At 34.1% G+C, this 62956-nt stretch overlaps 7 protein-coding genes and 1 pseudogene across 13 annotated transcripts; 6 read left to right on the top strand and 2 right to left on the bottom strand.

The window, feature by feature from the left end:
* Positions 1 to 2824: 2824 nt before the first annotated feature.
* LOC131610343 (insulin-degrading enzyme-like 1, peroxisomal) lies at positions 2825 to 18271 on the top strand. Of its 2 annotated transcripts, none has more exons than XM_058882262.1 (26): positions 2825 to 3168; positions 3298 to 3373; positions 3961 to 4028; positions 5158 to 5249; positions 5342 to 5415; positions 5518 to 5561; positions 6785 to 6836; positions 8720 to 8842; positions 8930 to 9042; positions 9137 to 9299; positions 10570 to 10662; positions 10891 to 10976; positions 11849 to 11935; positions 12046 to 12149; positions 12373 to 12475; positions 12632 to 12727; positions 12814 to 13003; positions 13118 to 13179; positions 13621 to 13725; positions 14712 to 14913; positions 14996 to 15204; positions 16169 to 16293; positions 16378 to 16429; positions 16511 to 16597; positions 17574 to 17696; positions 17919 to 18271. In XM_058882262.1, exons 1-26 carry the CDS (start codon positions 3046 to 3048, stop codon positions 18159 to 18161), a joined length of 2895 nt encoding a protein of 964 aa, XP_058738245.1. In that variant the 5' UTR covers positions 2825 to 3045; the 3' UTR covers positions 18162 to 18271. The 2 variants fall into 2 exon arrangements, with proteins under 2 accessions (XP_058738245.1, XP_058738244.1); XM_058882261.1 differs by having other exon boundaries at positions 12811 to 13003.
* A 382-nt stretch (positions 18272 to 18653) lies between these two features.
* LOC131610344 (disease resistance protein RGA2-like) lies at positions 18654 to 21809 on the bottom strand. Its single transcript, XM_058882263.1, has 2 exons — positions 19050 to 21809; positions 18654 to 18939 (listed from the first exon to the last, which is right to left on the bottom strand). Exon 1 carries the CDS (start codon positions 21693 to 21695, stop codon positions 19086 to 19088), a length of 2610 nt encoding a protein of 869 aa, XP_058738246.1. The 5' UTR covers positions 21696 to 21809; the 3' UTR covers positions 18654 to 18939; positions 19050 to 19085.
* Positions 21810 to 26531: 4722 nt separating this feature from the next.
* On the bottom strand, positions 26532 to 29611 carry LOC131610341 (putative disease resistance protein RGA3; annotated as a pseudogene).
* A 950-nt stretch (positions 29612 to 30561) lies between these two features.
* On the top strand, positions 30562 to 31685 carry LOC131610342 (uncharacterized). The gene is made up of 2 exons (XM_058882260.1): positions 30562 to 30711; positions 30803 to 31685. The coding sequence occupies exons 1-2, from the start codon at positions 30562 to 30564 to the stop codon at positions 31436 to 31438; spliced, it is 786 nt and encodes a 261-aa protein (XP_058738243.1). The 3' UTR covers positions 31439 to 31685.
* A 5575-nt stretch (positions 31686 to 37260) lies between these two features.
* Positions 37261 to 40802, top strand: LOC131610338 (cytoplasmic tRNA 2-thiolation protein 2). Its single transcript, XM_058882257.1, has 7 exons — positions 37261 to 37623; positions 37756 to 38104; positions 38210 to 38296; positions 38986 to 39107; positions 39279 to 39357; positions 39634 to 40028; positions 40579 to 40802. The coding sequence occupies exons 1-7, from the start codon at positions 37328 to 37330 to the stop codon at positions 40625 to 40627; spliced, it is 1377 nt and encodes a 458-aa protein (XP_058738240.1). The 5' UTR covers positions 37261 to 37327; the 3' UTR covers positions 40628 to 40802.
* A 506-nt stretch (positions 40803 to 41308) lies between these two features.
* Positions 41309 to 45708, top strand: LOC131610339 (tRNA-uridine aminocarboxypropyltransferase A). 5 transcript variants are annotated; one of them, XR_009286461.1, is made up of 3 exons: positions 41309 to 42805; positions 42998 to 43337; positions 44949 to 45708. XR_009286461.1 is itself a non-coding variant. In XM_058882259.1 (2 exons), exons 1-2 carry the CDS (start codon positions 42028 to 42030, stop codon positions 44957 to 44959), a joined length of 789 nt encoding a protein of 262 aa, XP_058738242.1. In that variant the 5' UTR covers positions 41309 to 42027; the 3' UTR covers positions 44960 to 45708. The 5 variants fall into 5 exon arrangements, 2 of the variants coding, with proteins under 2 accessions (XP_058738242.1, XP_058738241.1); XR_009286460.1 differs by having other exon boundaries at positions 42998 to 43626; XM_058882259.1 differs by lacking the exon at positions 42998 to 43337.
* Positions 45709 to 46231: 523 nt separating this feature from the next.
* On the top strand, positions 46232 to 49616 carry LOC131610336 (pentatricopeptide repeat-containing protein At1g09900-like). Of its 2 annotated transcripts, none has more exons than XM_058882255.1 (2): positions 46232 to 49337; positions 49453 to 49616. In XM_058882255.1, exon 1 carries the CDS (start codon positions 46532 to 46534, stop codon positions 49157 to 49159), a length of 2628 nt encoding a protein of 875 aa, XP_058738238.1. In that variant the 5' UTR covers positions 46232 to 46531; the 3' UTR covers positions 49160 to 49337; positions 49453 to 49616. The 2 variants fall into 2 exon arrangements, with proteins under 2 accessions (XP_058738238.1, XP_058738237.1); XM_058882254.1 differs by having other exon boundaries at positions 49448 to 49616.
* A 126-nt stretch (positions 49617 to 49742) lies between these two features.
* Positions 49743 to 56015, top strand: LOC131610337 (putative disease resistance protein RGA3). Its single transcript, XM_058882256.1, has 4 exons — positions 49743 to 49794; positions 49899 to 49985; positions 51106 to 55236; positions 55391 to 56015. Exon 3 carries the CDS (start codon positions 52562 to 52564, stop codon positions 55151 to 55153), a length of 2592 nt encoding a protein of 863 aa, XP_058738239.1. The 5' UTR covers positions 49743 to 49794; positions 49899 to 49985; positions 51106 to 52561; the 3' UTR covers positions 55154 to 55236; positions 55391 to 56015.
* The last annotated feature ends 6941 nt before the right edge of the window (positions 56016 to 62956 follow it).

The following is a 62956-nucleotide window of genomic DNA, read 5'->3' as shown; positions in this document are numbered from 1 at the left end:
ATTTTGTTTTACTTTCTTAGGTCAACGTCAAAACGCAAAACCTAGTAAATTTGTTAAGGTCATTGAGTCACTTGTATATTTTTCTTATCTCTTTGGATAACCGAAAGATCATACTGTTAGTCCTAAAATGATTGTATAAGTCGTGTCAACTATAATATCTTCTATCTTGAATTTCCTCAAAGGTAGAGATCTTGTGATCATTTAATAGTCGAATCTGCGTATCATTTAATAGTTGAATTTACTCATGCCACAGTGTCATACCACTTTATCTCTTAGGTGATGGTTGGTCTATAGCCCTGAGACTCTTACCAATAACATAAGTGCATACTACACCAAGTATATACAAGATCTAGATAGTAAATTGTCTAGTAGTTGTTATTTGTATTGTCTTAATGGGTTTGTTATAAGACCTTTCACTTATAAAGCGTTCAACCTTCACTTTTTTCAAATAATATGAGACTTACAAATTATAGTTGTTTCTTAATAATCTCTCTTAAATGCGAGTCCATCCACAATGCTCTCTTCAAGCGAAAGTTCTTTCATCCACATGCTTGTATCGTTGTTGACAAACACCCTTAATCATTATGGGCACTACAATGGGACACCCTCACTCGTTATGGGCACTACAACGAGACACACCACTGACCACCACCAAGTCTGGAAGATTTTTGATACAAGTAGTCGGTTCTTATTCGAATCATAGACTTTAATACCACTATTGAGAGTCATTAAGAGGAAGAAACATTCACATTGAATCAAACACTCACTTAAAGGTCAAAGACTCATTCAAACAAATGAGAGAGACACAATATATTCACTCAAAACTTTAAATGATATGTGTATGAATCATTTCTTTTATAATGTGTTAAACCTCCACTTCTTAAAACAATGTGATTTGTTTCTCTATATTCCCCATTTTACATTTCTCTCATTCATATATGAATCCCAAGTAAAACTGATGAATTGTCAAATTTTGTGTGCCTATCACACATACTCTTATATGAATGCCAAGTAAAACTTATGAATTGTCAAATTTTGTGTGCATTTCCACAACATTTGACCCCCTCATCTCAAAGCTTACGTTCTTGATTAACAAGTTAATTATTTATAAATTTAGTAGAGGTGGCAATTGGATCCATTAAGCTAAAATCCATCCAATCCATCCACCAAAAAATCCATCCAATCCATCCACCAAATAAAAAATAGGCTAATTTACAGTTTTGGTCCCCCTGTTTTAGGTTTTTCACGATTTTGGTCCCCCTATTTTCTTTTTAAACAGTTTTGGTCCCCCATTCCAATTTTGTCCATGAACAGTACATGCCCGTACATGAACAGTACATGTCCGTACATGAACAGTGCATGAACAGTTGCATCAAAATTGGGATGGGGGACCAAAACTGTTTAAAAAGAAAATAGGGTGACCAAAATCGTGAAAAACCCAAAACAGAGGGACCAAAACTGTAATTTAGCCTAAAAAATAAGTTAATGGATGGATTAAATCCATCCATTTATATACATGGATGGATCCAATCCATCCAACACATTTTGATAATCCAATGGATTTTTTTTATTTTATACTTTAAATGGTTTAAATTATTTACGAGTTTCTTTAGAAAATTGAAAAATCGAGTTTCTTCAGAAAATTGAAAAATTGAGTTTTTTTCCGAAAAAATCGTGTTTTTACGAAAAAACAAAAAAATCCAGTTTTTTCGGGAAAACAAAAAAATCGAGTTTTTTTCAGAAAGCCAAAAAAATCGTATTTTTTCAGAAAAACGAAAAATCGAGTTTTTTTCGGAAAAACGAAAAAATCGTGTTTTTTCGAAAAACAGAAAAAATTAGGTTTTTCCGAAAAAACAATAAAGTCGAGTTTTTTTCTTCAGAAAAACGAAATAATCGAGTTTTTTTCGGAAAAACGAAAAAGTCGAGTTTTTTTTGGGAAAACGGAAAAATCGAGTTTTTTTCCGAAAAACGAAAAAAGCTGAGTTTTATTTTCAGAAAATGAAAAAAGTCGAGATTTTTTGGTGAAAACGAAAAAAATCGAGTTTTTTTTCGAAAAAAACGAAAAAAGTCGAGTTTTTTTTCCAAAAAACAAAAAAATTTGAGTTTTTTTGGAAAAATGAAAAAAGTCGAATTTTTTTGGGGAAAACGGAAAAATCGAAATTTTTCCGAAAAACGAAAAAAGTCGAGTTTTTTTGGGCTACACGAAAAAATCGAGTTTTTTTCCGGAAAAACGAAAACTGTCGAGTTTTTTTTCGAAAATGAAAAAATCGAGTTTTTTTCTCAGAAAAACGAAAAAAGTCGAGTTTTTTTTTGAAAAACGAAAAAATCGAGTTTTTTTCAAAAAAATCGAAAAATCGAGTTTTTTTTAGAAAAACAAAAAAAATTGAGTCTTTTTCGAAAAAACGAAAAAAGGATTTTTTTCGTAAAAACGAGAAATCGAGTTTTTTTTGAAAAAACGAAAATTCAAATTTTTTCGGAAGAACGAAAAATCAATTATTTTTCAGAAAAACGAAAAAACTATTTTAAAATACGTAAATTATTGTTTTTATGAATTTTTTTTAAAAATAAAATATTTTTAATTATCTTTTGGATGGATGGATATCCATCCATTAGAAATTTGTTAATGGATGAATTGGATGGATTTTATTGGTTAATGGATGGATTGGATGGATTTTTATTTAGAGAGTTTAATGGATTGTAATGGATTAATGGATTAGTTTGATCCATCCATTAAGGATCCAATCCATATCCATCCAATCCATCCAATTCGGCACCCCTAAAATTTAGTCAATTTTTATTATATCCCTAAAAGCGGAAAGATACACGCTAGAACTAAAGTCTCTAACCCAAAGACACGGTAGTTAGACTTAGACTGTAGAATGAGCATCATACACGCCAGTGTAGTATAACAATTAGTGAAAAACCCACACAATTTAGATTAAGATAAGCCTCTCTTTTCCTCACTTCGACTTTCGAGGCTAACGAACAGAAACCACCTCACATCACTGCGTGCACGAGACGAGAGAACGAACACGAAGACGAACAATGGCGGTGGGAAAGGATAACACGGAGATTGTGAAGGCACGAATCGACAAGAGGGATTACAGAAGGATCGTTCTCGGCAACTCTCTTCAGGCTCTCCTCATCAGCGATCCCGATACCGATAAGGTTAATTTCTCTCCGATCTCCGTTATTTTTTTTTCATTTCGATTCAATCACTCTTTACATCGCGCGTGTTGAAACGATGATATCTATGCTTTCTCTTTCTGATTTCGATTTTTTTGGTGTGTTTTGTAGTGTGCTGCTTCTATGAGCGTTGGCGTCGGTTACTTCTCTGATCCTGCTGGTCTTGAAGGCCTCGCACATTTCCTAGGTGTTTATCGTTTTTCACATTTCATACTTATTTTTATTGTTCAGAATTTTGATAGTGTTGATTTTAATCCGATGAGAATTCGTTGTTTGAAGATTGATAGAAGATTAGTGATAATGTGAACTGTAAAGTAAAACCTGCTACAAAATCCATGTACTGATAAGAAATAAACAATGGATGTTGGATATGGACTTTAATAAAAGGAGCTATTTATTGAGGCACTTGCCACTCGTGATGCTCATGTTGATACTTTTAGGATCCAAACCTATATCTAATTTGTTTTGGTCGTTAGACGAAGTGGTTAATATCCACTAAAAACTCTCACACACAACCGTGAGAGTCAGGGTTTGAACTCCAGTGTTGATGTTCAACCTAACAATATTGACTTTTTGCCAGTTGACTAGGATTTGTGGACAAACCTTTATGCAATTTAATGTGGAGCAGAAAAATAGAAGTGAAGTTCTAGTACTTGGATTTCACTATTGTTATAGCTTAAGATATACTAGTTCATTAGAGTGGGGTGTTGAATATTTATTTATTTCGGTTTTGTTTTTATGGTTGAAATCGTTTGTGTTTTTTTTTGTTTACAGAGCATATGCTGTTTTATGCTAGTGAAAAGTACCCTGTGGAAGATAGCTACTCCAAGTATATTAGCGAGGTACTGTAATTTTTGTATTCCCGGCCTTTTTTTTCCAGAGAAAGATGTCTGTAGACTGTACATTGGATTTTATTACCACTCTGGAGGCGGTTGCCAGATTTTTAGCCTTTTTTTTCCTTTATAAACCTCATCAGTTCAATTATATTCTTTGAAAATATTATGAAGATGAAAAAGTTGAATAATTGTTAGGATGTACCTTGGTCTTATTGATACTTTGGGGTAGAATGTTAGTCACTGTTGAAAATTTCCAGGAAGCATTACTCGAAAAAGGAAGACCAGGTTTCTGAGTTGCCCAATGAAATTACTTGGGAGCAATTGAGTGTGCCCAACATTTTTAGGATCTCTACTTTTAGGAAACTTGGAAAATATGAAAATAGTTCAAAAACTAGCAAATCATATTTTAACAACAACAATATAGTTATAATGATATATTTTCCCTAGATAAGAGAAACATTTTAACTCAATCCCCCAAGCTGAAGCGAGCAAACAGTATTACACTATACAGTAAGATTTATCACTAAAATAGTGGCTTTGAGGACCATAAAGAAACCTCCTGAGGATAATTGCATACTAATTACTAGATTTAAGTGATTGACATACACAATCTTCAAATTGGGGGTAGTTGCCCCCATTATATTTTTTGTTTTATTATTAGTTATTGAGTAATTCATATTTCTTATTAAAATCACGTGTTGCCCCACTAGAGTTTACTAAATGATTTTATTTGTGAAGAATCAAATGTACACCAGTGTGAGAGATAACTTATTGAATGCTTATTAGTTATTGTTAAGAGTCCCACATCGGAAAATATATGGCCTAAACATGTGCTTATAAGTGGGGAAAATCCACACCCTTCTAGCCGGTTTTGTAGGGATGAGTTAGACCCAACCACATTTCCTAACAACCTCTTTACAAAACCAATGTAATATTTATTATTTTATTCCACTATCTGTCCATTTGAGTGTGAATAGGTTAAGTGATGTCTTATCTTTCTTATCATCAAATGGAATTTACAAATGAAATAGTTTCTTTTTAATTTATTTTTCATTTTTCAGTTTTAAGTTATTATTGTATTTCTTTGCTCATCACTTTTGTTTGGTCATTGACGTGGTTTGCCTCCCTCACACAGCATGGAGGAAGTACCAATGCTTTTACATCTTCTGAGAACACCAATTATTTTTTTGATGTAAACACTGATGGTTTTGAAGAGGCTCTTGACAGGTAGATCCCATTTTTCTGATATCTGTATTTAGTTCCTTGTAATAAAATTCTGATGTAGCAATTGTGAACTTGGGGTATGGTTTGTCTTCCAGATTTTCTCAATTCTTTACTAAACCATTGATGTCTGCTGATGCCACCATGAGGGAAATTAAAGCTGTTGACTCTGGTTAGCTAATCTTTTAAATTACTTCTTTTCTTTCTTTTTACAAGGATACTTGTTGCCTTTAGTTTTGTTTCTATCGTTAATTATTTGATTTGCTTGTTACAGAAAACCAGAAAAATTTATTATCTGATGGGTGGAGAATGAACCAGGTATCTGTTATTGCTTTTACATTGGTTTTTAAGTATTGTTTGGTAAATATGGCTGTTTGAAAAGAGCATTAGCATGTGCTGTTATGGAAAATAATTTCCTATAATATTACTGTGGAGCAAGTGATCTGTATTTTATTTAGGATGTATATGTGTATTTTTAATATTCAAGATCTTTTCTGTATTTATCAATTTTATTTTGATCTGAGATATTTGATTGGTTTAAATGGCTATCGGTTATGTTTCAAATACGTGAACAACTCATTTATTGCATTCAGACGCAGGATATAGTTAGCCAAGACAAGTGTGTGCATGCACTTGTTATTTCATTTTAACCACGCTGCATCAATTAGATATCGTTTATTGGTGATTATGCAATTAAAATATGATGTAATCTTAAAATGGATTCTCCAATATTATTGCTTTATATATCCACTTTCTTGAAAGAGTATTATCCTTGTTTTCAATTGTGGATGGGATGTTTGGTTTTCACATGCTGCTGCATTGTTGAATATGAAGAAATCGGTTTGTCAATTACTGATGCTTGAACTTGAGGCCAGTGTCCCTAAAATTATTTGGGCTGAGGATTTTTACAAGGATATGAAATTGAAAGAATTTTTAGTCTTCCAGCTGGATCATTGGATCAGGTGTTTAAGAAAGCTGGGGAAAGGTTAATGGATTGCCTATTTTGTCTCTCAACTCAACATAGGATTAACTAATATAATTAATTGTTAAAGTGTGTGTTAGGTGAGAGCATTTGACAAATATAGTTTTGAATGAACTTGATTCTGTAAACTGGCTTAATTAGAAATAGGTTTAAAGTGAAGCCTTTATGTTAGGATATTATCCACTTGAATGTAAAAGCTAGATTGAGTTGCTTCTTTGAAAACCACATTTCATCCCTAAGCCACGTTTGAAAAATAAAGCAAAGGCGTGTCCAAATATTTAATGAATCGTATTTGAGTTTTGAGATCATGGTTTGGGACTGAAACGCAAGCGAAAACATGCTTGAAATGGATTTGAGTGTTTTCTGTAGTTCAAGGAAGTTCGACTGGTTTGTTTCATTTCCAGTTTTCTTAATTTATCCTCCTTCAGTAGTTGTTTTTTCTTCAATATGTACTTTGCTACTTTACTGGCATTGCATGTTATGTTTTATGGCCTTTGGAGAAATATTTACGATCTCTCTTTTTCTCTCCTTTTTTGAAACATTACTACTATTTGTATAGCTTCAGAAACATCTCACTGCTGAAGATCACCCATATCATAAATTTAGCACAGGTCAGTGGTTGACTTTTACTTTTATAAACTCTTAACTTTTTACTATTCATTCTCTCAATGCTTGTTTTCATTGATGCAACATATATTTCCCCCCTCCTATTTTAGTTAATCAAAGAACTAATACTAACTCTGCTTTTCCTTACTGTACAAATCTTATAAAAATTGTCTTATTTGAGCTATGTGCGGTTCTTAAGAATATGTTTCAATGTGTTGATTTTAATCATAAAACTAATATCATTTATTAGAATATCCTTATTAATTGTAGTTAGTAGAGTAGGTGGTCCATCAATGTGGTGATTGGTGTGTGACTCAATAGCGGAAACCTGATAGCAGGTGGTCCATCAAATCTTAAACAAGGCTCTGATACCATGTTAAAAAATATGGTTGAGCCTAATTCAACCCTATAAAACCGGCTAGTAGGGTAAGGATTGCTCCCACTTATAAGTACATGTTCAAACTATATATTATCCGATGTAGGACTCTTAACAGGGAAAATCATCTTGAGACAAAAAAGTGCAAATGAGATACTTTTTATGAGACAGTGGGAATATTATATTATATTTTTTCCTAAGATGAGTTTGGAAGAGCTTACCAACAATTAATTTAAGCTTATTTTAAAGCATAAAGACATGTTTAAGTATTTGGATTTCAGTTAATTTCAACAAGTTCTAGATATCATATGAAAACAGTTAATTCATATCCTCTCTTAATATATTACTCTACCCAAACACATCCTAATAAGAATTCTTTTAAAAAAAATACTTGGCTGATTTACAAATATGACAATGAGTGTCAAAGGCTAGATTTTGTAGTTTTTTGGACTTGTGTTTATTTTAACCTTGATATTCCTAGTCTGTGTTCATTAGCTCTTAGAATTTGTCTCTGTTCGTGATTCATTTTTCCATAATGCATTGTTATAATTTTAAAGAAATGTTGCCTTTCATTTTGTGTCTTTAAATCAGTGTTGTTAAATATCGGTTATATCGCCGATATACCGTTTTTTCATATCGGAATTTGCCTATCCGATACGAAATCCGACATCCCGTTTCAATTTCGCGACGATCCACATATCGGCCGTTTTTTGTATACCGGTATACCGGTTTTGAATTTCATATCAGAATTTATATTTTTGTGATCAATTTTTTAATAAATTATATTAAAAAATAATTGAATGTGAAGAGGTGGAAGGAAAAAGTAGGCTAAGAAGAGGTGAAGAGGTGGACAGTAATAGGTGGGCAGTAATAATTAGTAAGTAGGCTGTGAAGAGGTGAAGAGGAGCTCAGTAATCAAGTGCAAATGTGAAGAAATCAAGTGAAAATGTGAAGAGGTGAAGTAATAATAAAGTGGAGAGCTGTATGGATATTAACATAATCTTAGTAGTCTCGAAAATAGAAGTGAATGTGAAGAGGTAATATTAGTTGGTGTGATTATATATTGGAGTAATAGGAGTCATAGTGCCTCAATCACCATAAATAATTGTTTATGTTAGTAGCTTTTATATGTTTTTCATGTTTTATTTTATATATAATTATTTATTTTAATCGCCTTTGTGGTTTCCGCTATTTGCCCGTTACGATATCCGATATTTCTCATATCGGGTTTTTGGCTATCCGATATTTTCCGCGATCCGTTATTAACAACACTGCTTTAAATGAACATTGATTTTATATGTGAGTGCATGAGTTTATGTTATTATGATTTTTCATGTATCTGGCCATGGCCATGGTGACTAGTGCTTGAAACTCTTTAAGTATGCATAACGTTGTTATAGTTTATTCAATATTTTCAAACTAAGTTGAAATATTTGTCATTGCTCTCTTGGTTCTAATGCTCACATCATAACCACTACTCTTAATGTTCTAAAAAATATTTTTTTCTGTTAGGGAATTGGGACACTTTGGAAGTTAGACCAAAAGCAAAGGGAATAGACACAAGGAATGAGCTTATCAAATTCCATGAAGAAAAATACTCTGCTAATCTAATGCACCTCGTTGTATATACAAATGGTAACAGATGTTTTGTTGAGAAAATACTTGTTTAACATACTAGTTTTAAAGGCCCACAATACAATTATCGTGCATGGATGTTTTCAGAAAGCCTTGATAAAGCTCAAAACCTTGTTGAAGAAAAGTTCCAAGATATTAGAAACACCAATCTAGATTATTTTCGCACCTCTGATCAGCCATGCAAATCAGATCATTTACAGGTATTAGTTTTCTAGATGTTACTCAATAATGAAGTATAGACAAATCCTTCAATATTTATTCTAATGCATATTCCATTTTGGTTTTCTGTTATAGATTGTTGTCAGGACTGTCCCAATAAAACAAGGTCATAAATTAAGAATTGTATGGCCAGTGACCCCTGAAATTCTGCATTACATGGAAGGGCCAAGCAGGTATCTTGCTCATCTTATTGGCCATGAAGGAGAAGGGTCTTTATATTACATTCTGAAAAAATTAGGTGGGTACTGTATTTCTGTTGCATATTTCATTATCAATTTCCTCATAAATGTCACCTCTTTCGAAACTGATCCTAGGTAATAAAAGATCCATATTTCAAAATACTACATTCACCACAGTCCTCTATTACCACAGATATCATAATGGATGTGAATAGAAATACTAAAGGAAGACAAACAGGATTAGTTTTATGGAAATAATTTTGAACGCTCGTTTTTTTTATAGTTATGCAATTTCTTAGCACACAAGCATCCTATTTTTCCCTTCCTAATTTTCTTTTTCAGTAATTCCTTTTTTTCTTCTCAGTATTGTTTTTGAATTGAGTAGTAACAGTGATAGCTAAAATGAAATAAGTAATAAATATTGTATTGGCTTGTCACAAGTTGAGGCTTTAACATCTTGAAACGTTTTTGGCAATTGTTTCCTGCCCTAAACATGAAGACACTGCATATAACATGGCATAATGATGAGGCCTTAATACTCCATTCTTCAAAATCTTATGGAATAGCTTCAAAGGGGTTGTTTAAATTTGCACGCAAACCCAACCCTTGGTGAAAATTGCCGAAATGCCTCATAGAAGTTGATCAGTGTAATTGCTAGCTACCTCAATCATGGGGTAAAAGAATAACACAAGCTTCAAGAGGGCCTTAATACTTCATTAGGTATTAATGAACAATATTGCCAACAAAACGAAAGACTTCACTTTAGTCGGAACTTTAGACCTTATTTGTTGAATAAGAGACGAAAGAGAGTTATAGGAATTATTCGGCTTTAATAAAGGTTAGAAAGAAAATTCATATTTCTTTTTAAAATATTAAAAATAATCAAAAGCCCTCTACAAGTCTACATGGTTGAAGGTATGAATTTGAACTTTTGATTGACCAAATTGAAATGTAGAATCTTTTGCTGTTGTAAAGAATAATAGACAATTTTGTAATTTTGGATTGTAGACTTATTAGCTCGTATAATATTATTATCAATTGAAACTTTATTTGTGGTTTATACTTATATAATTGCCTGCATTGAATAGTTGAGTTGGTGCTTCAAAAAGAATCATTTCTCCCTCTCACATTCTCTCTCCCTCATTTGCTCTCTTTCTGCCTGGAATCAATCAGAACCATTTATACACCCTCAATTCATTACGATAAATATGCATATGATCGATCCCATACAGTCTGGATCAATGTTTTTTTTGGATACATTCTTATGAACATATTCTAGCTTCGTTATTGAGTTGTCTCATTTTACTCAAAAATAAAATCTATATGCAGGATGGGCTACAAGCTTGTCTGCGGGTGAATCAGATTTGAGTTTAGACTTTTCCTTTTTTAAAGTTGTGATTGATCTTACTGATGCTGGCCATGGTTAGATCTCTCTCCTCCTCAATCCTCACATTGCTCTTCTCTTTCAAAAAGTTGAACCATGTTAACTACTAAGCATGGAGCACACACTTCATGAAAAGCATTGTATAACCATTGATGCTTATCCCCCCCCCCCCCCCCCCCCCCCCCCCCCCCAACTAAATTCAAGCTCTGTAATCTGTTGTTTATTGATTCAATAAAATCGTTGCTACTTTTGGCTTGGATTTGTAGAACACATGCAAGATATCGTTGGCTTGTTGTTCAAGTACATTGAACTTCTACAACAGTCTGGTGTTTGCAAATGGATATTTGAAGAGGTATGGATATAACCATAGGCTATCTATTATGGTTTAATATATCCTGTACAATTGTTCTTTTTCTACTTGCTCTGCTTCTTCACCTTTTACCAAAAAAATCTATTATTATTATTAGGAAAATGCTAACCAGTGTCCTAAGGCCACTTTTTAAGTGATTCAAGTGGTAAGTTTTTTTAAAAATGTGTGCATTCAATGCATTGGAAATTGAAATCATGACTTTTATAAAAAATATTTTCTTTATTTAGTATGCTTAAAGAGTGTCTGAGTTCACTCGTTAGCAAGACCCCTTATTATTATTATTATTATTATTATTATTGTTATATGTAAAAGGTACACAACAAAACTCAGGACAAAATGTTATACTTTTTATTTTGTCTAGTCTGTTGTCTTCCTAACAAAACACAGTATAAAATATTGTGCTATGACTCAAAAGTTTGTCTTGCGATGTTCTCTGCCATGCATAACCAATACACCCTAATATATAATTATGGTTTATGAGATATTTTCTTGACGTTTTTTTCAGTTTTGGCACCCAAACCTTTTCTTTAATCATCTTGAGTTTCTTTTTCTCTTCAATTATTAAGATTTTCCTTTTCAAGTTAAAAAAATTCGTAAATAATTACTTGAGACTAATGGTTGTAAAAGTTCATTACGATTTTGATATGGTTTTAGTGTTGAGTTGACGCTACTTGAAATCACTATCTTGATTGATGATAGTGAGTTTTTTCTGTTGTTCAATTATGTAAAAGTAGGCCTATAGCTCACTGTACAACCACTGAACTGCATTAAGTTTGCTAACAATTTCTCTTGTTTAATTCTGTTTGTGCGTCTGATTTTAATGGAGTCTAATGTGATTTCACCTGTTCATGAAGCTTTCAGCGGTTTGTGAGACTAAGTTTCACTATCAGGATAAAATTCCTCCTAGTGATTATGTCGTTAATATTGCATCAAATATGCAGGTACTCCACCTTGTTATTTATGTCAATGACTTCTCAGTGGAAATGTATGTTGTATACCTGAAGTTCTTGTTATGGAAACAATTTTCTTGATAAATTTTTGTTTATTACAGTACTATCCTCCAAAAGATTGGTTGGTTGGATCATCACTTCCTTCTAAGTTTAGCCCTAGTGTTATCCAAATGGTTCTAGATCAGCTTTCTCCAAACAATGTCCGGTAAGTCTACTAAAACAAAAGTTGTAAACTTATCTATATGAAGAATGTGAAGGACCAACTCTCCTAAAAGCTCAAAGAGTTATTTCATCCAATGGAAAAACTTTTTTTTTTGGAGTATTTATTATTATTATTATTCCATTTGTTATTTTGTATTGGTGGGGCTTTGAGCCTATGATATGACGTTGTCTTCATAAAAGTTAAACGAACCCATTCTGATATGCAGAATCTTTTGGGAATCAAAAAGTTTTGAAGGACATACTGATAAGGTAGAACCATGGTATGGAACTGCATATTCCATTGAAAAAATTACTGCGTCAACAATTCAGGTTCGTTTTTAGGGAAAATTGTGCTCGATTTTTAGACTGGATTATTAATTTGAACCGTCTATTTTTTGCACTTTGTGGTTTGTTATGACCACTTGCATAATGAAATTTCCTGGAATGAATAGAACTTAATGGTCCTATGTATGTTTGTATTTGCAGGGGTGGGTGCTTTCTGCTCCTAATGAAAATGTGCATCTTCCAGCTCCTAACAAATTCATTCCAACAGACTTGTCTCTTAAAATTGCGCCAGAGAAAGTATTGCATATTTTTCTTTCTTATGTACGTACCTATGATTTTCTCCATGGTTTTAACTTGACTAAATGATTGATACTTTGAAGCAGGTGAAATTTCCAGTTTTGTTAAGCAGGTCATCTTATTCAGCATTATGGTACAAGCCAGACACATTATTTTCCACACCAAAGGCTTATGTTAAGATTAATTTCAATTGCCCATATGCTGGAAACTCTCCCGAGGCTGAAATTTTGACGCACATTTTCACTCAGTTATTGATGGATTACTTGAATGATAATGGTGGGTTGTGGTTTTAAGTTTACTTTGCTTTATTCAAAGTGATTTATGCTTTGGTGTGTCTATTCAGTTGCTAAATTCAGGTTGAATACGTGCTTACTGTATTTTATTTTTCAGCTTATTATGCTCAGGTTGCTGGTTTGTATTATAGTATAAGCCATACAGATGGCGGTTTCCAGGTATTTGGGTTTATTATAATTTAGTTTAAATCTACATTTTTATGATTGATTTAGACAAAAGTCATCATTTAAAACTTACCTATAGGGTTATTGATTCATAGATTTTGGGTGTAAGGTAAGGAAATGATTACCTAAACTTGTTGACATACTGATAATCATGAATTTGAAAGCACAGTAACCTGGTTAAATTGATTATTATATCAAGAAAGAATAACGTTGACAAAATTTATGACTCCATTCATTATAATAAACTCAGACTTTGTTTATGTATCAGCTCTTATGTTTCTTAATTAATCATTCTGCTAGTTGCTATTTTTTCTGCTGCTGTGCATGGTAATTTTGTGTAGGAATATAATATAAAAATGTAAATAAAATCAGATTAAGTCTCTCTTTTCGTGTTTTTTAATGAATGCATAATTGAGAATTGTCATCTTTTTTCAGGTGAATCTCCTTGGTTATAATCACAAATTAAGGATTCTACTTGAAACTATTGTTGAAGAGATTGCAACATTCAGAGTGAAAACCGAGAGGTTCTCAGTTATCAAGGTACTGTTCAAGGATTTTCTCATGGAATTCAAACTTTAAATTATTGCATAATTTCCCCCTGGCCCCTCATACATATTTTGCTCATCCTTTTGGTCACCAAGGTAGTTCAAATTGAGATTTTACGCAAAATCAGGAAGGGGAAGTAAACTTCTAAATCATGGAATAGCATTAGGAAGATAAAGAAAATCTTATATCACTTGAATTGCTTGTGTAAATTTAAATTCATAAGCATAGCTCTAACAAGTAAGATAATTAAAACCTTAAATCACACTTCAAATATTTAAATAAATTTAAATTCACTTATAAGCCAAATCACAGAAACGTTGCAAAGGTAGTTGATTATAGGATTCAACAATTGACGAATACTCTTAATCTCTTAGGGCAAGCATAATTGCAAAACCATGGATTTTACCATTAAAATAGGGATTTTAACTACCATGGCCACCAAACTGTCACATTTACCTGTCAACCACATCTTATAATGCGTGTTTGGATTTTTACCAAACAGAATATTTGCAAAATCTTAACTGTTGGTTGGAATGAATGGTCTAATTAGATATGTTTAAAGTAAACTCACTAGTCACTATATGTAATTTGATTACTATATTTATATATGTTGAATTGCCTGTGAACCCTATATATTGTGAGATCATTTCTTTTAAAACTTAACAGTATAAATCTGTTAAAACAAGATTAAAAATTAATTAAGTCTAATAAATAATACAGAAATAATTTTAAAAAATGGTAAAATTCACTATCGTACAGTTTATCCTAGCCTATATAATTCTATCCAATTGACAGATGCATTGCATATTGTAGTAGCATTTGTATGAAAAAAATAAGACCAAACCTGTTCACATGTTGGCAATGAAAGAATAAGAGCTCATGTTCAATATATGAATTATGGTGTATCCATATCAGTACGTCGTCTTATATATATTTAGTTTATCCAAATTTATTTATTTGCTTTCATTCATTTTTATCAGGAAACAGTGACAAAGGAATACCAGAATTTCAAGTACCAACAACCCTATCAGCAGGCTATGTACTATTGTTCTTTGATACTACAGGATCAAACCTGGCCTTGGGTAGAACAGCTAGAAGTACTTCCTGCTCTTCAAGCTGAAGATCTTGCTAAATTTGTGCCAGCAATGCTCTCAAGGACCTTTTTAGAGTGCTATATAGCAGGTTTTTAGGCCTCTCACTCTCTCTCTTTCTCACTAGTTGGCTAGATACTTTTATTTAAGTTTGAGTGAAATTTCCTATACAGGAAACATTGAAAGCCAGGAAGCAGAGGCAATGATTGCGCACATAGAAGATGTTCTTTTCAAGTGTTCAAAACCTTTATGCCAACCTTTATTCCCATCTCAGCATTTGACAAATAGGGTTGTTAAGCTTGAAAGTGGCATAAATTACTTTTACCCTTCAGAATGTCTTAATCCCAATGAAGAGAATTCTGCTCTAGTGCACTATATACAGGTAAACTTGTTTGTTTATAGTAGTTGTTTGATGTTCATTTTTATTAATGTATGTTTGGCCGCTCAGACTGAATTCTGTTAGACCCACAGTTATTAGGGAGAGGATATGTTGGGAAATATTAAAAAAAAAATCTCAATATGGGCTGGAATATATCAGAATGAATGGAAAGGTGGCAATTGGAGATTTGTGGAGTATGGTTTTATAATAATGAGGAATGAGGTGAGGTGGTTATAAAGAGAATGAGGGGACGCAGGGGCATGAAAATATTTTGGGTCAAGGTTTAGGCAAGTTGTATGGCTTGAGGGGAGGATTCTGTCCCATTTTTTTCTTTCTTTTTTCCGCATTTCTATATTTAATTTATATTTTCAGAGTTGCAGAGGGATATATCTCAGTTTGTGTAACTAAGGAGCTGAGCTCTACTATTTTTCTATTTCTGTTAACAAAAATAGTTTCTATCAATCTATAAATATTAATGTTTTGGATGGAATATCTCTGGGTAAATTGCTCAAACCTAGTTTGTAAACAGATATACTGGTTATTCAACAGTATATTCAATAGTATATTGCTTCAGTTGGATTCTTTAATCTAGTCATGGAAATGGAGTCTGGTTAACAATTTCATGGGGCCCTAACTTCAATATTAAGTTGTTCATAGTCTTGTTAACAATTTCATGGGAGGGCCTAACTTCAATATTAAGTTGTTCATAGTCTTGTTAACAATTTCACGAGGGGCCTGACTTCAATATTAAGTTGTTCATATTCTTGTTAATAATTTAATGGGGGTTCTAACTTCAATACTAAGTTGTTCATTTGAATTACTGGAAGAAAAAAAACTATTTTATATCTAAGTTGTTAATAATTTAATGGGGGTTCTCCTAATTTTTGGCCTTATCATTTGGTAGGGCAAATTGTTCATTGTATTTTTTGAAGCTGTCTTACCTGTAACCCTCTCGATAAATATGTAGGTTGGTCGAGATGACTTCAAGCTGAATGCCAAACTTCAGCTTTTTGCTCTTGTCGCAAAGCAACCGACCTTTCACCAGCTTCGATCAGTTGAGCAGCTGGGGTACATTACTGTGCTCATGCAGAGGTCTGTCATCTGTAGCATCCCTAATATTCATATTCAGCATGATATAATTATACTTGTTTTTAACTCTGGTTTGAACTTGTCTAGGAATGATTGTGGTGTACGTGGACTACAGTTTATCATTCAGTCCACAGTAAAGGTATTTACCTATTTGGAGTATAGATAGTTTATAACTTACATTCTACAACCTTGTTGCTAAATCATATTACTCACTTTTTAGGCTCCTGGAAGCATCCAAGAGAGAGTTGAGGCATTTCTCAAGATGTTTGAGACCAAACTTAACGAGATGACAATTGAAGAATTTAAGGTTTGATTGATAGTTTAAATGATACTTCAGTTAGTTGTTTTCTAGGCCTGTTGCACTTCAATCATGATTGAATGCTTCCCCATTTTTTGGCCAGATACGCAAGAGTTACTATTTATGTCTGCGTTTTGAATTAACTTTTCACTTGAAGCATGGGTTTATTTGTGTATTTCATGCACTTAAAATTAGGAATTCATACTCATGCGTTCACATCTTAGAATTTAGGAATTCCGTTATGGTCATTTCTTTGACCATGAGAATTCCTAGAACAACTGTGTATAAACAGATTCAAATGAATAAAGATTGCAAACAAATGAAGGTTTATTATTGGTGTAGAGAGTTTGAAAGAGAAAATGCAAAGTGTATAAAATGAAGGTTATAACTTGCACTCTAGGCTACTCCAAAGGAGCACTCTCCTTTCACTGTAGATCATTCTCTAGTCACTAAATTTAATATTTCAAAGCTATCTTCCCCTCTTCCAATTGAGAACTATTTAAAGACTTTCTTAGAAAAACCAAAATTACAACACTTAACAATCAACTAACATACTTATCAACTTACTATCCAACTTCTAGTTATCTTCTTAACTCCAATCCTAACAAACTCTCCTCAAAACAACCTTATCCTCAAGGTTGCAATCTACAAAAATTGTTTTTGGGTTGTATAGTTGTTAATGTCGTTGTTGTTAGTGTTCTAGGGGTTTGGAGCTCAACAACAAAATAGGGATGATACAAGGATGATACTACTTTGATACCACATTGAAGTTATAAAAAAGAAGAGAAAATAATGAATAATATGGTTTAAAAGTTATAGTAAGCTGAAGTATGTCAAATTATTTTTAAGTGTATGCAAACTCTAATAGAAGTGTTTATGTAATGAGACATCCACATAAGTTTTTATAATCATTACCATAGTCTGTGTTGTTAATTGTGTTCTGAATAACAGTTATTCACCTGACTTCTGAATTGACTATATGCAGAGTAATGTAAATGCTTTGATTGATATGAAATTAGAGAAGCACAAGAATTTAAGGGAAGAATCAACATTTTTCTGGCGAGAGGTTAATGATGGTACTTTGAGATTTGATAGGAGAGACTTTGAGGTATGACTGCTAACTTCTAGTTCTCATTTTGAAGTCTCTTTTTGTGAACTCTCCCTTCCCCAGGGTCTTTGCTCTATGTGTTTGGGTTTGTAGGTAGGTGGGGGATTTGACTTCGAAATAAATAGTGAAACTCAGAATAACAAGTTAATAATGAGTTTTTAGCTATAGCATCATCATATGTTTGACAAGGGTCAGTGATTCTATTGTATGGCTTTGGAACAGATTGAAGAATTAAGGAAGCTGACTCTTCAAGAATTGATAGATTTCTTTAATGAATATGTCAAAGTTGGTGCTCCTCGAAAGAGGACTTTAAGTGTGCGGGTTCATGGAAAGCTTCATTCTTCTGAGTACAAATCAGAAGCTTCAGAACCACACTTGGCTAGAATAGATAATATTTTTGGTTTTAGAAAATCACAGTCTCTTTATGGTTCATTTAAAGGTCTTACTGGGCAGATGAAATTGTAGCCAGTGGATCTTTTAGGTTTGTAAACTTCTTTAACTTATCCAAACACTTGAATAAGAGAGTTCTTTGTAATATCAGTTAGTTTGAGCAAAAGGTTTCCTTTTTGAACAAAGCTCTATACGTTTCTTTTTAATTTTAAGGCCACTAAAATGACATGTGCTATTTATTTGGATTTGAATTATTTAGAGTGGTAATTCTTGAGTATATAGAATAATAATCTTATTTCTGCTATCTCTATGATGGAGGGTAAAACGTACGGAACATAATCTCCATTGCGAAGATTTTTACACAATACAATCATTAATTCCTAATTGATCAGTGGCTAGGCTATACAATGCTTGGACTTGTAATTTTATTCTTCTAGACACTAGCATTTTGGGAGCAATTACAACGTTAAATATTTTTAGAATTCAACGTATGACTTCAGAAGGCAACTAAATACCCTTTATCCAAAAGATTAAACTAACTTCAAATTTAATTCAATAGGTGCCGAGTTTTCTTATAACTGCTTGAGTATATATTATAAATAAAGGAATGGAATGTAACACTTAATAAGCATTACATTTTACTCGACTACATGTCTAACATACTGACCATGGAAACAATTATTTTTTATTCCTATTACTGAATCCTAAGAATCTAAAGCTTTCTTCTGCCGTTTATCTTCTCCAACACTGGCATGCTCTCTCATACTGGACCTGAAATCACACATGTATTCCCTAAGCATCCTGCTCTCTCACATTAAAATCACTTCTGCATGGGGAGGTGCCTGTAGTTACACTGTAGGATAGGAAGAAAAGCGATTACACGTGAAGTCTAATATACCATAATATAATTAAAATATCTTTTTATAACAATCATAAAATCAAATTATATAGTAATGCTTTTACCTAAGTTACGGTGGAACATAATGAGTGATCCCTCTCTCATGAGGTTCCTAATCCAATGGAAACACGTTTGATGTGAGAAATCACGGGCCAGTACTGACCAGAATGTGGATGGCATTCTCCACCCAATATAGGACAATTGTGTATGGTCAAAGCTACAAGGGAAGTTAGGTGTTTTATTCCAACTGGGAAATGAGCCAGTACAATACATTCGGCAATATAGAGCATTTTAAGATGAGCCATTCTTGCCAAACACTCGGGAAGCCTCTGAAGCATAGGAAGATTTATAATTATCAAGGTCTGTAAAGTCTCTACCACACCTTCAATCCATTCAGGCAAGGTCCATAGGCATTCATTCTCAAGATAAAGAAAAGTCATTCTCCATCTTTCCATTGGATTTTCAAGAGTGTGATTCTCTGATAGACTGAGGTCTAAATTCTCACAACCAATGACTAACAGAGCCTCCAGTTTAGGGAGAATATAAAAAGGTAAGGATTTTAATCTTCCGCAGCAACGAACTATCAATGTTTCAAGAGAAGTGAATTGCACTCCATTGAACAAGAACTCCAGAGAGTCACAATATTCAAAACTTAAAGTTTGAAGATTAGTCAAGTTTGCAAATATATTATGCGGAATAACAGACTGTTTTGTAGTTATGTACAGTTGTCGAAGGTTGATCAGCTTTCCTAATTCTGTAGGTAGTTTTTCAAGCTTCAAGCAACCACTGAGTGACAAAACTTGCAAACTTTGGAGTTTACAAATAGAATAGGGAAGTCGTGTGATTTTGCAATTATTAGAAAGGTTAAGAACACACAGATGCTCCAATTTTGAAATTGAATCAGGTAGCTTATGGAACGAAGAATCACTTAAATCTAAAATCCGTAAGTATTTGTATCTTGATATCCATGTATCCAACATTGATTCACTTTCAAGACCAACTCCTCCAATAGGAAATAATACAGTTCTCACACTTTTGGATTTGGGGAATAAAGCACTGTCAAGTGAACCATTATCAACAATTGAGAAATGCCTTACTTGCTGAGATATATTCCGAGTATGCGAGTCAACTGCTACACACTCATCTTTCGCAACATACAATGCAAGATCATGCACCAAATCATGTACTTTGAAATAGTAGAAGTGCCCAAAGTCCTCAAAATCTTGAAGAAACGACCTTGAATGTAGTTCATCGATATAATCTCTTGCAATACTCTCGAGACTTTGATTTCCATCTTGTGATTGTATTAATCCCAGTGCTACCCAGAGTTTAGTGATTTGAACACTAGTGAAGCCAAAATCTTTTGGATAAAGTGAAAAGTATGTGAAACAATGCCTCAAATTAAATGGCATTTGATCATAGCTTAATTTAAGTGCAGGTAAAATTTCATTTTTGTTTTGTTTTAAATTCCATAACTCTGAGTCTCTAACAAATCTCCACTTATTTAAATCATATTTTGAGAACAAAGAACTTCCTAGCGTTGTCACGGCTAGTGGAACCCCTTTGCATTTTTTCACAACTTCTTTTCCGATCTCAACTAAATTTGGATATTTTTCTTCTTCACCATCTTTAAATGCCCATTTGACAAAAAGAGATAAACAATTCTCTTGAGAAAGACCTCCTAAGACATAAGAGGGTAACGTACTCATCATTGAAGCAATTGAGCTACTACGAGTTGTTGCTATGATTTTGCTTCCTGGTGCACCAACTTTTATTAAGTCTTTGAATTTAATCCATTCTGCACGATCTTCATTCCATATATCATCCAATACAAGCAAAAACTTTTGACGAGAAAGCTTATATCGAAGACGTATTTGTAGTTGCTCAATATCAAAGTTGTTAATATTTTCTTGGGGAGCAATAGCCGCGGCCGTAGGAACTGAAGCTGAAGCATAAGCTGAGTTAATGACTTTTATTATTAGCTGCCTGATGTCAAAATCATTAGAGACACACACCCATATCTTCAATTGGAAAAGTTCATCCATTCTCTTATCATTGAATACCAACTTAGCAAGTGTGGTCTTCCCCAATCCTCCAATTCCCACTATGGGAATAACACACAAACTTTGATCACCATCACCGTCACCTCGAGGATGAGGTTGCATTAAAAGCTTGATAATTTCTTCCCTATCGTTCTCCCTTCCTATAACATCCAAAGCATCAATATAGGAATGAGTGGTTTCTCTCCTTGGAACAACAAGTCCATGATCAATACTTATTGTTGCAAGACCAAACTTGTTCCCATCAGATGCTACCTTATACAATCTATCTCTTATTCTTTTGAGTAGATGCGCCATCTTAGGACGGAAAACAACTGGATTAGAGGAAGAAAAGAAGTGGCGTACCTTCATCTTTGTACTTCCAGAAGCTTCCACAACTTGCTTTTTCTTGTGTTGCAACTCAAATCCATCCAATACATCTTCAGCGTCAGAGCAGATGTTATGAAGCTGCCTCAGCCATTCACGTAACCCATGTTTATGGTCCTTCTTGTCCTCAGCATCCAAGAGAAGACCTCTCACAATGGATAGAGTGTCTTTGATCCCTTGGAGATCTTCATAAACACCATAAGCTTGAGCAGCTTCTTCACAAATATAAGAAGCAAGTTTTCCAAGCAGTGAATCAGCAATATCAAACACAAATGATTCGGCCATGGTGAGAAAGTCGATGAAGAAAAAAGTAGAGGTGGAGTTTATGGTAAGTGGTAGCAACTGTGTCTTTCGTTCAGATTCATACTTTACATTGCATATACATTAGACATTTTATCCATTTCATGTGGATGGAATACCATGAATCATTAACTTGTACTATTTATAAATTTCATAAATAGTAAAAAATCAATTTTTATCTTAAAAAAAAAAAAGTAGAGTGTACCATTCTCAATAAAAAATTTATAAGTTTCTACTGAGATACTAGATCCTAGTGAGGGATGTATATAGAAGTCGAATTGGTTTTATTAGTAAGGATATGTGTGGGAATAGGTTGAGTTGAACAAAGTTTTGTCAAGTCTCAGTATAATTCGTTAAAAATATTGAAATCTAATATTGACATGTGAAACATAGGGATTTCATAAATAGAAATTATTTCTTGCAAAAATCAGTTTTTATATTAACAAAAAACAAAAATAGAGTGTACAATTCTCAATAAGAACTTTAGAGGGTTTCTTAATGCATAGGGAATGTCCACGGTTTTCGGAGATATACTTATGAGGTTTTATTCTATAGATGCATTGTCGTAAAAATTACGAAGAAGTATTTACGTAGTGTTATAAGACAGTAGCAAAAAAACATAATAAAAAAATATCATGTTGACAAAATAAATTATCATTGATATCATAAAATCAACAATACATAATGAATTTAAACATAGATCAAATATTACATTTCAATATCTAGGTGGACGTTGCAACATCTTGATAATATCATCGATCATCCTCGAAACAACCATATCCATCTCAATAGAAACTTTTAATTCTAAACGAATTTTGTTTTCCCCCTTAAATCAACGTTTGTTTTTAACTCATAGTAGTAGAACTCAATCCCTTATTTGTCATTGGATGGCGAACGATATTTGATCTTCACAATTTTGCGATTGTCGCCATATGGTAGGAGCTTCTGCAGAGTGTATTTCAGATCTTCAAGAAAGGTATACTCAGTGGTCTTAAATTCTCTTGAGGATGTCACACCGTTAAAGTGAATATTTCCGACATGCCAAATGATGTTTATTCTGGTGAAATGTGTTTTGGTATGAAACAATAAGACAAATGTTATACATTTATAGTTAGACTAATATGTACCTCATAAATTCTATCTTGTATCAGGGAATGTTCCGCAAATGCATCTTTGGTAACATCCTTTATTTCAGAGTTGTATTTCTGAAACCTTCACTGGAATAACAGAACAAAAACAGAACATAATCAAAACATGTAATGAATGCTGAATTATTTTAACAAACTTCAAAATGTATATATTAGACACCATAACACATTAGTACAATGTTACTTACAAAAAGTTGATAAATAAATACTAAAATAACTATTGGTGGTATCCCATTTGACTTTTGTTTATTTGTTTCTCTCAATCTTGCTCAATTTTGTGAACTCTTGCATCCTTTCAACAAAATGGTCCGACCAAGTTTCGGCTTTGATTGTTGAATGAGCTATTCACTCCGGTGATGCAAGTGGCATAGGGCATCCCGATTTCAAATAAACTTTAATAAAATATCGCGAGTTTGAAACTCTCCCGACACAGATAATATCATCATTTGGATTTGGGGGTGGTGCAGTCCGCAGTGAGAAAAAAAGTTTTAGAGAAACCGTATTTTGTAAGATCAATACATACTCTATCATACACACTTGCTATAAGATGCCCCGTTTTAGGGAAGTTCATCAACTTTTCCTCCGTTGTAGGTCCACTAATGCAAGGAACAAGAGAGTGATAAATTTTTTCAAAATTTTATTTATTCCCAAATAGCTGTGTGTATGATTCTTTATTGCTCCTCAACTCTTGGATAAGTTGATGGTAGATAAGTGTGTGTTTCTCTTCTCCTTTGCTGAATAAAGCAGAAACAACTCGAAAACTGCAGACACCGTCACCCTTGACATTGACGACCCAACAAAATTGATAATATAATAAATGTTTCATTAACAATATAATAATAAGAGGTTGTCCTAGTAAGATCTTTGTTTGATTTTTGATATTGTCCTGGTAAATTTTCATTAGGTTCTTAGGAATAGTTAATTAAAATATCTACTTAGTTTGTGAGTTCATCCTATTAAAAGTTCAGTTTGGTTTGGAGATCATTATGTGTAAAATCTCTCATTTGTTGTAAGAATGTTCGTGGGTATATCCTTAAATGCTCAAAATATTTTATTAGTGAAACTCTTAAGAAGAAATTTTTGAGTACATGAGAAGGACAAGTGGTTAGACCGAACTTGTATAAATCTTAGTGCAATCTCTTTATCTCCTATCTCTTTACTTTATGTTATTTAATTTTTTTTCCTTTCTAATTCCTTGTTTTCTAGTTTAGTGTTGCTTTATCTATGCTTAACTGTTGAACTAACATAAATCGTTTTTAAGAAAAGAAATCTTTTAAAATTAATATCGATTTCTACAAAATCACGATCCCCCCTCACTTGTGTTTGAAGACACTTGTTATCACAAACAGTAAGATTTGCACACAAAAAAGTATAATAGTTTGAAGTAAATATTCTATCAATTATTAAACTTGCATAACCAACACCAATGCAAGTCTCCATGTTTAGACTTACACTGCTTTTAAATATGATTCCTCTCCCTGGAGTGATATTGAGATAGATAATAGTCTACAACGTGCAACTGTCTCACCCTTGTATCTTGCATGAATTTACTCACCACACTAAATACATATGTCAAACTTGGCCTAGTGTGCCAAAGTAAATCAAGTTTTTCACTAACCTATGAAATCGGCCCTTGTCAACTTTGTTGATTTCATCCTCATAGCTAATCTTATAATTTTGTTCAATAGGAATACTCGAAGGCTTGTGTTGTTGTGAAAATAAGTCAGTAGTATAACTTGTGTCAACAAAAAATCACAAATGATGAGTGAAACTACCGGTTCATATACATTGCTTTAATTTCTACAAAACTAAGGTGATCGTCCTTGCGATTAGCTAAACGCGTGACATAAAGTAAAAAGGGTAAAAAGGGTGAACGTAGTGCGATTGAATTAGATGTAATATTAATTGTAAAATTACTTGAACTAAACTAACATTGAAAAAATCCAGTAAAAGAAACAATTAAGCCCCCATTCGAATCATTTGTCCTTTTTCACGTAGTTAAATCATGTCTGGATTTTTATATCACAACTACTTTACAAAATAGTTGCGCTCAATGTGTCGTTAAGAAACATGTGTCGTTTGATTAAATTCCCCAATGTCTTGGGCGAAGTCACAACCAATACATATTTGTTCCAATATAAAATAACTAGTCATTGCTGAGTATGCCCTATGTCTAGTGATCTTAAAAAATCTCCTAACATTATTTAATTCCAATAGAAACTGCCAAGTAGAGGAATATAGTTTCCCAGACTAATGCTTTGGATAGGAAGTACACTGGGATCTAGTTATATTTTGTTTATAGGGTGAGGAAAACATTGGCTTCTTTGGAGGAAACTGCCAAGTAGAGGAATATAGTTTCCCAGACTAATGGTCTATATTAAACTAGCGGGGGGGTATATAAGGTCGCTTTCAACGATACGAACACTCGTTTGCATTTTGGGGTTCAATCAAAGTGTGCTTCTTTCTTTAGCAGTCTGTAAAACGGTAATGCATGGTGACCCAACCTTGAGGTGAATCTATTTAAGACTATGAACATTTCGTTTAGCTTCATTAGTTCTTTTTTCATGATTGGCGCATCCATTTTAATCACCACCCCACATTTGTCTGAGTTTGCTTTAATGCCTTTTTTCGTCAGGTAGAATCCCAAGAACTTTTCAGTCCTTACTCTGAAGGTGCACTTCTCCGGGCGACCAGTCTCATATTGTATCATCAAACTCGTCAGAAAACACGAGTCAGATTACCATTCAGTTGCTCTTCTTTGTTGAACTTTGCGATCATGTCATTCATGTAGACTTCTAGTGTTTCAACTATTTCCTCTTCAAAGACTTTGTTCATCATTCATTGAGACTTTGTTCATCATTCATTGATATGTTACTTCTATGTTCTTCAAGCTAAAGGACATGACATTGTAACGATAGTTAGCTCTATCTGTCATTAAGGCGATTTTTTCTTTGTCTGCTTCATGCATTGGAATTTGGTTGTATCTAGAATTCACATCAATGAATGACAACAATTTGTAACCTACAGAGTTACCTACCAGCTTGTCGATGTTAGGGAGTGGATAAAAATATTTGGGGTAATCTCGGTTGAAGTCGATGTTAGCTCTTAGACACTCAATAAGGACTTTTCTCACTAAAATCGACAAGTTGGATCCTATCCAGATTGACCTGGCCGAATTTTTGTCGAGGTTCACTATCTTGAAGTTTCCATATGAAACCAGCCTCGAGGTTTTCATTTTGGTTCCGACCCATGAGCCGAGCTCTTCATGCGGCATGGTTTCATTTTTGCGCACATCTAGATCAGTTAGAACTGTTCCGTATTCCCTAGCTTGAGATGTAAGGAAGCGTCTTATCAAACCGATTAGGTGTTGGACTCTCCGATGCTGTTATACCTAATTCTTAACTACCTTGTGGAGGTATCTTTTGATGCTTAGCCTTTCAGATCTTTGGCGGGTACAAAACGAAAGTTACATATAGTCTCTTTTTAAGATGCACTTACATGATAATATACCATCCGATTATAATATTATGATTCTATGCCAAAGTTTTTTTTTAAAATTCTGATCTATTTACTCTTGTTTCAGTAATTTTAAAATTTTGCACGTGATTGGCAAACAAATATAAAAATAGAAGTAGCATCATTTACATTGCTGAAAATATGTTAAATATGCTCTTTTATTTTTAAATAAAATCAATTAGTGTAAAAAGATGGAGAGAAGACATCTCAACTAAATTGACACCCCACATTTCAAACTATCTAAAATAACACTTGAAAATAAAATATCATTAAAAATTACAGAAGAGAACAACATGCATTTTCAAGCTTCATGCATCCATATATAAATTGATACAGTTTTCAAATGTTTGCCTGATGCAAACAGAAAAAATGTTAACAGTCTCCATTACATTCATTCAGCAGGAAAGAATATTAACAAAAGCTATATAGCCAGTTTAATCTTCTCTTCTTCTTTTCTAGTTATCCAATGGAAACATGTTTAATGTGAGAAATCACGGGCCAGTATTGACCAGAAGACGGTTCATATTTTTGACATAATTCAGGACAACCATCTATGGTCAAAGCCTCAAGGGAAGTGAGGAGTCGCATACCCCTTGGAAGCCGATGCAAAAGAAGACAGCCAGCAATATGAAGCATTTTAAGGCGAGCCATTATTATCAAACTGTCGGGAAGTTTCCGAAGCGTAGGAATATTAATAATTATCAAGGTCTGTAAAGTCTCTACAGCTTCTTTGATCCATTCAGGCAATGTCTCTAGCCACGATAAATTCTCAAGATGAAGAAAACTCATCCTCCATTTTTTTGTTGTGTTTTGAGTCATACTAAGATCAAGCCTCATACAATCTATGATTAGCAAAGCCTCTAGTTTAAAGAGACTACCGAGAGGTAAGGATACAAGGCTTCTACAACAACGAACCGTCAATGCTTCAAGGGAGGCGAGTTCTACCTCTCCGAGCAAAACCTCCAAATTGTCACAATATTCAAAGCTCAGAGTTTGAAGATTGGTCAAGCTTGCAAATTCATCTAGTGACAGGACAGACTGCTTTGTGGTTATGTACAGTTGACGAAGGCTGATTAGTTTACCTAACTCTTTTGGCAATGTTTCAAGATTCATGCAACCACTGAGTGACAAAACTTGCAAACATTGGAGTTTGCAAATAGAAAGGGGAAGTATTTTGATATTGCAGTTATCAGAAAGATTGAGAACACGCAAGTGCTCCAATTTAGCAATTGAATTGGGCAGAGTCTCAAACGAAGAATCACTCAAATCTAAAATCCGTAAATATTTGTATCTTAATATCCATGCATCCAACAAAGATTGACTGCCAAGGCCCCATCCTTTGACGGGAAATAGTATAGTCCTCGCACTTTTGGATTTGGGGAATAAAGCAGTAAGTGGACCATTTTCAACAATTGAGAAATGTCTTACTTGCTGAGATATATTCCGAGTATGGGAGTCAACTACTACACACTCATCTTTCGCAACATACATAGCAAGATCATGCACCAAATCGTGTACTTTGAAATAGTAGAAGTGGCCAAAGTCCTTAAAATCTTGAAGAAACGACCTTGAATGTAACTCATCTATATACTCACTCGCAATATTCTCCAGCATTTGATTTCCATCTTGTGATGGTAGTAATCCTAGCGCCATCCAAAGTTTAGTGATTTGATCACTTGTGAAGCCAAAGTCTCTGGGATAAAGTGAAAAGTATGTGAAACAATGCCTCAAATGAGATGGCAATTGATCATAGCTTAACTTAAGCGCGGGTAAAATGTCATCTTCATTTTGTTTTAAATTCCATATCTCAGAATCTCTAACAAATTCCCACTTGTTTAAATCAAATTTAGAGTACAAAGAACTTCCTAATGTTCTCACTGCTAATGGAACCCCTCGGCATTTTCTCACTATTTGTTTTCCGATCTCCATTAGATTTGGATATTTATCCTCTTCACCTTCCTTAAATGCCCATTTGGCAAACAGAGATAAACAACTTTCATGAGAAAGACCTTCTAAAACATAGGAGCAATGGAAAGTACCCATCATTGAAGCGATTGAGTTACTACGTGTTGTCACTATGATTTTGCTTCTTGTTGCCCCTCCTTTTTACAAGTCTTTTAAGATAATCCATTTTGCACGATCGTCATTCCATATATCATCCAATACAAGCAAAAACTTCTGCTTAGAAAGTTTATTTCGAAGACGACATTGTAACTGCTCAATATCCAAGTTGTTAATGTTCTCTTGGTAAGCAAGAGGAGTAGATGGAATATATTCTGAAGCAGCGTTAACAATTTTAATAATTATTTTCCTGATGTCGAAATCATTAGAGACACACACCCACATCTTCAATTGAAAAAGATCATCCAATCTCTCATCATTGAATACCAACTTAGCAAGGGTGGTCTTCCCCATTCCTCCAATTCCCACTATGGGAATAACACACAAACTTTTATCACCATCACCATCACCCTTAGGATGAGGTTGCATTAAAAGCTTAATAATTTCCTCCCTATCATTCTCCCTTCCTATAACATCCAGAGCATCTATATGAGAGAAAGTCATTTCTCTCCTTTGCACAACAAATCCAGGATCAACACTTATTGTTGCAAGACTAAATCTTGTCCCCTTAGCTGCTACCTTATCCAATCTATCCCTAATCTTTTTCATTTGACGTGCCATCATTAGACGGAAAGCAAGTGCATTCGAAGAAGAAAAGAAGTGGCGTAACTTCATCCTTGTGCTTCCAGAAGCTTCCACAACTTGCTTTCGCTTGTGTTGCAACTCAAATCCATCCAATACATCTTCAGCGTCAGAGCAGATGCTCTGAAGCTGCCTCAGCCATTCACGTAACCCATGTTTCTGGTCCTTCTTCTCCTCAGCATCCAATAGAAGACCTCTCACAATGGATAGAGTGTCTTTGATCCCTTGGAGATCTTCATAAACACCATAGGCTCGAGAAGCTTCTTCACAAACATATGAAGCAAGCTTTCCAAGAAGTGAATCAGCAATATCAAACACAAATGATTCAGCCATGATGATAAAATATTCTATTCTATCAAAAGCAGATGTGGAGTTTATGGTAAGTGGTAGTAGTTGTGTCTTCATTTCAGATTCATACTTTACATTGCATATACATAAGACATTTTATCCATTTCATGTGGATGGAATACAATGAGTCTCTAACTTGTACTACTATTTATCAATTTCATAAATTTAGTGAGTCTAGTTAAAAAATTGAGTTACATGCTGACTGTATAAGTTTATTACTTCATGTATATATAGTATATATTAATAACCTGTGTATTTTGTAATACTCTCACTCAATCAATAAACAATAATGTCTTTTTTCACTCCACTACTCTCTCTCTCTCTCTCTCTCTCTGATTGTCATACAAGGAGTCCAAGAAGAAGGATCAGAAGGTACTATTTTACATTCACCAATGCGTTGAAGTGAAAGTGTTTGATAAAATCTCCCACGCTGCAACATCGAAAGAAGCATGGAACATGCTGGAAAGAAGGTCAAGAAGGTTCGCCTCCACTCTTTGAGAAAGCAGTATGAAATGCTGCATATGAAAGAGGGCGAATCGATAGCAGATTTTTTTCACAAGGGTTCAAGAATTAACCAACCAGATGAAGAATTCTGGAGAGATGTTGACAGAGCAAATGAAGGTCGAAAAGGTACTTCAAAGTCTCACTCCTCAATATGATATGAGGGAGGATTGGGAATCAAAAACTTAGAGTTGCTTAACAAGATTCTGATCTGCAAGTAGAATTAGAGGATGTTAGTGGAGGAAAATGCAATTTGGGCAGGATTGTTGAAACATAGATATGGTAACATTATAATGCAAGCTCTATCTTGGGCATGTAGAAAGATGAGAAGCAAAGAGTCAATTTGGTGAAGGGATGTGGTTGCAGCAAGTGGTTCAGAAGAGAGGTACATGAACTACCCCTTGTACTCTAAGTCAATGGTATTACAATAATTCAAACGTGATAAGATATGTCAGTCAGATATTTCAACCACGAAATGGGCCCATACAGTTCAAAGCTTCCCAAACAATTTTCATGTGCGTGCCAGCGAAGGCCTCACCATCATAAATATCTAGTGCATTAGGCAGGAAATATGCAAAAGTTCAATTGATCTAAATACTACTAAGAAAATTATCCTGCTAAAGAAGATAATAGATATGGCAGAACATTTTGTGAACCAGGGAAAAGAATATGCAGATGCAAGACCAAGTTATCCACCACAACTCTTTCAATTCATAGCTTCCAAGACTCTCTCTCACGATCTTGCTTGGGATGTCGCCACCGGAACTGGCCAAGCTGCTAAATCTGTGAGTCTCTCTTCTCAATACCATAATACTAGATCTTGTTTTATAAAACATTTCTCTTGTTTTTATATGACAGAATAATTTGTGATTTCAGTTAACTACTTTGTACAAGAATGTGATTGCTACAGATGCTAGTGAGAAACAGCTTGAATTTGCAACCAAACTTCCCAACATACGATACCAACACACCCCATCAACCATGTCCATCACTGAGCTTGAACAAATGGTGTCATCTCAAGGAACAATAGACCTCGTCACCATTGCTCAAGCCCTTCACTGGCTTGACCTCTCATCTTTCTACAAACAAGTCAACTGGGTTCTCAAGAAGCCTCACGGTGTCATTGCTAGTTGGTGTTACACTTCACCAAGAGTTAATGATGAAGTTGATGCTATGCACAACAAGTTATATTCTCTTGATGCAAAACCTTATTGGGATCCAAGACGTGAGTTACTTGAGGATAATTATAGAAGTATTGAGTTTCCATTTGATCCTGTGGAGGGAGTTGATCATACGGGACCGTTTGAGTTTGAGGGTGAGACTGTGATGGATGTTGATGATTTCTTGAATTATATTAGATCAAGATCTGCTTATCAGGCATCAAAGAAGAAAGGGGTTGAGCTTCTTGAGGATGATGTTGTTGAAAAATTCAAAGTTGCTTGGGGTGATGATGGACAAAAGATTGCTAAGTTTCAAGTGTATTTGAGAATTGGAAAAGTAAGGGATGCTTGAAAATATGCAAATGATTGAGTACTCTGCCGCAGCATGTTGTTCAATAGTAAATTTATATTGTTTGCTTAGTTCTTGTCTTTAGTATGTAACTCATATTGCTGTCACTCTATTTTCTCCGTTTTCAAAATAAGATTAGAGCTCTTACTTTGGCTTCAAACATCATAGTTAGAGAAGGTAAACCTCTTGTGTATGTGGATTAGTTAAATTTGCCATCACATTTAACTAAAAGATATGTTTTGAAAAGAAATTAACTATGAAAATAAAATATAGGTTCCAAAACTTAGTAGATATGTTTGTTTTCATAGACTCAAAAATATGGGTGACACATGATTTAATAATTTTAGAACAATTAGTAATTTATACTTTTTTTAAAAAAAATTGTGTAAATTTCATTAAAAATATTTAATTTTATCTATTTTTTTCGTGAGAATTAATAAATAAGAGTTATAAAATTATTATAAGTTATTTCAGTCATGAAACATTTACACACTAGAGTAACTTTATGATATCCTTCTAATAATAAATATGAGTATAATCATCATCAAACACTTTATTTTTAAAAATATGACCATTAGATGTTGATCTGGTGAAAACCATAGTTACTCACATGAGTTAAATGTAGGACGAGTTTTAAAATTTTGGTTGATGTCCTTTAAATTTGATTTGGTCTAAGGGGTTTGTTTATACAAATACGTTGACGTTCAAGTCACTTACCATAAAAAATAAAAGGCAAAATACCCTTTGGTTCCTTAACTATTTCCCAAGATCTATTTTGGTTCGTTATCTCTAAAAAAGTGTCAAAGTGGACCTTTAATTGTTAAAAAAGGATCACGTTTGTCCTTTCTGTCAGCTCCGTTAGTCAAAGTCAATGGAATGGCCTATGTGGCATACATGTGGCAGACACGTGTTTATTTTAATTGCTAGGTGGTTTATTTTGTCAGAGAAATAAAATAGAAAGGGGAAGTGAAATAGAAACTTCATTTTGTCATTGTTGATTCTTGGAGGAAACCCTAGCGCAACTGCCATTGACGAATCTCCAAGTTGAAGTTGCTGCGAACGAAGACGACATTCAAGGTAAAAGCGAAGATGAAGACGACATCAAAGGTAAGTTCCTGCATCTGTATTAGTAACGTAGTTAGGTCTGATACTCTATTTTGTTTTTAATTCCATGTTTCTAAAATCTATGCTCTTCGCGTCTATAGTGGTGAATGAATGAATATCTAATCATTACAATCCACCATAGTGGTGAATTTGCTAGTAAGGACTTGAGTGTGTACGAAGGAGGTCAGATTGCTAAACTGAGAGTAGATGCTGATAAGTGGAGTTTTTTGAGTTGTTAGGTAGTATCAAGGAACTAGGTTATGCAGCCATAGAAAACATATATTATAAGGATCCAATTGTTGGTAGATGACAAAGGGGCATTATAGATTGCTGATTTATATAGGGTTCATCTTAGTGTTGAAATCTTTATTAAGCACACACTGTCCTAGCCTGTTTTTGTTGATGAGATTGAAGTTGTGTTGGATGAGATTCCACTTAATGAGATAATAGATGAGGCAGAAGTAGAGATTGAGGAGATGATGAAGGAATTTGATGTGAGGACCAATGATGTAAGAAAAGATAATGTGAGGACCAATGGCGTAAGACAAGATGATGTGAAGACCAATGATGTAAGACAAGATAATATGAGGGATGTCGTAGATTTGGTAAGGTAATATCATTTTCTAACATGTTCCTTTTAAACATGTATTTATGGGAGAACATCTTTGGTATCCCCCTGGTGGACTTGTTTTACATACAAAGTTAGCAATATTGGAGAGCAATGTACATTGTATTTATATTGGTCATCAGTTCATTTATTTTGATCCCAATAGTGTGATTCGTTTAAATCCATGAGGTATTTTGGGAAGCATGAGGAGTGGGTCTTAGTCCTTGTTGGACTTGATGATTAGATATGTGGGGAATATCCTCATTGTCAGTTTCTCGTATATGATGTTAACTTTTGGAATAATTGCATATGGTTGTCTTTCACCGCATTTGAACATCATTTGTTGTTGGCCCCTTCACATATTTATCATCCTACTTGAACCTTTATTTGATCCTTTTAAACTTATATGTGCTTAACTCAGAGTAAATTCGTGTGCTTCTATATTATGTACCATGTTTCACATTAATTGGGAGTTTTCTAGGCATACTCGTGGTTTATTTATTTTCATGTTGGTAATCCCAATGTTTAAGCTCTTATTGCACCCCTTTGATGGTTATCGTTATCGTTTTGTAGTTCTCTCTTATCTTAGAAAATCCTTGCACAAATCGATGTGTATTGTCGATACACCCTACAAACCGCGTTTTAACTGATGTCGATCAAGTTATCATTTTAAGGTGAACATGGATGACATTTGTAGATGATATGGTAGGTTGAAATATACAAAAATATTATAGAACAAAACATTGGCTCCTCGGGTTCTATACTTTCGATGCTACGTCTCAAACCATCTAACTCGAGACCCAAAAAGGGGATTGCCATAATGGGTGGTAATCAAGATGTAAGGTTGTTTTCGCCTTCAATGCACGTGAAATATGGAATGATTGTGTTCGGTGAGTAACATCTTGAGATGGTAATTTCTAATGAGGAAAATGGCTCTAAGTTTCTTCCTTCGGTTGCGATTTCCCTTCACCTGGACCCATAACAAAATTGTTCCTTGGTCCCCGAAGTATATGTCATTAAATCCATAACAAGTGACTCCAAACACAAGACAAAGTGAATTGTGTGGGTGAATTTGAAAAATAGTGTTCAAATAAAAATATTTTACAAAACCAGAGTTTAAAACACTTTTATAAAAGAAACAAGAGATAAGCAGTAGAATATACAAAATCAGACAAAAATAAATACAATGAAAGAAAATAAGTGAAATATAAAGAGATAAGGGAAGAGAAAGATGCACTAGAGATTTATAGAGGTTAGCCATAATGATTTGGCCTTCTCCTTTCTCCAAGAAGTGTTTCTTGAGATTTTCCAGTATGATATGAGCTTTTTATAGGTTTTCCCACGAATCTCCGTACAAAAGGACTGTAGTTTTATACTGGCTATCCTTCAAACTAAACGCGGAAGTTTTAATCATGGAGACCTCCCAACTAAGAGATTTTACTACCAGGATAATTTTGAACCAAACAAAAGCTTTTGACATTAGGCTAAGCTCATGAATCAAATATGAGTTTTGAATACAAAGACCTTCTAACCAAATAAGGGTTTTACTAGGTTCACCTTAACAATTAAACAAGAGTTTTTCAATTGATTTAACTCATAACTAAAACAAGTTTCTCACAATGGAGATATTACAATAATGTCCTTACACTAGACTCAAACATCTTTTAGATAGAATATTCACTCTCAAAAGCACTAAGACAAAAGTGAGAAAATAAAGATAAATGAGTTAGGAAATCGAAAAACCAAAAAACGTGTTTTTTTACAAGAAACATTAAAAATATGTAGATCAAAGATTGAAGGAAATACTAGCTCGAGAGAGATTAACTTATAGAAAATAAGAGGAATTTCATCAGTTTTAAGGAAATATGTTCTTCCATCTCTGTGAATGGGTTCAGGAGAATGAGGAGAGATGAAGCTTTGATATGCTAAAATGAGAGTGTTCTTCAGCCTGAAAAAATGAGGAGAGGGAGCGTGAGGGAAAATATATGAGATGAAAATAGAGAGAGAGAGAGAGAGAGAGAGAGAGAGAGAGAGAGAGAGAGAGAGAGAGAGAGAGAGAGAGAGAGAGAGAAATTCGATAAAAAGGGGGGAGAAGGCAAAATTGAACCAATAGAATTGTGCAATGTGGTGGAACAAAGTATTTTGATGGACTTTAACATTGTGTACTACTCCCCCTAGTCCTATTTATAGGAAAATATTTACTTTTAGATTCATTGAATAACTAATATATTTGGTCTATATATTGTCGAGATACATTAGTTATTCAATGTATCTAAAAAATAAATCTTTTCTTATAAATAGGACCAGAGGTAGTATGTTATTTACTCTTTTGTCCATTCATTAGAGTAAATGTAATTAAAAACTAGCCAGATACTTGTGCGACCACACATGTAAACTTATTTAATACAATATAAATTGTATTTAAATATGTATTTGAATTTAAAGTTAGCTATTAATTTTAAAATACACATTCATTATATAAATTCAATTGTATTAAAATAATAAAATAAAAAGAGTAAAAAAGGGACCCATGAGATGAAAGAAAAAGAAAATTTTATAATTTGAAAATAAAGATTTTATATTTTATATTAAGATAATTATTGATTAAAATAAAATATGTATTGTGCTAATAGTGACCCGTGAAATATAAAGTTTATTTGATACAATATAAACAGTATTTATATACATTTGTAAATTTAAAATGTGTGACTTAATTGTAAAATGAAAAATAATTATATAAACTCAATTGTATTAAACAATCGTTAAATAAAAAAGACTCGTGAAAAGAAGAAAGAATTTTTTTTATATATTTTAAAATAAGAATTTTATCTTTCAAATCAAGGTATATTGTTGATTAAAATAAAATAGAAATTGTATTTAGATACACAAGTAAAATTTGAAATAATTTACTTAAATTTAAAATGAACAATAATCATATAAATTTAATTGTAGTATTTTAGTGATAATAAATAAATAGAGAAAAAAATTAAAATAAAAGTGAGAAAGTGTGAGATAAATGTAAGAGAAATTTAAAATTTTAATCGAGAGATAGAATGAGTGGATGCAATATTTAATTGTGATTTAATTGCTGAATGTTAGAAAACTCATGATAGGTAGGTTTTTACATTTGTTAATTTACATTATAGAAATGGTTACTAATCAATAATTAAGGGTGTTAACCCCAGAGTTTGGTCTAGTGTTTAAGGCTTGTGTCTTCAGAGTGTGCTCCTCTCAAAGTCTCAAGTTTGAATTTTGTTGGGCGTAAATAATTCATGTATTGGGTCAATCCATACAGAGCTTTGCTCTGGCTTTAAACAGAGTCCCGCAAGTGGGCAGTGAAATTGATCATTGAATTAGTTGTTCACAAGGCCAGATACTAAGATTTTTAACAATAATAATAAATAATTAAGGGTGTTTAGTAGGTAATTGATATAGTTGATACTTAGCCTTGATATGCAAATACAATTCAATAAAAAGCCACTAGACGAAATTCTATTTATGTCTCATTTTATTAAAACAAATTCGTTTTTTTTCCATAGGTGCATATACGAAAGCGATAAAACATAGTGAAATTTGAGAAGATCTCAAATTAATTAAACAAATTTCAATTAATTTGGGATCTTCCCAAGTTTCATTATGTTTTAATTGAATTTGGTATTTTCCCAATTAATTTCATTATGTTTTAATACTTCAAATTTACGGAAAAAATCAATTTTTTTAATTAAAAAGTACTTTCAAAATACATCTAAAAAATATTTTTAGAGAGATGATTTTAACAATCGCATAGTGGATGAGAGATCCGAGTTACATATTCTCTTAAAAAAAACATAAGGGTACATATATTGATTAGTAAGAGTTTTCTAGAATGTAAATTTCTTTTATAGTTGAAAACTCGATTTTCTTTTTGCACATTATTAAAAAAATAACGAACCTGAGACCTAGAGAGGAATACATTCCTAAGACTAAATTGTTTCACCGCTAGACCACACACGCACACAAAAAATTTAATAATTAAGTTATTACAAATTCTTTAGTTTTAATTTTTAAAAACAAATTAGCCAAAAAAAAAAAAAATACTACAAAATAAAATGACAATAAAATAATTTGAAAAACATTGAACTTAAACCCTGAAAGGCTGAAACCCTAACCAACCTAGCGACTGCAATCACTGATAGACGTCGATGGCATGCAACGGCGGCGGCGGCTGTCAATCTGGTTGCTACAAAGATGAAGAAACGACATGCGACCAACCTACTGCGTCTTCAGAGACTGATTCTAGAAGCTCCAGCAATCTCTGCCTCAAGTGCAAGCTAAACGACGTCGTTTCGGGTTACGGCGGAATCGACGATGGTCGTTTCTGCGCCGATTGCTTCCGCAGCAACTTGTTCGGGAAGTTTCGACTTGCTGTCACATCAAACGCTATGATCTCTCCCACCGATAAGGTCCTTGTTGCCTTCTCCGGTGGTCCTTCTTCCAGGTTAACAACAAACCCAAAACCCTTTTTTTTTTAAAAATTAATCCATTATTTGTAATATGTGATAACTTTGATTAATTTTGCTGAATTATATTGTATTTATGGTTGATAAAAATAAAAATGTGTTTTTTTTAGGGTAGCTTTGCAATTTGTGCATGATATGCAAGAGAGGGCTCATAAGAACTTTGAAGCTAGTAGAGATAGGTCATTACCTGTGTTTGGTGTTGGAGTTGTGTTTATTGATGAGAGTGTTGTTTTTCCGATTCCTTCTCATGAAATGGAAGAGGCAGTTGAAGCTATTAGTTTGATTGTGTCGAGTTTAGCCCCGCCAAGTAAGGAGTTTCATTTTGTTCCGATTGAGACTGTTTACTCGTCGGATTCTGATGATGGAAAGGAGAGGTTAATTGAGCTGATGAATGTAGTGAGTGATCCCACTGGTAGGGAGGATTTGTTACTTTCTCTGCGAATGTTGGCCTTGCAAAAGGTTTGCTTCTTGATTTTGTGATACTATCTTGGTTTGAAGCTTATAGGCACACATATGTATATGTTTGAAAACGTGGTCAATTTGAATTTGTTAACCATTTTCCAGGTGGCTTCTGAATTTGGGTATAACAGGATTGTTCTAGGCTCGTGCGTTTCAAGGATTGCTGCTCATGTCATTTCAGCCACTGTGAAGGTTTGTTAACTGTTTATCAACTGCTTTATAGGCAAATGCTTGTTGTTACTCCTTAGTATGTTATGTTGGTAGCCAGAGTCCCTAGACCTCCTTCTAAAATCCCTTAGGGTGTCCGACTGTCCGAAATTATCCATTTGAGCTACGCCTTGGGGACACCAAAGTTTTGGCATATTAATTCAATTGAGTTGAAGTTGTTACTAAAAGTAAATTGAGAATTTAGGGCCCGTTTGTTTTGGTTTTTTTTAAAAATGATTTTTATAATGTTACATAATTTTGTGTAAAAAAATTTTACAAAGAAACTTTTTATAAAAACTTCAAATAAATTTTTTGTTTGAATAGTTCTTAAAATGTGACTTTAGGTATTTCATCTATTTATAGAAAAAAAATTGGATATCAAAATTTCAAAAAATCACTTAATTTTAAAGCTATTTCAAATTGATTTTCATAAAAATCATTTTAAAATTCAAATTTTTGAAAAAATTGCGATTTTTACTAAGTTTTGGTCTTCAATAATGTATGTTTATGTTATAGGATGTCAAAATTAGTGTTTCATTTTAGAAAAAACGAATATAAAAAAACTTGTAGTTAGTCTTAAAGGGGAAACAAACAGGCCCTTAATGTCACTAGTCTTGAAGTTGTACTGAAGAATCGACTTTATGTAGTGGGGACTCATTTTCATATTATAACAGGGGCAAGGATATTCATTACCTGCTGATATCCAGTATGTTGATGCTAGATGGGAAATTCCAGTTGTGCTTCCTCTGCGTGATTGTTTTGTTCAAGAGATCAACATGTTTTGCCGTCTCGACAGGTTTGTGCTCCTCTGAATATGCCATAAACATTTTCAAAGAAATACATTGTTGCTTTTATTTGGTCTACTTCTTGGTTTAGAAAATTTAGAATGCTTCTGTCTTCTATGTTTCTTGGTCTGAATTATACAACTCTTACTGAATGAATTTGTCTCATCTTTTTGGCAGGGCAGTCTAAAGACTATTAAACTGTCTACCAGTCCAAGTTCTACCATTAATAGCTTGGTGTCATCTTTTGTGGCTTTATTGCAGGTATATATTTTGTTTTTGCGCCACCCCTTTAATACATAGTTTTGGCCTGGGAGTGAAGACATATTGGTGATGGATTTTAGCTTAGGAAAGTTCAAAGTGACCATTTTTATGAGTGTCCCACAGCCATATACATATTCTAAATGGAGTTTTAAGTGTTCACTTATAGGGTTTAGGGAAAACATGTTTTTTTATTGATTAGTATTTAGTTTTCCCTTATAGTAGGAGTTCGAATCAATTTAACAATATCCAGACATTAATGGATTACCTATTTTACAGGAAGAGAACCCATCTCGAGAGAGCACAATTGTAAGAACAGCTGGGAAACTTATCCCCTTTCAATTCAATAGGATTCCAGAGATTGTTGATGGTAATGTTCCATTGGCAACTCGAAGACGGCAAAAGAGATACAATCTCAAATCCAATGAATCTGTTTCCTCAGAATCTTTTTGTCCTCTCTGCAATAGCCCACTTGACAAAAGTGAGATTGTTGATTGGAGCAATCACAAAAATTGCAGAAGTAGTGACACTTTTTATACTTCTTGCTGTTCAAGTTGTCAATTTCAGATACTTCCACCTGATTCCACATCAATGGAGAAATTTTATATGGATTTACCGCATAAAGTGGTTGCCCGGTCAAATCAGGTCAACAATGGTAAATTGAATGCACTGAGGTGAGTATATGTTTCCCATCTTGGTCAAGTAATTACATTTCAAATTTGGTAATAACTCAGTCTAAGCCATCTGGCCACCGGGTCTTCTTGAAAATATTTATATAGCACTGATACAATAGGTGTTTTTCTTTTAGGTAACTTTGTTGTTTCATGAGAGTTGGGCTAAAGAAACTAGGAATAGTATGAGAAATTTGGATAATCTATTTTGGCTATGCAAATATTTATGAATTTAAATGGAACCTTTTGATGGACTTAGGGTCCATGATCATTATTGGTTTTAAACTCCATTAAGATCTTATAGTCAGGTCGTTGCATTTCCCCCTTGGCAAAGGTGTTCTTTCAATTGTTGAGGCTTTTGGTTATACTGCAAGATTATGATGTTTTGCTACCCTTCTTTAGTAGGAGAATAATTGCTTGGATTGTGTTCAATTTTATTGTTACTGGTTTTCTATCTTCGAAACATACATGAAAGAGTCTACTTATTTTATATGGTACAAGACATTTCTTCATGACATCAAATTTTACATGGCAATATTCTCTTGGTTTTCAGGGAACAGATACAAGATTGCTTGCTTTCCGATGGTGAAGATGAAACTTAAGTTTATTTTCCTACATAAATCAAGGCTGTGGTAAATTTACAGTTTGAGTGACTTACCAGACGGCCTCACTTTTGGCCTCTTGCTAGTTATGGATCTTGACTTGAGTGTTGATTCCCTATGGTAACATTTGTGAGAATATTTTAGGAAGTATAATGTTTATTATTATTTTTTTGTGCATTTGTATTTTTAAGGAAAATGTTGAACCACTTCAATAAAAGAGTAATTATTTTATGGGATAATAGGTATTTTCCCCCTACCATATAGGCGAGATTTGGTTTACCCCCAATTGATTTTTTTTTTTGGATTACCCCCTTGAAATATGAAAAGTTCTATGATTTACCCCCCTAGGACCCCCTGTAAACTTGTTTTTTTGATTTACCCCCCCTGATTTTCACTGTTTTTTACACGTTTAGGGGGGTACGCTAAAAATACAGGGGGTAATCCAAAAAAAAAATTAATAGGGAGGTAAACCGAATCTCGCTTATATGATAGGGGGTAAATACCTATTATCCCTTATTTTATTCTTGTCTATGAAGATGTTTCTTGTCAGCAGATTAATCATGCATTCTAGATTGTCGGTTTTTCTGCTTATGTTTCTTGTCAGCAGATTAATCATGCATTCTAGATTGTCGGTTTTTCTGCTTATGTAGTCATTAAAATTGTTTTCAATAGGACCATTGCAAGTAGTATGCTCAAATATCGAAAGGAAGAATTGATTGATTTAGGATCCTACGGCAAAAAAATAAACAAGGTCAAATGGATTATGGCAAATGTAGGAGCATGAAAAATATGTTTGTGGGAGTGTCTCTTGCTTCTCAACCATGTGGGAGTGTAACTAGGACTTTTATATATGCACGGTTACGAAAATTTAAATAAGGTATTGCTAACTATTATATATTACTAGGGATTCGAGAAATGTACCTAAGGTATGATGTATTGAAAATTTTCTGATATTTTTTGCCAAGAAAAAACTGTGATACCATAAGTTTGAAATTTCTGGTATTCTTTGCATTTCAATATTTTTTAACAAATTGGATTAAAAAAACATGGGGGTGCCAAGATAAAAAAAAGGGTGGCCAACATTTTTTAACAAATTGGCTTAAAAAATATGGGGGTGCCAAGATAAAAAAAGGGTGGCAAATTAATTTTTCCTATGAATCTCATATATACCGCAAACTAAGATTTTTGGTTTAAAAATTCAATGCACGCACCCCACACTTATTTTTTTCGGAACAGAACAAGATTTTAGACCACTTTCAAATTTGTCCGCCCCACCCATTCTTAAGTTTTACTATCATTCAAATAAAAATTTCTTAGCGATCGGTAGTTTTTAACCGACAAAAATTGTTTTGAATAATAAAACAACTGGGAAATCGCTGTTTGCTGCTGAGTGCTACTGTATGGAACCCCAGGAAGAAGAAGAAGGCAGCATTCGGCTCCTCCCACTCTCAACGTCGCCGCACACTCACCGCCGTTCCATCTGCTCCAACTGCCAACGGCCGAATCCAGTATGTCTCTGTCACGCGCTTCCCGCAAACCCCATTCCAACCACCACCCGAGTCTTCATTCTCCACCACCCTCAAGAGGCCAAACACAAACTCTCCACCACTCCAATCCTCACCAAATCCCTACTTCACGCCACCGCCATCACCGGCCGTCGCCTCCGTCGCGGCACTTCTCATCTCTTCGACCAGTTTCCCCCTGCCGTCTACCTCTTCCCGTCAACCACCTCCTCTCCGGCCGTCAATATCTCCGACCTCAACCTGTCGGAGCTGAAACGTAAGGGCGAGAACGGCGGCTTGATATTGATTGCTTTTGACGCGACGTGGAAGCACGCGAAGGAGATGGTGAAGGCGAGCGAGGAGTTCCTGTCGAAATTCGCGGTTAGGGTTTGTTTAGGGATGGAAGATGAGAAAGTGAGTGGAGGAAGTATTTATGATTCTGAGTTGATTTTGAGGAAGGAACCTTTTGGTGGTTGCGTCAGTACTATGGAGGCTGTGGCTAGAGCATTGCGGGTTCTTGAACCCAATGGGGTTGAGATTGAGGCTAAACTTATTGGGATTTTGAGGGAAATGGTGACTTTGCAGGCTGGTTTTTTGAAACCTGTGAAGCCCAGACCCAAATTGTTGAAGAAGAAGCAGCTTAAGGAAGTGGAAAAGAGTGAGAGTTCTGAAAATGGTTAGTGGCTTCTCTTATTGAGCTCTGTTATTTGATAGTATGTATTTTCAACATTAATCTACAATTCAATATAATCACTTCATGATGCAATTTTGTTGTGATAGTTCTTAGTATATTAAAATGGATTTACTTAAATGTATTTTAAAAGAATAAATAATTGTTGAAGAAGGGTGTGGGCCGTGCATCTTGTAGGAGAAGATCCTGACCTGTGGCACATGTGGCATGAGAGAGAGAGAGAGCAAGCAAGTGTGTGACAGTGGTGGGTGATGATTTGTGCTTTTTGTGAATGTTTGTTGTTGTTTTGTATTTTGTTATGTTGTTGTTCACACCTTAGGTGGGCCTCATCAAATTGGTTCACTTCCAATCACCCTTTTTTTGATGATGAAGATTGAGTGTTGGTGGTTGAACTTTGGAATTAAGTGCTCATGTGTCCCTCAACTTCACCTCCTTTTTTTAGGGATTTCACTTTTTCCTTTCCTCTCACTGGATCTTGACTCAGACGGGAATAATCAAATGCATATTCCCAGCAACGGTTAGACTCTCCTCAAAGCTGCTTCCTTTAATTTATTCCCCAATCAGACATACAGAATATTGTTTCATCTTTTTTTTATTATACCCGTTTGTTGTTTTTACCCAACACAAACGGAACTAATTCATTCCACTCCAATTTTTGATGATGATGATGAGGATTCCTAGTCTTCTTCTTGTTCTAATTCTTCTATCATCAATTGGTTGTCAAGTCATGAGTGACTCCAAAGCCAGCCCCCTTGATGCAATTCTCCAGGAATATGCCTACAAGGCTTTGGTCAAACCAATAACAGGTACCATTTACAATGCAACTACTCAACTCCCTTCCAATTTCACTAGTCTTTCTCTTTCCGCTTTGAGATTAAGGAGTGGTAGTCTCAGGAGATACGGTGTTCCAAACTACAATGAGTTTCAAATTCCCAAAGGATTCATTGAAACACCATATGTGAAAAGGCTCGTTTTGGTGTATCAAAATTTGGGTAATTGGTCCATTAAATACTATCCTTTGCCTCCTAATTATACTTATCTTGCTCCACTCTTAGGACTTGTTGCTTATAATGGTTCTGATTTATCAGCTACAAATTTATCATATCTTAATCTAAATGGAGGTGCTGACCCCATAATTGTAAGGTTTCATGATGTCAAATCTCATCCTCCTGGTACTCTACCAAAATGTGTTTGCTTTGATTTATTCGGTTCATCTCATTTCACCAATGTAACCGGAGGAAACACATGCTCTACTTTCCAACAGGGTCATTTCTCCATAGTGATCCAATCCACTCCTCCACCTCCTGCTATTTCTTCATTGCCAATTCCTCAAAAGGAGAGCAAGTCGAGTAACAAAAAAGTAGGGATTGTTGTAGGCTCTGTACTTGTGGGTGGACTTGTCTTGGTAGCATTGTCATCGTTACTGGTTTTATGCGTGCTGAAGTGCAAGCAGACAAAGAAAATACAAGAGATGGAAAGAGCTGGTGATTTGGGAGAAGCCCTCCATATGACCTCTGTAGGGAATACAAAAGCACCCACTGCTTCACTTACTCGAACACTACCCACAATTGAACATGAATATGCACCTTGACTTCACACTCATGATGCAACCTTAGTAATCGTATTCACGAATTCTTCCAACTACAGCCTATTTTTTGGTCATGTCACTTTGTTTGGTTAGGCTCTTTCCATGTTTAAATATAGGAATTGATGTAAATCCGTCTATGTCCTTTGTTATTATCATTGGTTGTGGTGCGATTGTATCTTGCTGTCCATACGAAGTGTAATTATTATTCTGTTGTGAATTACTATATGGATAATAAGGAATTTAAGTTACATATGTTTATTCGATTGGATGGCTAACTCGCCCGTTCACAGGTATACAATACAAATTATTAAATCCATTATAGTATACCAACAAAGTTGCATTTACATTTAAAGCATAAGGGGCCAATCATCTTAAAACTACTCTTAAGATAATAAATGAACAAGTTGCATTTTCAGTTGTTGTTATATGTTAGGCAAATGCAGAGGAATTTGGATTCTCTTTATTATGACTATGCATACTAATGTTTTTCATCTTCTTATTCAAAAGTGTTTATAACACAATATATGATCTCTGTTTCAGAAAAGCCGTGATTCAGGGTTGGTAATGAAACTCAAGAATCTCACTTGGTTCTCAGTTTCTGCATGAAGTCTGGGATTTTACATGGATAAAATGATATGGTGAGGATCCAAGCTTCCAGATTAGGTCAATTTGATTTGTATAGTGTTCCAACTCCTTTGGTGCATGTTTCTATAAGATTCTGAAGTTCAGAAACCGTGTTTGACTGAAGAAGTTCAACGGGAGTTTCGGTAAATTGAGTCGTGGGGTGGAGAACGTTCTATCTTGTGTGCCTTCCTTCTAGACTTGTATCACACTATTCTTGAACGTATGATGTTATCACTTTTCAAGAGTAAGATAGAAAAAGAACGAGTTTTGCTTTGCAGAACTTGCTCCTTTTGCTTTCTCGTTCTCAAGCAGCGATGAAGTCAAGCACTTGTAGATACGTATACTGTGAGAGCAAATGGTTGGAACATCATTCTAGTCAAATCAACTTTCCTAAAAGTCTAGATTCTCACTATCACATATCTATCGCATAATATACCAGATTCATGATTTGAGCTGCTGCGTTTTTGCTTCTATTTTTAGTCTGGAGTCTGGACTGATATTTTGAGAAGGAGGCCATGAATTATCTACTTTATGTGTTGTATTTGACTGCAATTCCTGGAAGTTCTTGCATGTGGGATGTGAAAAAAGTCATGTTTGACCAAACCATATGCAGAAGAGGTTGATATATCATGTATACACGTACTTGTAATGCAATAATCAATTGGATACTTATTACTATTAGTGCTAAAAGTTAAAGCAAAGCTTCTTTCCTTTTGGAACTTAACAACATTTGTTCATCCTGGAAATTAAGTTTTGAAATGTAAATATATAAAATGAACTATGGAACTTAATTTTCAAAATGCAGAATCACCAATTCTGAAAAGTTGATTTTGCATTATTCTATGTACTCATAATCCAGAATTATGAATTATGTAGAATAATTTCCATATGAATATTATACATCCATACTCATTCTAAAATGCACACACTTACATTTTTATAATTATTTTGACAAAAACATAAATTTATAATTAAGTTTCAATATATAATCATAGAGTGAGGTTGGTGGTTCTATCCTAATCAATATTTTGTATACAAACTAAACTCTTTTTTTTTAGAAAAGAGATAATTTTATGTTTCAAAATTCCTGAATCTCATAATTAGATTCTGAAATTCAAAAAGGATTATCTGGTGAGAAAATTAAAAAGAAAAAAAAACAAAATGCAAAGTATATAACTAAAAAAAGAGGGGGTGGTAAAAGCAAGTAAAGCCCAAAGAGCAATGGAGGCAGATTGTGTCATCGTCACCACCACCACCACCGGATAACACCACTAAAACGACACCGTATCCACACTCCTTCTGATTCGCCAAAAACCCTCTTCCTCTTCTAAACCCCGCCATGTTTGACATATGAAAACTCAGATTAACCTTCACATTTTTCAATCTTAAACCCTCCCTAAACCCTAGATTTCACACTTCAAATTGAATTAGACGCAAAACAATAGAACCAGTTAATCAAACAAAGTACATTGACGAGAGCACTTTTGTACCCCTCTCGAATGTCATCCAAGTCTCCTCTCCTCTTTCTACTGAGGATGAGGAGGCGCCACCACTCTCTCACTCTCTTCTCTTCCACTTCTTCTTCATCATCATCATTTCACACTGATTCCGATTCCTCATATTACTTAACTCAATTCCTACCTCTTCCTAACGGAACCACCAATTTCAATCCACTCACATTCATCACCCCAAGAGAACGCCGAATCATAGCCCTTGGAATATCCACCATCATCAAAAACCACCAAGCTTTCGTTTTAAGAGCTTTCTCCCTTAGTTTCTGCCCTTATTTCCTCGTCAAAATCATGAAGCTTTTACACACTCGCGATGCCGCTTTCGCTTTCTTCAAACTAGCATTCGGAAGTTCCGATTCCGATAAAATTCTTCGTTCATGTTGCATTTCCGCGCATGTTTTATCAGCTCAGAGTCGCAACCTGCTTGCACAGGATATGGTTTCGTGGGTTTTTGGGAGGATTGAGGCTGGAAAAAGTAGGGAGCTTGTTGAGTTTATGTGGAGGAATCACGCGCAGTATGAATCCGATTTTTCTGTGTTGAATACTCTAATGAGGGGCTTTTTGAATGTAGGTATGAGTTTAGAGGCATTGGATGTTTTGAATAGAATGAGAGATGTTGGTGTTATACCTAGTGTTACTGCTATGACTATTCTTTTTAAATTGTTGTTTAGGGTTGGTGATTATGCTACTGTGTGGAGGTTGTTTAAAGACATGATTCGAAAAGGGCCTGCTCCTTCGGATATTACGTTTAATACCATGATTTCTGGGTTTTGTAGACAGGGGAGGGTTGTTATAGGGGAGAGTTTGTTTTATTTGATGGAGAAATTTGGGTGTGAGCCTGATGTTTTTACATATAATGTTCTTATTAATGCGTGTTGTGTTGGGGGGAAGACTTCAGTTGCAGTTGCTTGGATGCGTTTGATGATGGTAAGAGGTTGTGAGCCGAGTATTTCTACATTTAATACCATTTTGCATGCCCTTTGTAGGGAAGGAAATGTGGTGGAGGCGAGGAAGCTTTTTGATAGAGTTTTAGCTATGGGGATCACTCCAAATACTGCGATATATAACTCGATGATGGATGGGTATGTAAAGGCGAGGGATATTTGTCAAGCTAGCTTGCTTTATGAAGAAATGAGGATTAAAGGGGTTCCTCCTGATTGTGTGACTTTCAATGTTTTTGTTGGAGGGCATTATAAATATGGAAGAAGAGAGGATTGGAATAGGTTGTTGAAAGCTTTAGTTGTGACGGGATTTTTTCAGGAATGTTCACTTTATGATGTAACAGTGTCGTGGTTGTGTTGGGCTCGTAGAATTGATGAAGCCATGCAATTATTAAAGGATTCACTTGAAAAAGGACAAACTTTTAGTGTTGCTGCCTTTAACTCGTTAATAGCAGCCTATAGCAGGGAAGGTTTAGAAGACAAAGCTTTTGAAGCCTATCATATTATGGTTAAATGTGGTTTCACTCCTTCATCGTCAACATATAATTCTTTGCTTATGGGTTTGTGTAGAAAAGGAAGGTTGCAGGAAGCCAAGACACTTTTGTATAGGATGACAGAGAAGGGGTTTCCCATAAAAAAAGTGGCTTACACTCTGCTTTTTGATGGATGTTTCAAGATGAATGATATTGACGGGGCTCTATTTATGTGGAAGGAAATGAAAGAAAGCGGCATATATCCCGATGTTGTCGCATTTACAGCCTTAATAGACGGACTTTCAAAAGCAGGTAACATTGACGAGGCATATGAAGTGTTCTCAGAAATGTTATCTATAGGGTTCGTTCCTAATAATTTTGCTTATAATTCATTGATTGGTGGGTTTTGCAACTGTGGTAAGATGAAGGAAGCGTTAAAGTTGGAGAAAGAGATGAGGGTTAGAGGTCTTCTTCCTGACACCTTTACCTTCAATATCATCATTGATGGATTTTGTAGACAAGGAGATGTGAAATCTGGAATTGATGCATTTCTTGAAATGCACCGGATTGGTTTGATGCCTGATATATTCACATTTAACATATTAGTTGGTGGGTACTGTAAGGCATTTGACATGGTTGGTGCAGATGATATGTTTAATAAAATTTTCACCTGTGGGCTTGACCCAGATATCACAACCTATAATATACGCATGCATGGTTATTGTAGTGTTCGAAAAATGAATCGAGCGATTCTCATTTTGGACGAGCTTGTCTCTGCTGGTATTGTTCCAAACACAGTGACATACAACACTATGTTAAGTGGTATTTGTAGTGATATTTTGGACCGTGCTATGATTCTTACTGCAAAGTTAATTAAGATGGGTTTCCTTCCGAATGTGATTACAACCAATATATTGCTGTCTCACTTTTGCAAGCAAGGGATGCCAGAGAAAGCCTTACTATGGGGCCAAAAGTTAAGAGATATTTGCTTTGATTTTGATGAAATCTCCTATATAATACTGAACAGTGCTAACCATTTGGTGCAGAATGAGGTTGAACTTGTGAGAGGAACATATGAAAAGAGCCTTTTTTTGGATTTCCTAATGTACATTACATTTGACCATTTTTCAAGAAATAGACCTCAAAACACAGAGAACGAGAATAATTTGAAGTTGATTGAAAGTCAATATGTTGCTTTATGAACTTGATTGTTTCGTCATTTTATAATCCGGGACATTCTCCAATCTCCACGGTTTTGTGCAATCATGAGATCAGTAAGTATTCGCTACTTGAGCATTGCACCAAACAAGTGGTTACACAATATGCAGCAGTGGCACAAAGTGTAAGAAACCTCGGAAAGATTGGTTACCTTTTTCTAAGGTGAATGTCATTAGATATTGCTATCGCATTGGAGTGCTTTTTTATGTGATTAATTTAGCTTTATTTTATTTTATTTATGGTTGATGAAAATAAAATGTGTTCTTTTTTAGGGTAGCTTTGCAATTTGTGCATTATGCAAGAGAGAGCTCATAAGAACTTTGAAGCTAGTAGAGATAGTTCATTACATGTGTTTGGTGTTGAAGTTGTGTTTATTGACGAGAGTGTTGTTTTTCCGTTTCCATCTCATGAAATGGAAGAGGCGGTTGAAGCTATTAGTTTGAATGTATCGAGTTTAGCCCCGCCAAGGAAGGAGTTTCATTTTGTTCCTCTTGAGACCGTTTACTCGTCGGATTCTAGTGATGGAAAGGAGAAGTTGATTGAGCTGATGAATGTAGTGAGTGATCCCACTGATAGGGAGGATATGTTGCTTTCTCTGCGAATGTTGGCCTTGCAAAAGGTTTGCTTCTGGATCTTGTGATACTATCTTGGTTTGAAGCTTTTAGGCCTACATATTTTAATGTTTGAAAACTTGTTCAATTTGAAATTGTTAACCATTTTCAGGTGGCTTCTGAATTTGGGTATAACAGGATTGTTCTAGGCTTGTGCATTTCAAGGATTGCTGCTCATGTCGTTTCAGCCACTATGAAGGTTTGTTAGCTATTTTATATGCAAATGTTTGTTGTCACTTGTTAGTATGTTATGAGTAGATAGAGTTTGAACCTTAAACCTCCTTAAATTCTTTCGGGTGTCCAATTGAGCTATGCCACGGGGACACTGAAGGTTTGGCATATCAATTCAATTGAGTTGAATTTGAATGTTTTTTGCTCAATCAAATTGCTTGTTTATTAATTTCCTTTTGTGCTTTGTCTAGTTCTTCTCGGAGGCATTACGCTAGAAAAGTTACTTGTTTATGTTATGAGAATACTTTTGCGTACAACGCATTGGTTGCATTGCACTAATTCCCCAGATATGCATTTTGTTAAATGAATAAGAGACTTTAACCAATCCTAAATAAATTCCCCAGATATGCCTTGGATAAGAGTAAAACTATGATTTTAATGTCTGCTGGGCTTAAAATATTTTTGTCAGGTGCTTTAGTGATGGAACTTTTGCATTCATTAGCATAATTCAATTTCTAGATTGCATTTTTCTGAAGAATATAATATGTTGTCTTTGTTGCCACTAAGAAGCTGTTTTTCAAGGATGATCTCAATATGATTGGATTGAAAATGTATGTGAACTGCTTGAACTGAATAACCCTTGTGTACAAGGGGGTAACGCATGTGCTAAGCAAATGTTTTAGCTTCATTTTCTTTTTATCGAAAAAATATGCAATTATTTGAATTTTGGGATTCATGTCCACATTAATCCTGCATAAATTCAGATCGTGCTGTGTAAACTTTTTAGTAATTGCTAGGACCTTATCCATTTTTGTCCTGTCTGTTGCATTGTACGGAAGAATCGACCTTATGTATGGGCACTCATTTTCACATTATAACAGGGGCAAGGATATTCGTTACCTGCTGATATCCAGTATATTGATGCTAGATGGCAAATTCCAGTTGTGCTTCCTCTGCGTGATTTTTTTGTTCTAGAGATCAACATGTTTTACCGTCTGTTTTTTGCTCCTCTGAATATGCCATAAACATTTTCAATGAAATATACTGTTGCTTTTGCTTTTATTGATTAGTATTTAGTTTTAGCTTATAGTAGAAGCTCGAATTGAATTAGCAACTATCCAGTTATTAATGGATTACCTGTTTTACAGGAAGAGAACCCATCTCGAGAAAGCACAATTGTAAGAATAGCTGGGAAACTTATCCCCTTTCAATTTAACGGAATTCCCGAGATCATTGATGGTAATGTTCCAATGGGAACTCGAAGACGGCAAAAGAGATACAATCTCAAATCCAACGAATCTGTTTCCTCAGAATCTTTCTGTCCTCTCTGCAATAGCCCACTTGACAAAAGTGAGATTGTTGATTGGAGCAATCACAAAAACTGCATAAGTAATGACACTTTTTTTACTTCTTGCTGTTCAAGTTGTCAATTTCAGATACTTCCACCAGATTCCACTTCAATGGAGAAATTTTATATAGATTTACTACCGCATTCAGAGGTTGCCCAGTCAAACCAGATCAACAATTGTAAAATAAATGCACAGAGTTATGTGTTTCCGTCATGGTCAAGTAAATACATTTCAAATTTGAATAATCTATTTTGGCTCTGCTAATATTTATGAATTTAAATGGAACATTTTGATAGACCTAAGTCCATGATCATTATTGGTTGTAAACTCCATTTGATCATAAACTAAATTTCATTCTATTTTTTTTCCCTTTTCTAAAATGAAAACCAAACATACAAATGTGACACGAAATGTTATGATCAACCCGAAATATGAGAAATCAACTGTAAACCAAAAGGTGTAGGAGGAAGTAGATATAGTTTTAATAGAAAATTTGGGCATCTCTTTTTATATATAAGACAGAATAGTTTGAATAGAAGGATGGTTCATGATACTGTAATTGACACAAATACTGTAATATAATTTTAAAAAATATTTAAAGTCATCATTTTACATGATATAGATACAAACACTTAAAAGGAATCAGAATTCGGGATCCTTCAATCCAAATTAAAGTAGTACTTGAAACTTTTCATAACATTACATATATACGTCAGTGTCATCTTAACTTACCTCAAAGGTTAGGGAAAAATAAGATGAGTATTATTTTCCCTAAAAATTAATTAGGGTACCAAAATAAAATAAAAAATTAAGTTAAGGGATTAAAAGAGTAATTTAACCTAATAAGAAAGTCCTAAAAAGGTCTAGAGCTCCTTCTCTCAATGTCTATTACCAAATGTTGTTAATGGTAATGACAAGGGCAGGAGAATCTCTGCATGATCACCAAGAATATAAATATTTTATTTTTCCATGATTACATAAATGATAAAATGATTCTCCAATTCATCATTTTGTGTTTGTCAGATGCAAAATTTAGAAAACTCATCATTTTAATAGTCAATTTTAACAAAAATACTAAATAATGTATTATTGTGTTGCTTTCCCTTGAAATGAATAAAATACCTGAAGTCACTGTCTACATTGCGGCAATCTTTGTCAGTTGACTTCGGCATATGGAAGTATAAATCTAAACTTAAGGCATAAGTACTTCCATAAACTCCACTTCTGCTTTTTCTTGATTAACTTTGTTGTCATCATGGCTGAATCATTTCTGTTTGATATTGCTGATTCACTGCTTAGAAAGCTTGCTTCTTATATTTGTCAAGAAGCTTCTCAAGCCTATGGTGTTTATGAAGATCTCCAGGGGATCAAAGATACTCTATCAATTGTCAGAGGTCTTCTATTGGATGCAGAGGAGAAGAAGGACCATCAACATGCCTTGCGCGAATGGCTGAGACAGATTCATAACATTTGTTCTGATGCTGAAGATGTATTGGATGGAGTTGAGTTGCAACACAAGAGAAAGCAAGTTGTGGAAGCTTCGGGAAGCTCAAGGATGAAGGTACGCCACTTCTTATCCTCTTCGAATCCACTTGCTTTCCGTTTAATCATGGCACGTCAAATCAAGAAGATTAGGGATAGATTGGATAAGGTAGCTGTTGATGGAACCAGGTTTGGTCTTGCTGCAATAAGTATTGATCCTGGAATTGTTGTTCAAAGGAGAAAAATCACTCATTCCTATATTGATGCTTTAGATGTGATTGGAAGGGAGAACGATAGGGAAGAAATTGTTAAGCTTTTAATGCAACCTCACCCTCAGGGTGATGGTCATGGTGATCACAGTTTGTGTGTTATTCCCATAGTAGGAATTGGAGGATTGGGGAAGACAACACTTGCTAAGTTGGTATTCAACGATGAGAGAATGGATGAACTTTTTCAATTGAAGATATGGGTGTGTGTCTCTAATGATTTTGACATCAGGCAGCTAATAATAAAAATCATCAACTCTGCTTATGCTTCAGCTTCAGTTCCTACGGCCGCGGCTATTGCTCACCAAGAAAACATTTACAACTTTGATATTGAGCAACTACAGAGTCGTCTTCGATATAAGCTTTCTGGTCAAAAGTTTTTGCTTGTACTTGATGATATATGGAATGAAGATCGTGCAAATTGGATTAAATTAAAAGAATTAATAAAAGGTGGTGCACTAGGAAGCAAAATCATAGTAACAACACGTAGTAAATCAATTGCTTCAATGATGGGTACGTTTCCCTCGTATATTTTAGAAGGTCTGTCTCATGAGAGTTGTTTATCTCTGTTTGTCAAATGGGCATTTAAGGAAGGTGAAGAAGAGAAATATCCAAACCTAATGGAGATCGGAAAACAAATTGTAAGAAAATGTCGAGGGGTTCCACTAGCAGTGAGAACATTAGGAAGTTCTTTGTTCTCGAAATTTGATTTAAATAAGTGGAAATTTGTTAGAGACTCTGAGATATGGAATTTAAAACAAAATGAAGATGACATTTTACCCGCGCTTAAGTTAAGTTATGACCAATTGCCATCTCATTTGAGGCATTGTTTCACATACTTTTCACTTTATCCAAAAGACTTTGGCTTCACAAGTGTTCAAATCACTAAACTCTGGATGGCACTGGGATTACTACAATCACAAGATGGAAATCAAAGGCTGGAAAATATTGCAAGTGGTTATATAGATGAGTTGCATTCAAGGTCATTTCTTCAAGATTTTGAGGACTTTGGCCACTTTTACTATTTCAAAGTACACGATTTGGTGCATGATCTTGCTATGTATGTGGCAAAAGATGAGTGTGTAGTAGTTGACTCCCGTACTCAGAATATATCTCAGCAAGTAAGGCATTTCTCAATTGTTGAAAATGGTCCACTTAGTGCTTTATTCCCCAAATCCAAATGTGTGAGAACTATACTATTTCCCATCAAAGGATGTGGCCTTGGCAGTCAATCTTTGTTGAATGCATGGATATTAAGATACAAATATTTACGGATTTTAGATTTGAGTGATTCTTCGTTTGAGACTCTACCCAATTCAATTTCTAAATTGGAGCACTTGCGTGTTCTCAATCTTTCTGATAACTGCAGTATCAAAATACTTCCCCTTTCTATTTGCAAACTCCAATGTTTGCAAGTTTTGTCACTCAGTGGTTGCATGAATCTTGAAACATTGCCAAAAGAGTTAGGTAAACTAATCAGCCTTCGGCAACTGTATATAACCACAAAGCAATCTGTCATGTCACTAGACGAATTTGTAAGCTTGAGCAATCTTCAAACTCTAAGCTTTGAATATTGTGACAATTTGAAGGTTTTGCTCGGAGAGGTAGAACTCGCTTCCCTTGAAGCATTGATTGTTCGTTGTTGTGGAAGCCTTGTATCCTTACCTCTCCGTAGTCTCTCTAAACTAGAGGCTTTGCTAGTCATAGATTGTATGAAGCTTGATCTCAGTCTGACAGAGAATCTTCAAAACACAACAAAAAGATGGAGGATGAGTTTTCTTCATCTTGAGAATTTTCCAAGGCTACAGACATTGCCTGACTGGATTGAAGGAGCTGCAGGGACATTACAGACCTTGATAATTATTAATATTCCTACGCTTTGGAAACTTCCCGACAGTTTGATAATAATGGCTCGCCTTAAAATGCTTCATATTGCCGGCTGTCCTCGTTTGCATCGGCTTCCAAGGGGCATGCGACTCCTCACTTCCCTTGAGGCTTTGACCATAGATGGTTGTCCTGAATTATGTCAAAAATATCAACCGTGTTCTGGTCAATACTGGCCCGTGATTTCTCACATTAAACGTGTTTTCATTGGATAACTAGAAGAAGAAGAAGAAGAAGAAGAAGAAGAAGAAGAAGAAGAAGAAGAGATGAGCAACGATGATCTACTACCGTACCTTAGGTAACGACATCACTATTTGTTTAACTTAAATTTGAGACACTTTTCAATACAGTTATTTAGAACATGTTTGTTATCTGTACTTTCCCTGTAATTTTTTAGTTTCAAATAGCAAAATAGTGTTTTGATAGGGTAATAAAATGTTGTTCATTTTCAGTTACAAGGTTGAGAAAGAAGAATGACGAGTCTCAAGTGAAGCGTAGATGAAGCATATGCAAAAGCTGAGTGTTTGACATTACTCCCATGACTTAAACTATTATTCAGTGTTTATTTTCATCTCTATATTTATTGTATTTGAAGCATATATATAAGAAAACTCAGCATTTATCATTGTTGAATTGAAGGTAATTTAAGTGGCTATAGCTTTTGTTAGAACTCTTTCCTGCTGAAGGAATGGAGACTGTAATGGTGGTGAATCTCTCTTAACTTTGAGCCTTAGGGAGCTTTTTCTGTTTGCATCAGGCAAACATTTGCAAACTGTATCAATCTTTATATGGATGCATGAAGCTTGAAAATAGTCTAAATATGAATTTACTTTGAAGTGTTATTTTAGAATGTTTGAGATATGGGGTGTCATAATGGAATAAAGGCTCGAGAGATATGCATTGAATACACACAGAACATGAGTAGGCATGGCAACTAGTTGGGTGGAGGATGGTTTTTTATCTTCTCAAACTCAAATTGGAATTTTCAATCAATTTTTGTGTCCGCCACGATATTCAATAGAGATGAAAAATTAATATTCAAATCAACTTCAATTGGATTAGGATTTGGATATCTCTGCCCCGTTACTATTTATTTAGTGAAATTAGTTTTTTTAATAAAAATATTTACTTTTCCAAAATCAAATTTCATTTTAAAGCAATAAAATAATTTCAAAAAATTCTATATACATTTTAAATATTTTAAATAATAAATACAAATTAAAATATTCAAACATTGATTACATGTTTAATTTTAAAAATTATCAAAACTAAATAATAATAATGTATATAATAAAATAAACGGAACAAAACATTGATCACATATTTAATTTTTAAATTATCAAAATTAAATAATAATATATATAATAAAATAAATGGAGCAGATTTGGGAGGGATACTAAAGTCTTAATTATGCGATACATTTTCATATTTTATAATAAAAAAAATTCAAATCCTAACTCAATTAAAACAGTTTTTTTCTATCAAATTTAAGACAAGTTCAACTGCAATTATGAATTATATTGTCATTCCTAAACATGACTAAGCACAAAAATAAGTGAGTGTCGGTCGAGCTTCCCACACTTAAATAACATATAGAAACAAAAATAAGTGGGTGTCGGTCGGGCTTACCACACTTGAATAACATATAGAGATTGAACTCACTTCTCGATAGAGAACAATAATTTGAGAAATGTAAAAAAAAAAAAAAAATGTTATTTAAACATGATTTTTGAGGATATCCTAATCAATATCTAACAAAATACAACATGAATATTGTACGTTTTCAAATAAAATAATATAAAAAAATGGTTAAATATGTCGGGTTCACCATAAATATCTTATAATTTAATTTTAGTATTTTTTAAAAATGTCTTCGAATATTGGTTCTCTAATAATTTTTTATTCGTATTATTGGTCCCTCTTGTTAAATGTCTCTAATGAAAACTAACGTGGAAAAACACCCAAGATATTTTTGATATGGACAAAGTTACGTTGAATTTAGATTGATTAAATTATGTCATTTGTATTTTATTAATATATATATAAAATATATATATATATATATATATATATATATATATAAAAATATATATATATATATATATATATATATATATATATATATATATATATATATATATATTTTATATATATATATATTTTATATATATATATATATATATATATATATATATATATATATATATTTTATATATATATATATATATATATATATATATATATATATATATATATATATATATATATATATATATATATATATATATATATATATATATATATATATTAAATAAATCTTAAATATCATCTCTTATCTACATATCGTAAATCTAAGTCTCATTCCATAAAATTTTCTGCAACAATGATACCAACAATCAAATTACCCGAACCTGCAAAATTTTGTTATTTAATTTCATCACCTTAACAATTCCAGTCAAACTCGTTCCAATGCTCTCTTTCAAATCAAGACGAATCAAATTCATGCTCATATCTTCCACATTTGCAAGCAGCAGTCCAAGAAGAATGTGTGGATGTCATACTTGTATGGTGTCCTACAATTGCAATAACGGACCTAACAATGAAATACTTTTCTAGGATTTCCATATTGGCAGGTTAATGTCATCTTCATCTTAAATGATTTATGATTTTTAGTACAGTTAAACATGTTTGGTTTTGTCTGCAGGGTGATGGTACATGTAATTTATTAATATGGGATGAAGACATGGAACAAGGAAAAATATGTTTATGATGGTGTACATGAAGATAGGAGCAACATGAAGGAGTTAGAAGTTGTTGAAATTTTGAAGGAGTTGTATGAATCTTCAAATAAGAAGAACACGAAACTGTAGAAGAAAGACATTTGCTAGAAAATTAAAATTGTTATATTTTGTATTTTTGTTTATGGTTAACATGTACTTGATAATGGAGGAGTGCTAGAATAATAATGCAAGTGTGAGTAAGTGGAGAAATAACCTCACATTGGATAAGAATGTAGTGACTTGAAATTTATAAGTGGGAGGACTCACTCACCTATCACCTTAAGGTTTTGAGTGAATAAGTGATGTGTCTCTCACAAAGGTGCTTAGTCTTACACTATGTATCAATGCTCCATGGTGAAAAATTCCCCTAATAATAACGAAGTGTAACTGTTGAAGATGTTAATGTATTGAAATGTAATATTTTGTATTAGTGTTAATTTGCACTTTATCTATCAAAATGTAATGAAAGTTATTCTTAATAAAATATTGGTGATTAGTTTGGTTGGATTTTGATATAGTATGGCCAAAAATTTAGACATAGTAATTTTTGCATAAGGATTCATTATTAGCACCAAAGATAGTGTCATCGACATAAATTTGAATCAATAAGATGTCATGCTCGATTTTCTTAATAAGAACATTGGTATTGTATGACCTATGTTTGGCTTAATTTTGACATAGTTGATAAAAATGTTCTTATTAAGAAAACCGAACATGACATCTTATTGATCCAAATTTATGTCGATGACATTATCTTTGGTGCTAAAAATGAATCCTTGTGCAAGGAATTTTATGAAATCGTGCATAATGAGTTCGAAATATCAATGATGAAAGAACTCGTGTATATTCTAGGACTACAAATCCATCAAAATAAAGAAGAAACTTTTATAAATCAAACTAAATATTGTAAATAGTTTTTAAAAGGTTTGATACGGAGAATTTCAAGGTAATAGCAACCCCAATGTCAACCTCGTGTAGCCTTGACAAGGACAAAATTGGAAAACCAATTAAAGAAAGCAATATCGAGGTATGATAGGCTTTCTTCTCTATCTAACTACATCACATTTTGATATAATGTTTGTTGTCTCTATATGTGCATGCTTACAAGCATCCCTGGAGGAATCATATCTCAGTGCAGTCAAATGAATGAGATATCTTTCAAGCACACAACAAATGGGTTTATGGTACTCTAAGGGAGTGGATTGTGACTTAGTTGGGTACATCAAATCTAATTTTTCTGGGTGCAGATTGGATTGGAAAAGTATCAGCGGTACATGTCACTTACTTGGGAACTCACTTTACTCATGGAATAGCAAGAAACAAGCAAGGGTAGCACTATCCACAACTAAGACAAAATATGTTGTTGCGGGTAGATGTTGTGCTCAAATTATCTAGATGAAACAACAACTCAGTGATTATGATGTTATTCTTGAAGCAGTCCAATAAGATGTGACAACTCTAGTGGTATAAACCTTACAAAAAACCTGATTCTTCACTCTCGGGCTAAGCACATTGAAGCTGGGAACCACTTTATTAGGGACCATGTTGAAAAAGGAATGCGTACTTGAATTTGTAACCTTATCTAATCAAATTGCATATATTTTTACTAAACCCAAGCCTAAAGAAAACTTGTTTTTCCATAAGAACTGAACTAGGAATATTAAACAAATCATGCATGGATTAAATTATCTATATGTCTTCTTCTTAAATTGATACCATGTGGTCTATGTGTTTTTTTTTACCTTTTTGATTATGCCTAAGAGGGAGAAGTATGCTTTCAGGGGGAGTAGATTATACTTTCTTCCTAATTGAGGGGGAGTTCAATTACTCCAACTATATATCTATCTAGTTCTCGTTTACCACCTCCATGGGAGATGTGTTGTCAATATAAAAAAGGGGGATAATATGGATCTATGTGCTTGTAGGAATAAAGTATATAATCCTAAAAAAAGATCCTCTCTAAATTCTTAATAACGACAACAATAGTTGTGACTTTGAAGTCGCTGGCAATAGATTTCAACTTTCTGGTGATGGTGCCCCAACTAAAAAAACATCTCATGTCTCATCAAGAAAAGAAACTCAATATTGAAGTGCTTATATGATCGATACATCTGATAAAAAATCTTGAAGCCAAAGAATAATTAAAGAGAGGAAGTGTGAAAGCTCCCTAGGTTAAGGTTTTCTGAGTGGAAAGAGTTTTATAAAAGTAAGGAAGTAGTTCCTAAATTATAAGGCAACTCTCTCTCACACAGACACACACAAACACACACACACATACACACACACACATACACACACACACACACACACACACACACACACTTAAAAGTCTTTTTCTAACATTTTTAAATTTTAAAAATATTTTCAAGATCGAGTCAAGTGATTAAGAAACTGTCCACTATCTCTAAAAAGGTTTTTTGAATAATAATAATTGATTGTTTTTAGAACTTTCAATCGATTGGAGCAAGATGTCAATCGATTGGCACATCAATTCTACATATAAATCATTTTTTTTTTTGGTTTTTCCTTCTCCTATATAAAGGAGGATCACCTCCACTTCATTCTACACAATTTTTCAAAGCTTAACATTTTCTTTGAAATTTATCTCTCTATTTTTTTTCTCTCTCTAGAAATAATTTTTCTTTCACTTAAGTTGCATTAATGCTTCTGAGTGAAACATTACATGTGAAGAAGAATTTGTAAGTCATTGTGTTGTTGTTAATTCTTGAGAGTGTGATACTCTTGAGAAATTGAGTTTGCTTTGTGAGATAAACTAAATATAAATCTTTGTTTTGGTTTTTGAAACATTGTTGGAAAAAATTTGTTTTGGTTATTGAGATAAGCCTGAAATTTTCTAAAACGGTTTGTTAGCTTAGTCCGGAGTAAAAGTTATATTTGGCTGGAGATAAGCCTGTAAAATCTCAAGATCAGATTGTATTAAGGTTCATAGGCATAACCTATAAAATCTCAAAGTTTATAGTCAAAATTTCAAGAAGATCTCTTGGGGACAGGAGTAGGCCAACATTCAGCCGAACCTGGATAATTATCAAGTGCAATCTCTCTAACCCCGATCCTATTTATTTTTTTGCTATTTATTTATTGTCTTTATTTCCGATGTTATTTACTCTATTCTTAAGAAAGTACTAACACAATTTTAACTTTTAAGTGTAATTGAGAAAAATACTAAAGTAATCACGAATTTTAAATATAATAATTCACCCCTCCCTCTTGTACTTGAAGTTACTTGTCCAACAAATATGATGTTCGTCAAAAAATGTAACAAATGTCAGATGCACGCATGTCTACATCACACACCAGTTGAGCTCCTTCATTCCGTCACAACGCCCTGAAGATTTTATTATTGGGAGGTGGATATTCTAGACATTTTTCCACGACTCCCGACCAACTAAAATTCATGATTGTAGGAGTAGACTACTTTATGAAATGGTTAGAAGGAGAAGTCGTATATAAGATTACGGTAGAAAGGGTTCTCCGTTTTTATTGGCAGAGGATAGTGTGCACATATTTCCAAGGGTCATCATTTTATACAATAGAACTCAATTCACCAATACCACCATGGTCGACTTCTACAATGACCTACGAGTTCAAACAAAATTCATTTTTGTTATTCATCCGCAGGCGAACGGGCAAGCAGAATCAGCAAATGAAGTGATATTGAAAAAATCAAGAAGAAGTTAGATGATGTCGAAGGATTGCGGGTGGAACAACTACACAAAGTGCTGTGATCATATCACACCACCCCTCATTTGACTACCAAAGAGATTCCCTTCACACTAGTGTATTAGGCAGACGCCGTGTTGCCTATCAAAATTGACATGCCTTTATGGCAACGCTCTTAGTTCAATGAGGAGGAGAACATTGGAGACTTAAAATGTGCCACTGACCTAATTGAAAAAACAAAGGACATCGCTCACATTTGAGAGTTCACCTCCAAATAAAGGGCAGTCAGGAAATATAACTTTAAAGTGGTTCGAAGAAAAATTTAATAAGGTGACTTAGTGATGCGACAAATCTTCGTGTAGGGAAAGTTACAGCCTAATTGGGAAGGACCGTATTGCATACATCAAAAGTTGTCTCATAGAGCCTACAAGCTTGAAGAATCGGATGGACAACTCATTCTCAGAACTTGGAACTCAATCAACTTGAGATATTATTATATCTGGTTGTTTGAAAAGTGATTCACCTATTTATCCATTGTAATATATTTTATCATGTGCAACAAGTTCTTATGGTTTTAGTGTCAACTTAAGCGTTGGATTTCCACATAAAGATACTTGCAATCCTACGGAGGTAAATACATTGTTGGACTTCAATAGGAAGATCCTTGCCGCCCTACGGGGGTAAACACATTGTTGAACTTCCACATGAATATACTTGTCGCCATATGGGGTAAATACATTGTTAGACTTCCACAGAAAGATCCTTGCTGCCTTACGCGATTGATACATTGTTAGACTTCCGGAAGAAGATCAATGTCGCCCTACGGGGCAATTATAGTAAGGAAAGAATTTTTTCCAACCTCAATGACGAATCAACTAAGTCTCGCCTGAGTGACTCAACTAAAACTCGTCAGGAAGACTCGACTAAATTTCTTTTGAGGGACTGGGCTAATTCTCATCTGATGAACTCAACAAAGTCTTGTCAGAAATCCTCAACAAAGTCTCACTTAAAGAGACTCGTCTAAGTCTAACCAAGAAGACATAAATAAGTCACGCTTGAGGGACTCAATTAAGTCAAAAAGAATTAGAGTCACCCACAAAACTTCTATAAGGCTCCTCAACACCCGGGAGTGAGAAAGGAAACTAAAACACTTTAGTCTTTGCAAGCCCTCGTGCTTGAAAGACTTTATAATAGTGTAATCGGAAAAGTCCACAAGAGGCGAGGCATGGCACTGGTATGTGTTTTGCCTTCGCCCCTTCAAGGTCACCTTTTTTACGGTTAAAGTGCCCGTTTGTGGGATAAGGCGCCATTTTTTTAGATACGTCGCCTATATTATATCCATATTGCGTGATCGTGGAAATAACGTATGTTTGGTCCACCACAATGCATAAGGAGTTGTGGGAGTTAACGTAGCTATAATAGATGCAGTGGACATTAGTCTCAACTTAATTTTAGGTTTAATTTTTTGATTAAACATATTCATGTTGATCCTTTATTGGTTTCATTTTAAGGTTGAAATCTTCAAAATTAGAGTTCTATGCCTTTTTCTTCTAACAT

The sequence above is a fragment of the Vicia villosa genome, linkage group LG6, assembly GCF_029867415.1.
Source record: "Vicia villosa cultivar HV-30 ecotype Madison, WI linkage group LG6, Vvil1.0, whole genome shotgun sequence".
In the NCBI taxonomy this organism is placed as follows: Eukaryota; Viridiplantae; Streptophyta; class Magnoliopsida; order Fabales; family Fabaceae; genus Vicia; species Vicia villosa.
The sequence above is the reverse complement of the archived record's forward strand: the minus strand, read 5'-3'. Positions and strand labels throughout refer to the sequence as shown.

Coding starts and splice junctions, on each gene's coding strand:
- LOC131610343 (XM_058882261.1), top strand. CDS start 3,046: ATGGCGGTGGGAAAGGATAACACGGAGATTGTGAAGGCACGAATCGAC. Junction 13,180..13,620: donor ATACAGATGGCGGTTTCCAG/GTATTTGGGTTT, acceptor ATCTTTTTTCAG/GTGAATCTCCTTGGTTATAA. Junction 16,430..16,510: donor TCATTCAGTCCACAGTAAAG/GTATTTACCTAT, acceptor CTCACTTTTTAG/GCTCCTGGAAGCATCCAAGA.
- LOC131610344 (XM_058882263.1), bottom strand. CDS start 21,695: ATGGCCGAATCATTTGTGTTTGATATTGCTGATTCACTGCTTGGAAAA.
- LOC131610342 (XM_058882260.1), top strand. CDS start 30,562: ATGGCAGAACATTTTGTGAACCAGGGAAAAGAATATGCAGATGCAAGA. Junction 30,712..30,802: donor CTGGCCAAGCTGCTAAATCT/GTGAGTCTCTCT, acceptor TTGTGATTTCAG/TTAACTACTTTGTACAAGAA.
- LOC131610338 (XM_058882257.1), top strand. CDS start 37,328: ATGGCATGCAACGGCGGCGGCGGCTGTCAATCTGGTTGCTACAAAGAT. Junction 38,105..38,209: donor GAATGTTGGCCTTGCAAAAG/GTTTGCTTCTTG, acceptor ACCATTTTCCAG/GTGGCTTCTGAATTTGGGTA. Junction 38,297..38,985: donor TCATTTCAGCCACTGTGAAG/GTTTGTTAACTG, acceptor ATATTATAACAG/GGGCAAGGATATTCATTACC.
- LOC131610339 (XM_058882258.1), top strand. CDS start 42,028: ATGGAACCCCAGGAAGAAGAAGAAGGCAGCATTCGGCTCCTCCCACTC. Junction 42,806..42,997: donor GAGTGAGAGTTCTGAAAATG/GTTAGTGGCTTC, acceptor TGCATCTTGTAG/GAGAAGATCCTGACCTGTGG.
- LOC131610336 (XM_058882255.1), top strand. CDS start 46,532: ATGTCATCCAAGTCTCCTCTCCTCTTTCTACTGAGGATGAGGAGGCGC.
- LOC131610337 (XM_058882256.1), top strand. CDS start 52,562: ATGGCTGAATCATTTCTGTTTGATATTGCTGATTCACTGCTTAGAAAG.